Source organism: Falco cherrug, chromosome 4 (assembly GCF_023634085.1).
Source record: "Falco cherrug isolate bFalChe1 chromosome 4, bFalChe1.pri, whole genome shotgun sequence".
NCBI classification, from domain to species: Eukaryota; Metazoa; Chordata; class Aves; order Falconiformes; family Falconidae; genus Falco; species Falco cherrug.
In genome coordinates, this window is record NC_073700.1 from 89,989,045 (window position 1) to 90,060,604 (window position 71,560).

Consider the following 71,560-nt stretch of genomic DNA (forward strand, 5'->3'; position numbering starts at 1 on the left):
CATTCAATATTAAATGAATCCTATACCCTTTCTTCTAAATATGTATATTGTCCTCAACCAGGGGAAACTGATATATAGGATATTTGAAAGGAATTAAAGTATCAACTGATTAGACTCAACTTACTATATCAATTAAATGCAATCTTACTTTTCAGCTGTAAACCCAACCCAGCTGGTAACCAGCAGCAGTTTCACAGGTACATGCTCTGCATTAAAGAGATATATACTTGCACACATCCATATGTCCAGGGTTTCAGTACATTGGACCAAATTCTGCCTTGAATTATACTCCACCAACTTCAACAGAATTTCCAGAGTAAACAAAACTAGATCCATCACTGCTGCATAGCATACTTTATTCTCATTCCTTTCATTAATTTTCCTCCCATTTGGCCCCATTCTTAAAGTCCTTGGCAGGTAAAGAGTTAGGCCAATTATTTGGAAACAACTTTTATTTACTGATCCTCATTCGCTGTATAAATTACATAATGCAATCATGTCAAGTAAAAGAAGGATTTTTGCTAATATCTTATTTAAATACTAATTAAGAAGTAAGTTCTAAAGATGTATCTTTAGATACACTTTTATCACTGGTGCACTTGCAAAACATTTAAAAACTTTTATGGGGCACACAATCTTCTATTCCCTTCCGAGCAACTAATATTCATTTAGACACCACATTGGTCTTCTTTCCTTTCCACTTTGTGCCTGCTGTTTGCAAATTGATCCTTATGACTACAAATCCAAGGCAGTTACACATTGAAATTCATTGGAATGCCGCCAGACCTATTATTTGCAGGACTTTCTAGCTGCATAAATAAAATGTCAACTACCTGAATATACCAGGCATACCAAGCAGCATAGAAAGCCATCTGTAAAACAGATGTAAAAAGAGCTCCACTATCTTATTAGGGAAAAATGATAGGTACAAGTGCAGTTTCAAGTAATTGACCCAGCAAAGAGCAGAAGTGCATAAATATACAGAAAAGCCAGCACATAAGTTCTTAATATAGATCTGATTAAATTTAGCTGGGACAATGAATTACAATAGATTAGTTTATGTCCATAACAAGTGTAATATTTTTCTTTGTACTTTGCAAATTCGGTCTTTCTGCAGATTTTTGCTTACACAGGTGCAAATTCCTTGAATCTGACACTGTTTCCCATCTCACTAGTGATCTTTGCCTTTTGCTTTGCACCCACCAGAAAGCTATACTCCTCTGCCATCTAGTGCTTTAAAGAAGTATATTTTATATGAACTAACAGCTCTTGCTGGCATAGCGTGTTCAATAAGAATACATGAGGGCTGTGCAGAAACCCTTTATTAAAATTTCCTTGCTAAATGGGAGATTAAAGAGAAACTTAGTTTATCAGCCTCTATGGATATCATAATTGATCACCACCAGAGATCACCTCTATCACCGCAGATATTAGTAGAATACAAAATCGTTTAGCAACTGGCATTCTTGTGTTTTATGATGTTACATAATCTTCCTGGATCTTTCTAAAATATAAAATAAATTAATTTTTACATAAGATCATTATAGAAGAAAAGCATAATCAAATATAACGTGTATTTAATCATATGAAATTTTCAGACAAAACAGAATGGCTTTTTCAACTACTAGCAGCTTCCCAATGTATCAAAGTGAAGTTCCCAAGGTATGCCTTGGGATACTTTTTGTTTTTAAACAAACATACTTTTTGTTTTAAAATGGATTTTGGAGTATAGCACTTGTAACAACTAGCGTGCTTTTTGTTACCTTTACTTTACATTGTTTCAAAAGTGTATGTTTATATATTATCACTGTTGCAATCTGTACTTCTTTCAAAATTACACATAAACATTGTTTATTTCAAGTAACAGAGCATGCCACATATTGTAGAGGAATTCTGGACTTAACTATTATTTGTTAATAAAACGAAGCTATGAAAGTCAGCTTTCCTTTTCTTTTGAAAGGAACGTCATTCCCACTAAACTGTTCTGACTCTCATTGAAGATAATTCCTTTCTCAAAAAATTAACTGGTACTAGAACTGCACATACAAATCTTCAATATTTGTCAGTTCTAATTTTTCTTTTAGTGATCACAAATACCAGATATTTTACTTCCCCCCAGCCCCAATTACTCAGAAACCATTATGAAACATTACCAAGCATCTCCTTTTGTCCAGATTGCACAACTGCAGTACTAACATAAGCACTATGGCTGTCAAATGAATCATTACTTAACTGTGACCTGGCAAGTATCTTAAAATTTCTAGTGTTGACACAACCTAACTTCACTCATGTTTCATAAGAACTCTATTTGTAAAGCATCTTCATTGCTTCACTGATCCTGTAACTCGGTAAACTAATGCAATATACTACCAATTATAATTATTACTCCATTAGCAGAAAGCACATGTCCTCTCTCATAGAGAAAAATAATTTTCTTCTTTTCTTTAAATAATACTTCTGTTTTACTGAGAAATTAATTTATGACTCTCAACATCCCAGACTAATTTAGATTATTTCTCTACAGAACCTTTGTCAAAAAAAAACCCCAACAAACAACTAAGACAGTAAGGTGTAACTGGTCCTATGATATATGGACAATGAAACAAAAAAACCCCACCTCTCCCTGAAATACAGACACACCTTTCCCTCTGGAAAAAATATCTGCCTTATTGCTTGGCTAACCTCACCTCCAACATGTCACTCTCATGCCATGCAGCTGTCAAAAGTAAGCTTTCCACTCCGCATCCTGCTTGCCACCTTTTTTTGGCTTCAGTTCTGAACAAGTGTAAAACAGATACAACTGGAATAAATCCTGGTTTGGACAAATCAAAAGAGCTTATATTGTTTGCTTGGACACTATCAATTAAATGGCATCAATTTACACTTAGCAGCTTTCATTGTTCCTTTAGACTACAGAAGAAATGTAACATCTCCACTAACATCTATTCCCACCAGTTATGTTTCAGAACATGGAATCCAGAGCAAGCAACACAGAAGTGCATCATTAAAGCACACACAAGCCCCATCCTTGAGCAGGCATAATTGGCTCACCCACATACAAACAAAGGCTATTCCAGAAAGTGTGTTCCTGTGTCCTTCACTTTCATGTTCCCATTCACAGTGCCACTTTTTGGACCCTCACACAAGCCAAGCTACAGGGAGGTACCCACTAAACACCAAGCTGTAGAAAGCCAGGGATCAGTTCTCTGTAAGCATAGCTCCCCAAACAAGGCCAGCACAAGGAGCAGATACACTCAAGTGCCTAAGAGACACAGAGGCAACATAGCCAGGGTTAGGGGCACGCTTGCATTTTTTGGCAGGAAATAGCTGAGCCATAATATCCAACAGTACTGTTTATGTATGTAAGTCCCAACCTAAAATTCAAAACAGTCTTAAATGCAACAGTGAAAATCCCCAGCTAGATGCTGTAACCATACCACTGAAGTACCAATGGACATTAGAGGGCACAGCTGCCCTCTTTCTGCAGAAGACTGAAGACACGCAGGAACTGCTCACTGTTCTTTGCAGTTTTCCAAGCACACACAGACCACCCAGACTACTTAATGGCAATGGCTGCGAAGGATCAGCTTTGACTCTTCTCAAATCTACAGATTTTCCATCCAAAATTTTGATTTGCTACTTTGCCCAAGAAACCAAGGGCACTTTGAAGGGAGAAATCCAGGCAGATTCTGTAAGAGCCACGGAAATAACCAGACAACTGTATCTTTCCTTGTAAATATCTTTTGTATCTAATCCATATTGGGTTTGAACTTTATTCCCCCTCTCCCAAAAAGCAGCAGCCAAAATCAGAAAGCAGGCTTCCTTAAACTTAACATACCTTTTTCCCCTTTTTCCTTTGTTTTCCCTTTGTTACAGAAGTGTTATTCACACCTAAAACCAGCATAGAACCATTAGCATACAAATTACTCAGTGTACTGTATGCAGAAGTCCAAACCCAATGCAGAACCTGATTTCTCTTCAACTGTTGGCGGCTATGATGTATCACTGAGACGTAATTCCCACTGCATGCTATAGAAACAACACCTGACGGCAAATTTCTATGGCATGACATGATTTCAAGCAGGCTTTCCAAAAGTTCATAGGGTTTCTGTATCAACACTGAATGAGGAAAACATTCTTTAAAATCATGATCTTTCCTGCTGTGGCAACTGGTTTTGTTAGCATTAGGTCTATAGCATTAATTTTGAACAAACCAAGACAGATGCTTCCTGGCTCTTTCAACGATCCGCTTGCCTTCATCTTTTTCTGTGGGCTTTTCTCCATCATAAAGGACTCTGTTGTCTCTACAGTTGGAGCACTAAATGGTCCTCATTCCTTTTTACACATTTCCAGCCGTATCTGTTGAGTTTCTTCTTTGACCTTTGCATAACAGTAGCCACACAGGACATGTTTCTGTTTCAAGTTTCCACACTCAGGACAAACATCTATGTTCCTCTAAAAAAAGACAGTGGAAAGAGGAAATTATGTAATTTGAACAATGGAAATGAAAGACACAGGGAACAATCACAAACTACTAAAAATGTTAAATGAAATACGAGAAAAATTCAATTGTCTTTTCAAAATGTATTCTTCCTTGTAAAATATATTTTCTGTAATGTATTGCTATGCCAAATGCTTACTACTAAAAATAGCCTATGAAGTCAATACCTAAATCATTATGCCTAATCTGGAAGAATAAAGACCTAACAACTCAGATGCACAGAAAGTACAGAACTTTTCCATTTATACTAGCTGTTTAGCTAAAATTCACATGTTGTTGGCTTACACCTGAACTGTCACTGTTTATTTAACCACAGACCACTGTCACGCATGATGAACGTACCTGTTACAAAGTATTCTGACGATTACAATGTCTCTTAAGTTTATTTATAAACAAATTCCAGAAAGCTTTTTCTGTTCAGTATTGATCACTGTAAGATGAACAATGATTAGCATAAATCTTACTCCAGCATGCTTACTTGCCATTAAGAAAATTACTTGCAGTGAGTAAGGTGGCAAGCCTGCAGAAATTTGGTGATTACCTTTACTTTTATAAGCTTAGGGGTGTTTCTTCACCTGCAGCGATTCACTTCAATGGTGTGCCGCGACTTTGGCGCCGCCATCCACAAGATGCTATCCAACAGGCTTGGCGCCTCATTACTTTCACTGGTGTCATTTACCGGTTGTGGAAGAAAAGCTGGAGCTTGGAGAGCTAGTGCTGGTCCTGAAGGAAAAAGAAAAGCTAATTCATTACAGGCAAGCCCCATTTTCGCCTGCAACCGCGGAAATAAGACACAGATGCAACTGACACTCCCAAAGTGAGGAGGTAAGAGCAGCCAGCGACGCTTCCCACCCTATCCCCTCACTATCCCCAGGGCGTGTGCTTTCCTGCTCCAGCCCCCCTGCCTCAGCCGTTAAACGGTAAAGATGAGTCCCGTGGCCCCGACACCGCCCTCCTTCAGACGAGAGAACAGGCCGATACCTACCCCAGGGCGGGCTCTGGCTCCTGCAGAAACTCGGCAAGAGGCCATGTTCCAGCTGTCCCCAGCAGCGCTGAAGGAGACCACGAAGCCGCGGCAGGGGAGAAAAAAACATCACCTGAACCACCATAGCCCCTCAGAGCACCGCCAAAGCCTCAGAGGAGCACTGAGCATGCGCACCTGTCGCTGAGCCTTCTGGGAAACCGCGAGCCCGGCGCTCCTCGCAGCGCTGCAGGGACGCGGACCGGGACTTCAAGTCCCAGCATGCCCCTCGCTGCCAGGAGGGCACGGCAGCGCAGGGGCACACCGAGGACTTCAACTCCCAGCATGCCTCACTGCATGCCTCTTGGCCAATCGCGCCCCTTGCTGGCCCGGCGCCGTTCCAGGCATGCTCCGCCGTTCGCCACCTTCTCGCCAATCAGCGGACGAGCTGTGTCCTCGTGCCGGAAGCGGGGGGAGCGGCTGCGCCTCCGCAACGGGGGCGGGAGCGGGGAGCAGAGCCTTCTAAAATGGCGGAGCGCGGCTACAGCTTCTCCCTCACTACGTTCAGGTACGCGGGGCGGCGGGAGAAAGCTGTAGGCCCGGGCTCTCGGCGGGCGGGCAGGCTGGCGGGGGAGGGCGGCGCACAGCCTCCGTGTGGAGCGCTTTCCGGCGGTGGGGCGGGACGGAGCGGGGACTTTGCAGAGTCATCGTGGAGCCGGGCCTGCGAGCGTGGGGGGCCGCGGGGCTTGGGCGTGGGGAAAGCGGTGGGGAGCGGGCGGCTTCGCCTGAGGGGGGCATGCACCTTCCAGGGGGCTTCGTGAGCTGAACGGTCGCGGGCGCAAGTGGGGGCAGGGGCTGGAGTTGAGGTGAGAGTGCCGGGCCCGCCTCATCTCCACCGCTGACTTCGGGCCCAAGTGCGGCTGCTGCTCGTTGCTGTAAGTCACAGTCACTGTGGGGCAGCCTCAGGTCGGTCCCCTCACTGGTGGCGCCTGGTGCTTGGTGAAACAGTTTAGGGAACTTAGGGTTCCCTCCCCTCCCATGCTTTAGGCTGGGTCATAATTCTGAGCTAATTGGAAGTGCGTGGTGGTAGCTGAGCTATGGTATTTTGAGAGCTTGCTTCAGAATACACCTTGCAGACATGGGAATGAAAGAAGCCTACAGATGAGTTTTAACTAATTTATTTCCCTTCCTGCTGCCCTTTGCAGGCAGTGCTCACCTTGCACTTTATCTTGTGCACAGCCTGCATGTGGGATGATTGCACGCACAGAATGAATATGCTACTGGAGTGGTACCTATTGAAGTGTTGCTCTAATACATATGCTTAAGATTAATTCAGAGAAAAATACTTTCCATTCTTTTTTTGACTAACTATTAAGCTATCCAGAATTACATTATAGCTATACATAGAAAAACTGAATGCAAGAATCTTTGTGCTGTTTTAGGTAAAGCGTCCCCTTAATCTCAGAGGAGAGTAACGCTCTGTAATTGCGAAGTAGATTACAAAAGGCTTGTTGATGTTAAGCAATTGAAGCAGTGCACAATCTAAAATGAGGAAAAGAATCTTCTTAGTGGATGGATGCAGCTGAACACACTGCTTTACTTACATGGGTTGAATTCATTTGTTCTTGGAAATGGTTTCCTAAGGGAGTTACAAACATTTTGTACTGTATGGAAACAGTACGTGCTCTGAAACATGAAACCATTTGATTTTATACTCACATGGAAGAGAATACACTTCTTTATGCTTTCCCTCATTCACCTGTTCCTTGTACTAATAATTATTTATTTTAGCTTGTACTTACTTTTAAAATATTTTGCTGATGTTTTGTATATTTTAATTACTGGCATAGAAAACTATGGCTATGGTTTGTTAGTGTTTTGTAGCAGAGAAGATAGAATTAATACTTTGTCACCTTTATACACTGTTTATTCAGTAATATAAATATTCAGTGTATAAGTAACTATACTAATTGATTATTGCTTGCTTGCTTTTTTCTAACTCTTCTAAGCACTGAATTATGTAACTTTCTATTTTACTTCTGCACCTATTAACAGCAGTGTCTCAAATACAGCCCGGAGAATAGATCCCACTTGCAAAATCACTTGTCCAGTGAATACTGCTCTGTGCTGTCCTTTTCCCTGGGGATCAAGAATGGACCCCTTGATCCCCCTCATTCTGAATGAGTCAGTTTGTTAGGCTGATACTGGCTGCTCTGTTCTGATGACTCTGCACCCATTACTAGAACAACACAGATCATTAAAACAAAATGCCCGCGGATGGAACGGGAGCTGTTTCTATCTTGTGCCATTGACCTGGTCTGTGCTTATCAGGCAAAAAGAGTAGCTGTTTTCCTTGTATCTTTCAGCAGTGGGCATCACTGTCTTGAAAACTTCTGCAAATCATACCATGTGTATGTATGGTATATACCATACCAAATGTAATGCCATTTCAGTAGAAAGTCACGAGACACTTTGAAGATTTTCCCTACTGAGTGGAAAACTTGTTTAAAGTGGTGTAGTGCTGGAGAACAGACATGCCCTTCAACCTGCATCCCAGTCACTGCTCCTGATCTGAGACACATTAGCTTTCATCAGGATTGTAGGCAGGTGCTGTATGAGTATCCCAGTAGTACTGTGTGGCAGTGAGTTCTGTGCTGAACCGGTCTAGTTCCTTTAGAAACTGTTATGAATCTTCAGACTTGCAGGGTTTTAGTTGGTGGTTTGTTTTAAATCTGATTAGAATACGCTGATACTAGGTGTAAAGCAGCTTAGAGAAACAAGTTAGCATCAGAAAAGTCATGGGAAAGATTTGAGCATGTCAGAATTGTTTACTTTTGCATTTTCCTTTCTAGTCCCTCTGGAAAGCTTGTTCAGATTGAATATGCTTTAGCTGCAGTGGCTGCAGGAGCTCCATCGGTTGGGATTAAAGGTATGTTCAGAAAATAACTTCTTTAGCAAAGGATTCAGGATTCTGAGTATCGTTGGAGAGAACTAAAATAGTTTCGATGATGCACTGGGTCTTTGTTCATTTTGCCTTCTATTGCATATTTTTTTCTTTCAGTGGGTTTTCATTTGTTATAGTGGGTTTAATTTTATTTTTTTTCTTCTGCAACTCAATAAGAGGGAAGGAAGCATAGAGCTTCATGCTAGGAGAAGAGAATTGTGTGGGTGATTTTGGAGACAGTCAACTGTTAGAAGTAGACATCTTTTTTTTTTTTCTTTAATGTTCCTGTCTCTTAACTAAGTCCAACTGTGTGTCCATATATATAAAAATTACACAAAGTTAATTCAGCTGCTCAGTTATGAATATGTGCTTTAGAATCTTTAGAATGGGGTTTTGGGAGCTGTATGATTATTTAAAATTACAAACGAAGTGTTGAATGGATTCATCAAAGTATCTCTGTTTAATGTGGTTGTAAACTTGAAGGGTTTTTTAAAAAGGGAGAAGAAAAATTCTTTACAGTCAGATAAATTTATTCTGTGTTTTGAGTGCTTTCCATAATTTTAGTTTAATACTAAAAAGAATTTCAAAAATCTTGTTCCTTTCCAGCTGCAAATGGAGTGGTATTGGCAACTGAGAAGAAGCAGAAGTCTATCCTTTATGATGAAAGGAGTGTCCACAAAGTAGAACCAATTACCAAACATATAGGTTTAGTGTACAGCGGTATGGGTCCAGATTATAGGTATTACAAAATTTTGTTTGGTCACCATTTAGATACATTTTCATGCAAGAAATGTAAGAAACAGAAACAGATGGCAATTAGCTGTTTCGTTCTAAACATATGGCATAATATTATATTGTACTTCAATGTATATAAATTCCACTTTAAGTTTTTCCTTATAATTCAATACCTTGTCAAATAACCTTATATCTAAAGTGAGTAGGGAATGAACAGCAGTGTAATTCAACTGTAGTTTCAGTTTTAAGTATTTCAGAGATTACACGGTTGATAAAGATAACCCAGCACAGTCTGTGTTTTCTTACGTTGTTGTTATACCAGATATATCAACTCCTTAGGACAGTATTTATTACGAGTTTTCAGTTTGAGTTGTAACAACTAGTTGGAATTTCTTTGACATGCTAATTTTGTCTTTGTTTTTAGAGTACTTGTGCACAGAGCTCGGAAGCTGGCCCAGCAATATTATTTGGTTTATCATGAGCCCATTCCAACAGCTCAGCTAGTACAGAGAATTGCTTCTGTGATGCAGGAGTACACACAATCTGGGTATGTAGTTTTCTGAATTTTGAAGTTTCTTAGAAAGATAACATTGAAATGTAATGCATAACAACTACCTAGCGATTCCATTTTTTTGTGTCAAAGAGGCAGTTAGTTTTTCAATGGAAAGAGTGTCCACAAAAAGCAGGCCGGTGAGAGGACTGCTGGCAGCAGGTGAGATAGGGTCTTCATATCTTGCAAACACACATCAGACCAGGCAGCGTGCTTTTGGATTTGTACTGTTGGTTGCCTAGTCAGTCATTCCTGATCACAGCTCTGGGCTGGAGGGAAGGTTAATGCATCCAAAATAATTCAGTCACCTTTGGGTTTCACTGAATGAATTTCACACAACAGCTGTGTTTTTTCAGTTTGAGGTTTTTTTTTTTTTGCTTGTAGTGGTGTTCGTCCGTTTGGTGTATCACTGCTAATATGTGGCTGGAATGAAGGGCGGCCCTATTTATTTCAGTCAGATCCATCCGTAAGTATCTTACGTTTGTAAATTCTGCTGCTTTTATAAAACATCTAAATCGTTATATGTGCTCCTGAAATACTTTCTGTGTAAGAATGCAGGGCTAGAACAAAAGATCCCTTAACATCAGAAGTCAGAATGAGCCATTTCAGTAGGTGCTTGGAGCAAGCCTGGATCTGTAGGTGCCTACATGTTCCTGTCCTGTTTGAGGGATGGCATCTGTTTTTGCAGGGTATCACCACCCTTTTTCATGCCTTCCCACTTAGTTGGTAGTGCCAGTAAGAGTGGCACTGCAGGTGCAGCAGGTACCAGGAAAAAAAATTGACTGCTTATGCTGCTCAAATAGTCATTCCCTAAACTGGGTGGAAGCTATGCCAAATTCTGTTGCATTGTGAAATCTAATGCATATGCTTTAAATTAACCACTGTAATTAAATACTAAGTGACTTGCACTGCATATCTGAAAAACTATCCTTTGATGCATGTGTGAGTTGTAATACTTTACATCTGACAGAAAATGTGGTTATTGTAGTGATCATTGATAAGCTTCAGAAATTTGAATTATTACCTGGTGCTGAAATGTAAAAAGCAAAATGCAGGTGCCCTGTGTAAGGCAGCTTGATTGAGGCATAGAGCTGCTGATGGCCTTCATGCCAGAGGAAAGAATTGGTGGCTAAATAGCCTAGTAGTACCTAAGATAAATCAGATGGCTGATTTGGAGCAAGTTGTTTACAGTACTTAATCTTAAAAAAAATATAAGGGGTGAACCTGAGGAAAGATCTGACTGTGTTCATTCTCAAGGGCAAACGTACTATTTCTGTTTAAGTAATCCCAAATCAAAACTATGCTAATAACTTACTAAATTAATTTTTCAAAGTAGTGAGAGGATGAAAACAGGTGGAACCCTGTACAAATGTTTTGTGAATTTTCACAACATATGTTTCCATATCAAATTAGTCTGAATGTGATCCAAAACAGTCTCCTATATTCTCTGAACATTGTGTGTTCATAATTGCTTCCATACTTTTTACCAAGTAACTGAATACATGTCTGACCAAGTCACGCAGAACAATTCAATGGATTATTGCTTTTACAGGGAGCTTACTTTGCGTGGAAAGCAACAGCGATGGGCAAAAACTACGTCAATGGGAAAACATTCCTTGAGAAAAGGTAATATATTTGATACTTGTCGGGAAGGATACTCTGTTTTGTTCAGGTTCCATGTTAAAACTGCAAAAAAATGCACACTTTTAAAACTTTGTTCTGATAATCTTAAAATACTTAAGATAAGATGCTTCCAGTTTCTTATTTATACATGCACAGGAAATCTGTTGTATTTAAACTCAAACTTCTGTGTTTATAGAGAATTATTTCAGTGCAATAAACACTATATTAAACATACTTGCAAAAATATTGTTCTGTACAGTAGTGACACTTTTCAGATTTCAAATATGTTATTCAAATAACGTTGACTATTAATTTCACAGTGCTTACAAATAATATTTGTATAAGAAATAGAAGATTTTAGTAGTGTTTGGGTTTTTAGAAACTCCAGGTTTATTAGGATTTGGAAACATAGTTGTCCCATGAACTTCTAATTACAGATACAATGAAGATCTGGAGCTTGAAGATGCCATTCATACAGCTATCTTAACACTAAAGGTTAGCAAAATACTTGAGAAGTAAGTTCATTACTCTTATGACATCACTGATATGATTCACTGAACAGTTTTTTCTTTAATAGGAGAGCTTTGAAGGGCAAATGACAGAAGACAACATTGAAGTCGGCATCTGTAATGAAGCTGGTTTTAGGAGGCTAACTCCAACTGAGGTTAAGGACTACTTGGCTGCAATAGCCTAGTAGAAACCAGCAAGACTGTGTGATTCACACAAAGGTCTTTTTAATTTTGGCTACTTAAATGTTTTTGTTTGCAGTTTTTGCATATGTATTTGTACATGGTTTGTCTGAGAGATTTTTTTAAATATCATGGATGCAAATGCAACAGTCCTAATACATGGAATCTTATTACAGGTAATTCCCTTGATACATGGAATCTTTGTACACAAAATGCTGTACAAAATGTAAAATTATAATGACAGCTTGAAAAAGGCTAAAGAATAAAATTTGAAGGCCACAGTTCTGGGGGAAGGTGTGTCTGTGTCTCTCTAATCACAGCTTGTTTATCTGCAAAAAGCTGAGACTTCAGTATCTTTATTGTTGAGGAAACAGAATCTTCCACATACAGCCATGATAAACTCATGTTAGACCTTCTTTTAAAGAATTTAAATGTTGAGTGGACAGGATAATTTTTTCACTTTGGAATATTGTTTAAATGTTAAGTAACTTCCAAAACCGGTGTTATCTGGTGTTACAGATCATGTACTTTCACAAAGAGGCAGAACCATTTCAGTGTGACCTGTCATCTATCTACTGGAGCATCTCTGCTCTGTCTTTGTGTCTCAAGAACTTGTTTTCTACTGCATTATTTTTGTGGCCCTAGAAATCGCACTTTTCCAACCCTGAAATATTGTTAGAAATAATGGAAGTAATAACTGAAAACTAAATTTATCACAGTCAATAAAAATTCAACAGGAGTTACAAAGCAAGATGAGAATATATAATGTAATTACTTTATCCCTTGAATTGTGCTGAAGTATTTTCCAACTTGCAAGGTAACCCTAAAGGTGCAGTAATGAACAGAACACTTAATGTGTGGGTGTTTGTATCAATACATTTGTTACATGTGTAGAGTAATTCAGGCTATATTGATACACAAAACTTACTGCAAAAGAAACAGAATAAATATATGTACTATTTTCAGCAGAAATCTGTTTTTTAAAAGCAGGCTTTTAACAGTTCTACTGTTTGCTGATTTTATTTTCTTTTAAAGCAGTCAATAATGAACTGGGAGTAATAGCTGGATCACTCTGCTTGTAGTTAAGGTTAAGCAGGTATGGGAGCAGCCTGACAGGTTACATGGTAGCCAGCTGTAGTTATGTAGTTAGTCTGTAGTAAGCAGTGTATAAGCTAATTGATCTGTTCTTTTCAGTGTCTGTTGTCTGATGTTTTATGTTACCATTAGATAAGAATTTCTGACACTTGCCATAAATGAAGTTTTTTTCTTAATGTCAGAAATAAAAGCTATGTCCAAACAATGCATTAAGATACACTCCAGATCACTTTTCGAGTATTTTACTCTGAAAACCAGTTCATGCTCTGATTCTTCTAGAGAAACAGCTAGGAGTTGAAACTGGAGAATTTTATATTGCTACATCTTCAATTTAGAAAATTTATACCCATTTGTTTTTTAATGCTATATAAATATTTAAAGGAGTTTTCTATATGAGAAAATGTAGGTTATGTACTTCAGAAAATGGTTATGTCAATTGCTTAGAATAGTAACTACATTGTATCTAGTACTTAAAGGGAGCCTTTAAACTGCAAGGAACTAACTTACATCTCTTCAAAATCCTTGGGATTTAAGTAAATAGTAATTTTAATTTGGAAATGTATTTCTCACTTCAGCAGTGAGAGATACTAGTGCAATGAAGTAACAAACTGATGTTGCGGTCATTTTCAAAAAGTGCAGTTCTTTTTTTTAGCTATACGATGCTAGCTTTGTATTTTATAAAATCACTGCATGAAGTGTGGCAGGTGGGGAATAAAGCTGACAAATACAGTTCATTTATGAGAAACAACAAATTACAAAAGCTTGATTACTTCAGCTGGCCATCAAGTAGGACTTTGCCTTGTTTATCTTGTTCCTAATGCAGTCAGCTGGAAAAAGAGACACTGGTCACTTAAAGGAGGTAATGTTCTTGATTTGCATCTTGATCTGCTAGGAGGAACTCAGGGCAGGGACGCTTAAGAGAACAGAATTTCCTTGGGCTTTATTTAACTAGTAGGATCGGGATCTGGGAGCAGTATCACTATGCCATGCGGTTCATTCTTTCAGTAGGTTCCAATACGACAGAAGGAAGAAGTGCAGGTTTGTACTTGATTTGGCTACTGTCGCTTCGCAGGTGGTGTGCAGTCATCGGGACAAGCAGAGAGAGTTCCTGGCGGTAGCACCGGTGGCCAGCTGCGGCTAGGCGGAGGAAGGGGAGCCTGGCCGGGAGCAGCGCTGCAGCGGGGGGAGGCCGGAGGCCGCGGGGATGCAGTAACGCACGGCGGGCACCGGCTCGCCTTTGGCGCCGGATGGTGTCAGGGCCCGATGTTACCTGAACTTTGCGGACCCAACGCGCCGTGGTTTTTTCTGCCCAGCTGGAAGTTAAAGCCCGAGGCTGGCAGGTCTCCGGCCTCAGGTAATGTCCTTGCTCCTTAAAGGCTTGTCGGTATGAAATACACGTGTTTAGTTGAGGCCCCGCGCCGGGGAGGGCTGGGGCCGGCGCCGGCGGCGAGGCGGGTGCGGCGCTGTCCCCGCCCGGCGGCCCCGCGGGAGGTGCTGGGCCGGGCCGAACCGCGCCGGCCTGGGGCTCCTGCCGCTATTCGGGGCGCAGGTGGCCGCCGCCGGGCTGTAAGTACGGGCTGCGGGTACCGGGGAGGGAGCGGGGCTCGGGAGCGCCCGGAGAGGTGCTGGTAGCGCCCCGGGGGTGTCTGGCGAGGGGGAGTCTTGGCGGCTGGTAGCGCCCCGGGGGTGCCTGCGGAGGGGGGGCAGCCCGCCGAGTCCCGCTGCCGCCCTGCCGGGGAAGGCGTGTGGGCTGAGGGCAACGCGCCGGGGCCGGCCGCCGAGGGTCCGCCCGCATCGCCGGGACGGGCCTGGGGCAAGCGCCGAGGGCACCCTGCCCTCACCTAAGATGGCGCCGCGGCCTCCCCGGTGCCGCTCTCACGTGATGGCGGAGCGGTGGGAAGGGGCGGGGCAGCGTGCGGGTATGGGCGGGAGGGGCGGCGGTCGCCGCCGAGGGGAGGTGCGGGCCCGCGGGGTAGCGCAGGGGATGAGGGGCCGGGGCTGGGCCTGGGCCTGGGCCTGGGCCGAGGCGAGCGGGCTGGCGGGCTCCGTATAACAGCGAGCGTTTGTGTTAGGGCCTTCGTCCCTCCCCCCCTTCATCTGAAGGAGTAGTTCCTCTTCTGAGGCTTTGTGCTTGGTAGTGAGGCCCCCTCGCAGTTGTGCTGAAGTAATAGTTGGGCTTGTGGGTTTCTTCCTTACTTCCATTGAAAAACTGGAAGCAAGCTTTGTCTTGAAGACTTTTTATGTGTGTAGAAATTGAAAGTGTTGTGGTGAGAGGTGCCAAAGCAGTAACCGCGGGGTTTTACTCGTTTTACGTATAAGAGTAAACCTGTGGCGATGGTGAGGACTCTGGAGGGAAGGGCTGATGCCAGTGGCTGCCCTGACCCAGGAGAGAGCCGGTGGGACATGTTGGAAGCCGTTAGGCTGCTTAGTTGAGAAGAAGGGGGAGATCTGGGGGATGCTGGGCCTTGACCATGCCAATAGCAGTTAATGCTGACTGTATTTGATCTTGTGCTTAATGCAAGGGTATTTTCAATTGCTTGAAGCTCCAGGCTGAGGGTTTGCACAGGCAGAGCCTGTGGTAGGACACAGGCCGCATGCTGTTGCTCCTTTTCAGCCCAAGATGTGTTTGTCTTTCCCTTTAATGCCAGTTTGCTTCAACACTCAGCTTGGGACAGGATTACAGGAGCATGTGTCTGTACTTGGGAGTCAAAATTGATTCATTTCACTGCTCATAGTGGCAGTTTACCGCCTGTCATAAAAAGTGGTAATTGTCTTCTGTGTGGTATTGAATCCTATATTTTTCAAAACCAGCCCACATTCAGTTAAGTAATTCCTATCATGCTTTTCTTAGGAATGCATACTAAAGTAATATGGATGCAAAGGAATAGTCTTAACTGGATGCAACACAGGAAATTTTTAGTAGAACTAGAAAACGCAGAGGTTTCTAGATCCTCCTGGCTCTAGAATTATGAATTGTAGTCTGTTATGATGCTGTGTGTTGTTGAAACTTTGCCAGGAGGTTGTTAGGGGCTCGTTCACTGAGTTGTGCAGGGTAGGTTGGAAGCTGGAGAGGACAGATCTGTGCTGCCTGTAATTGTAAAATACAGTGGGCTTCCTCTATGCTGTGTTAAAATACTTGCTGGGAGCCAGACTTCACAGTTCTTATGTGTGCCTGTAAGCATGGTGGCTAGTTTTTATATGTTAATGGTAACTGTGGTGAGAGGGAGAGGCAAGATTTGCCTAAAGCATCAACAGGATTTCTAATTTTGCTCTGAATGGCAGCTTTTCCAAATGACCTGTGAGAGTTGCGGTCTTACTAAGTGACTAACTCGGTGAAGGGCTCACGTGTGTGTGCAAAAAGCAAAAAAATTACAAGGGGCGTGTGGAGACTTGAAAGCTGCTGTTCTCCCTTGCTGAGAACAGAGGTCTTCTGAGGCTGCAGGCTGGACCCCCAGAGGCAAAGGAAAGGAATTGAACTCTTCAGTGGAACTTGTGCTGAGGTTCCTGATGCTTGTGCTTTACAATAGTGGTAGCTATTGCACTAAATCTACTGCAAAGCTCCAGAGTATACTGTTGCAAAGACCTCTTTTGACTGTTTTTATTCTTGGTCATGCAATAACAGTTTTCTCTTTTGCTGTCACTTGGTAGGAATAATGTTTCCAACATGTCTGTGCAGTCGCTGCTTTGTGAAAGAATTGCTGTTGCCAAAGAATTGATCAAGAGAGCAGAAGCCCTTTCCAAGTCCCAGAAAAGGAAAGTGGAAGGTGGGGCAAAACTATGTGGCAAACTGAAGGCCGAATTAAACTTCTTACACAAGGTGGAGGCAGGGAAGGTGGCCATTAAAGAATCCCATCTGCAGAGTACAAACCTTACCCATCTCCAAGCCATTATTCAGTCAGCAGAGAACCTGGAGGACGTTGTCAGTGTCCTGCATGTCTTTACTTATGAGGACAGGTTTGGAGACAAACAGACACTGGTGGTAGATGTTGTTGCAAATGGAGGTCACACGTGGGTGAAGGCCATTGGTCGGAAGGCTGAGGCTCTGCATAACATCTGGTTGGGGAGAGGCCAGTATGGTGACAAAAGCATCATTGAGCAGGCAGAGGACTTCCTGCAGGCAAGCCATCAGCAGCCAGTGGAGTACAGCAATCCCCACATAATCTTTGCATTCTACAACAGCGTGTCCAGTCCTATGGCAGAGAGACTCAAGGAGATGGGAATATCTGTGCGAGGAGACGTTGTTGCTGTGAATTCACTGGCAGAGCCATCTACAGAAAACAAGCACCTTAGTGCCAGTGAATCAGATGAAGAAGGCCCTGAACTCCTGCAGGTGACCAGAGTAGACCGGGAGAATCTAGTGGCTAGCATTGCTTTTCCAACCCAGATCAAAGTAAACACGTGCAGTAGAGTTAACTTGGACATCACTACCTTAATAACCTATGTCTCTGCTCTGAGCTATGGTGGCTGCTACTTCATCTTCAAAGAAAAAGTGTTAACGGAGCAAGCAGCCCAGGAGAGGAAGGAGAGAGTCCTGCCTCAGCTGGAGGAGTTCATGGAGGGGAAAGAGCTCTTCGCCTGTGAATCTGCTGTCAGAGATTTTCAGTCCATCTTAGAAACACTGGGAGGACCTGGGGAGAAAGAGCGAGCTGCATTGCTTATTAAAAGAATTAATGTGGTGCCAGATCAGCCGTCTGACCGTGCCTTAGGACTAGTGGCTAGTTCAAAAATCAACAGCCGTTCTCTAACCATTTTTGGGACAGGAGACACTTTAAAAGCCATCACCATGACTGCAAACAGTGGTTTTGTGAGGGCAGCGGCTAACCAAGGTGTCAGGTTCAGTGTTTTTGTCCATCAGCCACGAGCATTGACAGAAAGCAAAGAATCTGTTGCCACACCTTTACCAAAGAGCTGCCCACCTGATAATGGACTGTAAGTCATTAAATGAGTTAGTCATTGAAATATTGCAGATGCTGCAGTGGAGGCATTGGAGAAATGAAAGAATCATAACAATACATTTTTGGGTGTGTATCAGTGAAAGCAGTAACTGTAGCAGCGGGAGGGCTCCTCAAGGGATTTGCAATAGCTTTACTTAATCCTTGGGTGGTTTTTTTTTTTGTTCAGCTGGCCATTAATTTATTCAGTAAGGTAATAAGATTTCAGAGAAAATTGTTAACTGGCTTGCAGTATATTAATTGTATCCATCCTGATTAAAAAAGTTCATTTAAAGCACAGTTGCTGTTGTGCCCTTGTCATTTTTGTCTTTTCCAAGAGATTAATTTCAGCACCTTAGAAGGGCTTCAGTGGAACTTAAATCTTTCTTTCACCAGTCCTATTCAACTGAATTGTTTGTTACCTTGTGTACAGACCTGTACCTCTTTGGGTATGCTGTTTTGTGAAGACGTGACTAGTAGCCGTGAATAGAAACCAAATTAAACCTTCCTTCTTTTACTGAAAGGAACCTCTGTGTACACCATGTTACGCTGTTACAACAGCTTTGAAATACCTGGAGAAAGCAGTTGAAATCAGAGTTTATTGGCACTAATATGTTGTGACTCTTGGGTGAAACTGGACAGCTGGCAGTAGCAGGCCAAGGAGGCAAACCTGCTTCCCTGTTCTCTTAGCAAGTGCAAAGTCTTGCTGGGTGCAAAACCTGTCTTGAGGCTTCGAGTAACAGAATCCTTCTGAACTGAGCCAGCATCCAGGTAGTTTTTGATATTAGTGAGCCCTCTGCGAAGGACTCATTGTGTAACTTGAATTTGGCTTGGTTGCTTGAGGATTACCTGAAACAGCCTCACAGAGGTCCTTTAGTGTTGGCATGGCGGTGGAGGAGGTTTGTGGGGCAGATTGTTAAATGGTAGTTTGCCCTATAGTAGAGAGAAGGTTTTTCACTGTTGTTGTAATTGCTGGTTTTACTTAAAAGTGTAGAATAATTTTTTTATTATTATTCACCCCCACAGGAGAGAGTTGCTGTTTTAGAAGTCTTTCTAATGTTTTCCTTTATGCTGTCATGATAGCACTTGCTATTTGATGTTAATTTGCATCAGGTTCCTAGTGGAAAATACTGAGGTGTCAGTGAACCTCTTGGCCCTGAGTGATATATTTTATCAGGTCAGTGAAAGAGATACCCACTGAATGTGTTATAGGCTGTTGTTCAAAAGGATAGCATCATTGTGCAGTTTATAGTTCAAGCAAAGAATGTTCTCCTGCCTCTTGCCACGCTGCTCTAAATTTCTTCCTGTAGTAGAAAGTAATTGTGGTGCTGCCCTTAGCTATAGTCTCTACCTATTTCTTTCTGTCTCCGGTACTCTGGTACACTCGACCGGTGTAAAGATACTGGCATGCCAGCAAAACCACTTTGCATGCCTCTTTCAGCTGAGTAAGCTTAACTCCAAGGAGCAAAAGCATACTTTTTGTTGGTATAACCTTTGCTCTGCTCTGTTCCTACTATGCCTGTAAGTTAACCTGTTAGGAGTTAACCAATATCCTCATGCTGCCTGTCTTTACTTGTAACTGTTTACAATGCAGAGGGCAGTCTGCTCTTCACCTGGCCCTCGTTTCTGCTAGTCACTGAGGTGGTTCATGGGGTTTGTTAATGTGGGTGGAACTGGATTTTGGTTTTTGCTGCTTCAGCATCCAGTCTTCTACCTGCCAGTTTCACAGTTCTCCCTTGGTGAGCTGTTCTAACAAAACCATCTAGCTATTTCCTACAGTCTTGACACAGTGTAACAAAACCTCATGGCAGGATACATCCCCCACTGTATCCATTAATTTTTCTGAAAGTTCTGAAGGGAAAAGGGGCCAACATAATGAAACAAAATAACTAATAAGTTGTCTGTGCTACAGAAACACAAGTCTGCCTTCGTAGTTAACAGTGCAAGCTCCGTCATACAGGAGCTTAGGGAGATAATTGCTTTATCGTGGCACGATGGATTTACCAGACCACAACCACAGATGTTGGTGAAATGTTACAGTGCTATAAACAGCTGGAAGGAGAGGTGCCTTTCATTTCTGCCATGAGAGCTCTTACTCTGGACATCACCCTGGGCACTTGTGTGATGTCTTTCCTTTGTGGTAGGTGTGGAAATACAGGTGGGAGAAGCTGTGGAGAATAAGAATGAAGTGTGTCTCTCAAAACTGTGTGTGTCTGGTACCAGAAGTCCTGAAGGAAGGTACAAGAAACCACCTAGTGAATAATTTATGAACAAACAACCTGGGTGAGAGGAGTCCTTTTTGTTTGCAATGCAGAGCTTTAAAAGCTGAGGTCCCAACAGGCAGCTTACTATTCATCACTGATTAAGCTGTTTTACAGTCTTACAGAACATACTTCAAGGTAAGTGCATGGTAACAGTGCACTTATGCATTGTAATTCATTATGGCCTTTTAAGAACTAATCCTTTGTATTTAGGCTACTTTTAATTTGCTTGCAGCCTTTCTGCCCCGATAAGGGTTTTGAACGAGTAAATAGGAGAGAGCTGCTTCCTGCTACAACTCTGAGACTGTATCCCATTCAGTCCTCTTGAATAGCCTCTTGGGCACCCTCTAAAGAGGTTTCCCCAATCCAAGGATGAGGGGGCAGTGACCTGCGCTCTGACATGGTAGATGACCCAGAGAAAGGAGTGAAAAGCAAGTGACTTGTGTTTGCGTAGATTAGAAGTGAGTGAGCTCCACTTGCTGTATTTCTTCACTCCTGCTGCTGCAGAGCCAGCTGACTTGTTTTGTGTGACCATTAAGTGCTACTCTGTTTAAAAGCCTCTGTATCTGGAGCCATCATGTGATAATTTTTTTCATTACCAGTCATTTATGCCCAACACAGTATTAATTATTTAATCCATTTTCTTTCTTTTACTGATTTCTATGACCAAATAAGTGATATTTTAGGAATACAAAACTCTAGAAATTATCTCCATGCCAGTGTGCACCTTGAGAGGTTTTTTATGTGTCTCCCTGTTGCAATAAAAGTTCAGAACGTGGATTTTTATTTTTTAATGAAAAAGGTATTTTTACCTACAATGGTTTTCTGGCTTATTGGTCAAACAGGAGTGCAATGCTGACAGAGTGTAAGAATTGCTTGATAAGATGAAACCTGAAACTGAATGCTGACTTGGAACCAAAATGTGTTTTAATTGTCATATCTGGTGGCTTTTGTATTTTCTTCTAAGATATTGGTGATCTACATATATAAACCAGTGTTCTGGTTTGGTGCATTTAGAGCTTCTATTTAATTTCACAAATGGGGGATAAGACATGGGACTTCCCTTATTTATGACTTTACAAATGAGTAATCAGAAGATACCTAATTATGTTTGAAATTAAGTTGAAAAAAAAAAAACCAAACCCAACACTGCTTATCCTTTCTTTCCAGTATCACACAACTGCTTTGTCTACACCGCTCCAGGCACTCAGGGATAGGGACATCTCCCTTGCTGCTGTGGTTTTTTGTTTGGTTTTTTTTTCCCCATGGAATTTGTCAGCATGATGTTCTTTGGCAAAGATGGATTCCCAAACTGTTTTGGAGAACCTTGTTCTTCTGGCACTTTCTATTTTATGTTACCTCTGTAGGGTTCCATGGTCTCCTGAGGACAGCCAGCATTGCTTTTCTGTGCAGCGCTCAGCCTGTTCTCTGCTCCAACAGTAAGATTACCAAACAAGGAACGTTGCGATTGATGTCAGGCAGTACAAAGTACTGGCATTGTATATGAGAAATCAATAGGTAAGTTAAGCAGTAAATACATTTGTGTGTCTAATTTAGCTTCTACGGTTTTGTCAGAAAAAGGTTGTGTTTCAAACTGTTCCCCTCACCTGGTGATGCCTTCAGCAGACTTAAAAGCAGTCTGCTGAATTCTTCTGGAGCTTGTCTGAAAACTTTCACAACCCCGTTCCTAGTTCCTGAAAACTGAATGTAGGCTTGGTTGCAACAAAAATAAATCTAGAAAACACAAACATCAGTTGTTCTAAATAACTTTGGAGGAGACTTCGAAAAAAATACCCTAAAATCTTTTTTTGTTAAAGTGGTGCGAGGAAAGGGTTTACAATGACAGAGCATGTAGTTGCAATGACATTTTTTATTTCAGGTTATCATGCAAGCAAAACAGCACAGGTCACCTGTTACCTAATCAACCTGGTAAAGTAAGCAAGAGTTAGATTGGATTCTTGACCTGCAGGCTGTGGTTACAGTTTTTCTGCAAGCTGTGGTTTTAGGAACTGCTCTGCCATCCAGCTTGCTGCGGGCACTGTCTATGTGTTCTTTTATGGTGAAATCAGCTCTGTAGGTACATGTGGCTGTTGCTTTTCCATCAAGTTTTAATGTTGCAGTTCATTCTGGAGTAAAAACAGAGAAAGTGAATGTAGAACTACTACTTCGAGTGACAGAACTGCTTGGAATTCTGGCTTTGGAGCTTTGCAAATTGTTTCCTATGAACACCATGGAAATTAAGATTGTTCCTACATTCTATCACACCCCTCCTCAAGCCTTCGTTGTTCAGAAAGTCCTTCTGTCCATTTAAAAGATCCTTACTTATAATGTCTTATATTAACATTTCTTTAAAAAAATCACAAAGAAAAACCAATTCCCCCAAACCAAACCAACCAAATAAAATAAAAAACAGGCAAAAGAATTAACAACATCTGATAATGAAGCTGTGTCCCTTTATCCATTAATGAGGCTGAGTGCACGATAAAGCAGCTCACTGTGGTAATAAGAAACATGGAGACACAGGGCACAGAAGTTTACACTGCAGTGTAGGTACCAAAATCCAGGGGCTAGAGAAGCAAGTAGCATGAGTGCTTGATAGTATTTTTTTTTTTTTTTCTGAGGTTCATCACCTCCATTTACTGAAGTATTTGAGGTCTTAACACTGCCCTGGTGCTAACAGTAGTGAAGGTGATGGAATTATGGAATTTCTTGAGCTTATTGTAAACTGCCATAGCATTTCCTTGCATTGGTGGTAGTAATGCTGACTAATTTAAGACATTGCTCCATTTTCTGAAATCACACTGGACGTAGTATTATGATTTCCAGTTTCCCTAGCACAGACATAGTCCTAAATACAGTCAGTAAGTGGGAGAATCGAAGCAAAAACATTTCAAAGGAAATGTTTACAAGGTGAAACACTCTCAAAAGATGAGGCAGCTGATGTGAACATGAGTGAATGAATATGGAAGGTTAAGTCGATGTCAGATTGTCCTGCTAGCCAGACTAGAATCATGGCAAAATTGGCAAAGGTGGGGGAAAAGTAATTTTTTGGCATATCCTCTTCCATGCTGTGTGCCCTGCTGTGAGCTCTGGAGAAGTACTGATAGCTCTAAGGGACAACGAGTAGAGCCTTTGAATGTGGCACTGTTCAAAATGAGATCTTTGGGTGAGGTATCGCACAACCTCCTTGCAGGTGAGAGCTCCTTATAGACGGATGATATGACAGACCCTCTGCTGCTTTGCAGGCACTGAATTTCTGACGACTCTTCAGGTTTTTCTTCTGTAGGGGTTAATTTGGCCCATCTTTATGGAGATGAGGTTTACCAGAGTGAAATGTCACTGAGGCAGACCACAGGCCTTCATAACAATTAAACTCTACCATATAAATCTGGTTTGGTTTTGATTTTTGTTTGTTTGTTGTTTTGGTTGGTTGTTTGTTTTTTTTTTTTCCTACAACAAGAATGCACATTATAAGACAGCATTAATTAAATCCACAAGAAAAACCTCTTTCATGGAGAGGGGGGGTGCGACCCCCTTACTTCACATACAGCTGGAAAGTCATTTATCCATAATAACACTGTTCATCTTAAGGAGTCTCAACTTCCTTTCCATTACTAGCCATTTATTTATGTTTTTGGAAGGAGGAGAGGAGCAGAAGATGGCTAGATCTCTGTCATGTCAGAGAGCCTACCAGACACAGACTATAAGGAAAAGAAATATTTTTTACATTATGCCTCATGAGTGCAGGAAAGGTAGGGGCACTGGAGTAACAAAATTAGGATAGCAATAACATGGACAATCAAAGACAAAATGAGTCTTACCAGATATTTCAGTGATTGACTCCTGAGTTGGTTCAGTGCTTGGCTCCACACTCGGCTTAAGGGTGGGTTCAGTACTTGGCTCCCCGCTCATCTCCCAAGTGGCCTGTTCACCTTCTTGCACGCCAGTGTTCCCAGCTTGTTCTGTGCCTTCCTCCTTGTAGCGGTCTCTGCTGTAGTCCAGGGGGAGCTCTGTGCTTGGTTCCACGCTGGGGTCTCTGCTTTGCTCTGCTCTTGTTACCTCAGGCACAGGGATATCTACAAATAAAATGAAAGGAATTTACGTCGATGAGGAGGATGGTTTGAAAAGCCAAGTTACTTACAGGGCTATCTAACATGTTCATAGCTGCTTTTATAGATTAGAGAGACCAAGCAGGAGTTTGAGGAGAGGGAAAAATAAATCTGGGAACAAGTGCACTCTGGAATGTGAATCTCATTTCAAATTGACAAAGACTGATTTGCCAATACATTTTTGACTCACCTCCTGCCTTTACCAGATCGAACAGAATCAGAGCCAGCAGTGCTGAAAGGATCGTCATCTTTTCCAGCATGGTTATCTAAATGCAACGTTAAGCACAAGCGTTTAGAGTGAAACTTGAAGTACGTATTGGACAGAAAGCCCCGGGTATTTAAAGGTAAGCTCATATCTCTGTGCGCTTTGGCATCTTCTCGAAAATAACAGGTTGCAAAAAGCAACTTCCAAATTACATTCTCAAAATGAATTTAGGACCCATCAGGGTTTGTAATCAGTCAGTTCCTGCCCTTGCTACAGGGTGAGATAACCTTTACTGCAAGCAGTAAAGGACATTGAGGGCAGAGAGGTGGGGCAGTGGTGGCCCCAGACTGCAGGAGCACCAACAGTGGTGTCACTGCGTGCCTCTGGCAATGCTGGTTTCTCAAAGCAATTGATCCTGTTAGTTTTGAATGAGAATCTTCAAAAATCCTTTGATGTGACACTTGACAAACTGAATGTGCCTCATGGTAACAGGTGAAGGGTGAGGTGGGACAAGAAAATGTGCAGCTGGCTTCTTTTTTTTAAGGAAGTAATAACAACGTGAAAGAACTGTCATGTTTTGGTCAAGGCTGGATGAGCATTTCATTGTGAAACCTTCCTTTTTCCTTGTTGAATACTTGTGTGTTTGTGCATGTGTGTATCTAGCCTGTCATATCTCAGCCCCAAAGTGATGCATTTTAGAGGTTCGGACAAGTCTCCAGAGAGGAGCCAGCTCCTTTGGTGTAGCCAGCAAGGCACAATCATTGTTCCAGGAGCATTTCTGATGCAGAAAAGATGCTCTGTTTGCATGGATGCAGGTCCCCATGACCTTCCCCATTACTGCTAACCAGGGAGGTGGGTCATGGCAAGACCCTGGGAAATTGTGGCAAGTGTAACAAGGTTAATTATGCTTCAGGGTCTGCCAGGGGAGTGGTGGACCTCAGGGCTGTGTGTTCAACTCTGTGATGCAGATAGAGAACTGTGAGCCTGATTCTGCATATTACATTTGTATGAGTGAGTGGTGTAATTGCTATAACTAGCAATTCTGCAGTAATTAGCAGAATTAGGTTCATGTCAAATCAACATAAAGGAATTTAGAATCTGGCTCTCTAAGATTATTTTTTCCCCTCCCATTTCCCTGATTTCACTTGTTTAATATTGCATCAACTTAGTTTTTCAGCACAGTGTTTCTTTCAAGTTGCTTCTACCTCTAGGGTTTGCCTGAGGCATTATTCCTCTAATCAAGCTTTTTATGGTGCAACAGAAGGATTTCATTTTTTTCTTCAAGTGAAAAAGAAAAACTGATGCCCATGAACACCTACAGATGCTGCAGTAAATTTCTCCTGTGTTATTTGTTTCAATTGAAGGTTGATATGTAGCATTTTCTTTTTTTTCAAATGTGAATGGAAGACTTTGTCGCTGAGTCACCTGTAAGAGGTAACAGCATGATGCAAGGGTCAGAAATCTGCTGATAACTATTTGCAATGAGCAAGATTCCTCAGTTAGAGACCAAGAACTCTTGTTTTTCATTCTTGAAAATATTTTTCTAATGCACAGTTGTTCTCATGAGGTAGCGGTGGGCCTGCTGTTTGTGAAGAAAGAGCAAACAAATTTCAGTTACTCTACTGAAACAGATATTTTCTATATTCTAAAATACTCTACTGAAATAACTGAAATTTCAGTTATTGCTGTGCAAGGAGAGAGAAATTGTCATGTTACTCATGTTTCTAAAGTATTTATCTTCCCTTCTCACAGGGCTCACTGAGCAAAGTTGCCCATCTCGCTCTTCCCAAATCTCTTCTGCTCCTTTCATTGTTCCAGTTTCTAACAACTTGGAAGCATAATTGAATTTAAGCATTTTAAGGCAGCATTGCAGGTTAGTTGTTTGTCTGGAGACAAAGTTAGATTCACTGGTTTTTCACTGTTGCCGGTTGTATTGTTAAGAATTGTTAAGGAGCAATCTCAAATAGTAATCAGGGGATACATTTTGAGTAGGAGTTCTTACTGTTTGTTTTTTTGGTGTTTTGGTGGGTTTATTTTGGAGGGTGTTGGTGGGTTTTTTTAGTTTGTTTTTTGGTGGTTGGTTTTTTTTTTTAGAATTAGTACAGAGTCTGTTACTATTCAGTATCTTCAGTGACCTGAAATTAAATACAGTTAACATTGCTGAAAGAATCAACAAATTAGATGAGAATCCTGAAGAATAAATAATGGTGAGAACAGAGGTGTGTTACAGGTTTATTGCATTTAGTGACAATTTTTTCAATCAGCCCCAGCCATCAAGGCAAGTTACATGTACAGGATAAAGGAATAAAAGCTGTACTTAAGCAATGGAGGCTACGTCTTCGAAAACAATCTTTCTTGAACTGTTTCTTTCCCCAAATGCCTGAACATGGCCCTCAGTCCAAATATTAATTACAGAGTATAACCAAGTCAGAGAGGGTAAAGAAAAAAAAACTATAAATGTTTATTGCTGGAAAAAATTCCTCCCTATGAAGGAAGAAATCCTTTCAGATGCCCAATCTATTTATTTTATCAAAAAGAAAGATACAGGAGTGACTTATGGTTTGCAGTTTCATGGGGAGGGGGAAAAAATAAAAGTGCTAGATCCTAAAGCAGTCATTAATGGAATGGACAGAAGCATAACCAGCGACTGTGGCTTGATGCCAAAACAAAATTAATGATTTAGGTACTAATCACTAGACTTACTGTGAGGGAACTGAGTGGTATTTAAAAACCTGATGGATTTAAAAAGAAACCTAAGCATGATTATCCAGCAATTCCTCTTAGCCTTGTGGTCACTTGGGTCTCAGTTGTCCAGATTATGTATTGATACTGGACTCAGGGAGAAACAAACATGACTTTACAACTATGGAGATGGATCACCGCCTTCCTCTGTGCGGTGGTAGATGTTTGGTCTCACTTAACATGCAGAAGGTTACAGCGTACCAGGCACGTTTGTATAAACTGTTTGTATGCTATGCTCGGCTCACTCGTGTGCAGAAGATGGAAAGCTGTGCAAATATCCACAGAGCATCTTTAGTCAGAAAAATAAAAGTGAACTCTGAATTAACTTAAATTTACTGAGATTTGAAGGATACCTGATAGAAACCTGATACTGACTGAAACTGTTTGCTCTTCCCTGGAGTAGGATCAGTTGTGATGATACTGTTTTAGACCATCTCTGTGGAGGGACAACTTCACTCCTTCTCTGTACCCATTCAGTCCAGGCGCCTTGATTGACATGGAGACTGGCACCTGGAACTCTAGTAGGTGTGAAACAAGCAATTCTTCCTTACAATTCTGTGCCTGTGCAATGGCTGGAAGTCAACACTTACTTTGCTTTTTAACGATCCAGTGCAAGTGTTCCAAAGGTATGCAGTGCAGGCAGGCACCGTGCTGAGAGGTTTTGACAGCAAGTAATGGTAACTGAAGCAGGTTGTGATACGTAGCCTCCCTTCCCCCTCATCTCCAAATTGGGAAATGTAGTGCAGGGTATTTATTAAAAGCATTTTCATGTACTAAAAGTATTGTGAATAAATGATACTAAAATATTTTTTTTAGAAATCTACTGCTTTCCTCAGCTGATGTTTTTTTATATTTTTTTTTCACCTGGAAGCAAGCTGGGGCCATCATATAAAACTCTGTGGAGCTAGGTTCAGAATAAGAGACATTGTCAGATGGTGGAAAAACTAGTTGTCAGAAGTTTATGCAGGCTCAAGAGAACACTGCCTATAAAAGTAAAACTGATGGTAACTAAATACACGGAAGCAACATCCAGCCCAAGAGATCCTCAGATGAAAAATAGGATCATAGGGTAATTCAACTTGGAAGGGATTTCAGGATGTCTCTAGTCTAATATCCTGCTGGAAGGAGGGTCACCTAGCTCATACCAGTTTACTCTGAGCTTTATTCAGTTTGGTTTCAAAACCCTCCAAGGACAGAGCCCGCACAACCTCTCTAGGCAACCTCCAATGCTTGACCATCCTCATGGTGAAAAAATGTTCTCTTATATTCAGTGTGAACTTACCTTGTTTTGATTTACACCTGTTGTCTTTCATCCTCTCATTGAGTACCACTGTCAAGCCTGGCTTTTGCTAACCCTCATAAATAGCTGGGAAGTGAGAGAATATTAGTTGGAGGGACATATTACATGTATTTACATGCATATAATATAAATACTTCTGAATTCTTACTTTTCTCTGGGCATCAGCTTATGGCCACCTTTGCAAACAGGGCTAGGTGGATCGTTGGTTGGGCTGGGTTATGCTGAATGTATTGACTAGGATCCTTTGTTGGGCTAGTATAGGAGAGAAAGATGTTGATCCTAATTTGAGTATTTGAAACAGCTTCAGAACACTTAAAAACAAATGTAGCTGGTTATTTTCATCACTGTTTCAAAAATAAGCAAATTCTTCTACTGTTGTGTTGTTGGTTTTGGGTTTTTTTTAAGGTGTTGCAGGAGGCAGAATAATTTTTAGTTCTGCAATCTTATTAAAGGAGGTCATTTGGGAAACAGCTTAATTTACAGGAGTAGGCTCAGTGCTAAAGACCTGTGAGATTAGATTGCACAACAGAAGACAGAAACTACTGTTTTAAAAACAAGCACTTTTTTTTTTTTTTTAGCAAGGACCAGATTTTCTGGAAAGGTGAAGGATGCTAAATTCTTTCCTTGTGAGCTGAGAATTGTAAGTGCCCTAGGGCATCTTGTGTCAGATATAACTATTTATGTTTTGGGAAAAGGATCTGTGATAGCGTCCCTTCAGGTACTTTATTTGTATTTTACAAAGAGTTTTTTGCCTTTTAATGGAGATCAGTTTGGGAGAAAAGGAAAGTCAAAGATTCTGTTTCTTCCAAGTCAAATTCCAAAGGAAGAAGTGGACTGTACTTAGTGCTTAATGTTCCAACAAGCTTCTGGAGCTGATTTGTTGTTGTTTTTTGTCAAGAAGGCAAATCTTGGCCTTTTCTGGAGAATCTAGGAAAAAAATATAAAGTCAGGATCTTTTGCATATACATAAGAGTAGGCTGAGTTACATATCAGAAGCTCTAAATATAACTGAAATAATGTTTTGTGATTCAGGCCAGACTTTCAGCACTACTTGGTACCCAGCTACCTTTTTTCCCTAGAAGTCCAATGTAATTTACAAAGATGAATAAGTTTTTATCACTTTGCAGCTGGGGATACTGGAGCACAGACAAGGCTACAAGACTGAATGAATGGTACCCTGATGCTTCTCAGGGATATCTCAAAATAAATTTTTTATCTCCATTTTTCCAGAGATTTTTTTTGGGCGGGGGAGAGAGGTTGGAGCCATGGAGAGGAGGTGAAGGAAGTCATGAAAGAGAAAGATGTTATGGAAAGTTAAGGTACCTGTGGTAGATCAGAAGGAACTGGTGCTTTGAGCGTGTGTTCTTTGTAGGCCATGTCTACAGTTCAATGTAGTTCAACTCAAGAATGGTAAAGTTGAACCAGGTCCAGCTGTCCTCATTTGAGCCCTGCACAAAGTTGTGCTCCACTTTTATCACAGGGAGGGTAAAGAAGGCATGCAGTAAGCTGTTATTGGACAGTTTGCCCACAGAGAGCCTTTTTTTCTAGCTGTCATTAGTGAGGTGTTTGGGAAGACCCAAATCCTATGTTTGTTTCTGATCATTGTAGGTGTTATTTGGGTTGTCTGATTCTATCACATAGCATTAAGTGCTTTTGGAATCCCGTTATATTTTTTACTTTCTTAAAATCTGGTGATGGTGATTTCCATGAGATAATGATGGAAAAATGGATGAAGTGATTGAGAAATTAACCCATGATGCATGGTCAATAGCAAGGCGGAGAGTTGATCTTTACAGAAGATCTGTCAGAAGTCATGTCTTTTATGTGTCTTCATTTCTAAAGACATTTCAGAGCTGGCTTTGGTGTTTGACTGGCTAAATCAGCCCCGAGGTCTGCTGTGTAAAGAGAATATCCAACTGCTCAAGTAAGGCAGCTTTAAGCCACTTCAATGTGTAGAAGAGGATGATCTGGTTCTGTTTTAATGAAATGGTCATCTCCTAGGAGCGTTTCATGCAACTTCCAAAGAGAATCGTGTGCTCTCTATTTAATAACCTGCTGCTGTATCACCTTGTCATTAGGTAATGTAACCTAATGTAACATTATTGGATGAATGTAATGAAAAGCCTGTAGATAAGGCAGCTCCTCTAAAGCCATAAAGACAGGGAAGATGGTTTATACCTTGCCTTTTCTGCTCAGTCTTTCAGTTTATAAGGACGTGGTAGGGTGGGAGCATATGAAGCTGTGTAGCCCTTGATTCCTCTGTAGAAAGCTTCCACATTACTTAAGAACTTCACTTTGACTTCCTGTTAATTGTACTAGCTCTAGGAGTGAAGAAAAGTAAAAGCCTGAGCACATGATTCTTTACTTTTCCTGCCCTTTATTGGGGGTTACTCTAATTTTGATGATGTAAATTTGGATTCTTACATCTGAACTGATATAAAAATCTTTACAGAAGCTCCTATTTAATTTTGAGAGGTGCAATTTGTACAATTTAAATCAGATTGGCTTGCGATTTCCCTGGATTGAACCTGGGTAAAATAATAAAAGATCTTTCAACCAGCTTAACTAACAAAACAGAGATACCACCCAAAAAAAAGTCTTGATTCCCTCTCCCCTTGTGCCCTGTGCTTTCTTTCTTGCTACCAATGGGGCTTAATTGCCTCCTGGGGAGCTGGTTCTGCTGATGCGGCAGAAAACTTTCTTTTCTTGCTACATGGAAGAATTAAACCACCTCAGTAGAGGTCAGATGAGCACTGGAGCTGATGTAGGGAAGCAGTGGGAGCACATGGCATCATGTCAGTGGCAGTGAGCTGCTCGGCCATCTCAGCTGACCTCATCGAGTTGCTCTGTAACTCACTGGAAAGGCATAAACTGAAATGGTGGGTTGTAGTTACTCTTTTCTTTGTCTGTGTAATGCCAAATTGACAGTAATTAGTCCAAATGGAGCTGATGGTAGCGGTTTTAGGCCAGATGCAGTAAAGCTGTCTCAGCAAAGCCCCTGTGCAGATTCTGGCACTAGTGGGTTACGCAGCACCAACACAAGCTGTGGATTGCAGGGTTACAGCTCAGAAGCACGTTCAGGGCTTCCCCTGAAACCTCATTGTTTTAGTGGAAACTCTCATGTCACCCCAGCCTTGTCCTTGGTTGCTGAGAGTGCTAAGGGCTGGCATTTGAGAGCAGGCAGGAAAGTATGAGCCAGCAAAGCAGATGTGCAGTTTGCAATGATATCCTGCTGGGGAAAGACAGACAAATAAGATTAAGTAATGCCTCAGTTTGGTAGAGTATTTAGTAGCAGATGCAGGCTTGGGTATTTTTCCTGTTTTTATCAACATGATAATTTCCACGATCTATTTTGTATTCTTGTTCCATGTCCTTTCATGTCCCAACAACGTCACATCCTTTTGGCCTTTCCTTTCTGTGTCTGTTTCTCCTGTCACTGTTTTGTAGATGCATGTTTGTCACCGTTTCATGTCAGCTTTAGTCTCCCTTTCATGGAGAGTCATCTGAAGGAGGTCAAGAGGGAAGGAGCTCACCTGAACTTTGCCAGGATGGAGTAGATAGAAGTATTTTCTTATCTGTAAAACTTCAGACTCTCCTCTTTCTGCCAGAAGGCAAAAATGCTTACTCAGAGATAATGTGACCCTACTCACCTGTTGAGATCTTTGGCTTACCCAGCTGCATATTTGACCCTGTAATGTCATGGCTTCCCACTGCCTTTGGGAGTTTCTATGAAAGCAAGTGCTTTGTGTAGGGAAGGACCTATGGAACAACAAGTGCCATAGCGGCACAGATACCAGAGTTTGCCTGCTCTGTAAAGGGTTTTCACTGTAGTATCTAATTCCAGCAGGTTCTGAGAAAATGAAAGTGCTTAGCAGAGGCACCTCAGCTCTTCTGCAGGAGCCATGGAGAACACATCATCTCAGCTGAATGTGGAAGATGCAATGCAAAATGATTTTATTTTTTTCTTCTTTCAATTTTTCAAAATATTTCAAGGTTCTGTAGCTCTCAATATTTTTTAAGCTTTTGTGTGACACACGAACTGCTGGCAATACTAATACAGCAAAGCAACATTGCCTGCAAGAATATCACTTTTGCTCATGAGAGGAACAAACAGAAATGTTGCTCAGAAATACACTGTATGCTTTAAAAATGGTTTGTGAGTAGCATAATAAAGTCATAGATTTCATGTACAGGAGGATCTTTCTTGTACCACGGAAGCACGGTCTATTATGAATTGCTTTCCCTCTTTTAGGAATCAGTATTGATGAAGCTAGTGGAAGCTGTCTTATCAACTTCAATAAGAGCAGCCACGAGGAGTGCCAGAGCTCATATTTTCTGCCTGTTTTTAATCTTATGTGAGCAAAGAAGTCATCTTCCTCCCCTTCTAGAATGTTCCTATTGTGGTAAATATCAGACCAATAAATTAGGTTCACGCAGCATTTTTGGTTCTCTGTGAATACCTTTTTGGTATGTGCCTTTGCTCAAGCTTCGTAACTTCATTGTTGGTGTCACTCTTGACAAGTTTTCCATATCAGCAGCCCTTGAGCACAGCAGCTGTTGGCTCAAGCAAGAGCTTTCTTTACCATCTTGGATATTCTCTTAGATGTGGGCTTGCATACCCATGAGTCCTGCTCAGCTTGCAGTCATGATATGTGCTGTTTATCTTTGTGAATGCAGGACTGGATGGGTAGGAAGGGTGTCTCAGCAGTCAGAGGGGTAGCTTGCACATATTCAACATGTGTTTTAATCCATAGTGAGTCCACTGGAAGAACAGGGTTGCTTTAAACTTTTGCCACTAAACAGCACATGAGTGAGAGACCTCATCAGGATGTTCTTGTAAGGTGCAGGCCATCCATCTTGAAATCACTGCCCGATTTCTACTGCATTTCGAGAAAGATTTTTTTATTTGGGGAGAGGAGGGATATTTTAGTAAAGAAGTCAATGATCATCTCTTTTGGGATGTTTACCAAAAAGGCTGTGCTAAGGCAATAATAGGTTCTGTACAATGTTGAGATCTATGTTTCACTCTGGCTTTGGTCTGCATAGTCATAAGGTTTTCAAAGGTATTGCTGTTGCTTGTTCCTGCCTGAAATGTATGGATTGGTTGTGCCAGTCTTGATTCTTTAAATACTTTGGTTACTAGTTGCCTGCCATCAGTAGAGAGGTGGGTTGTAGAGCTCATAAATTTCACTCCCTCTTCTCAGACTTCCCTTTGGGATTGAGATGTTTTAAAGTTTTTATGGAGCCAGTTGAGTTTTTTGGGTGGAATAGTTTTCTGCTGGAAAATATTAATTTGCCAGCACTGAAACATTCAACATTGCTGTGTTACTGTGTCAAAACATTTAATAGACACCAAAGAGGGAGGCAGGGCAGGCTGCGTGGTTTCCTGCCTATCTGCGCCCTGTTGGCTTCCGGGGAAAGCATTTATGCCTGAGCACTGGGGTGCCCCACTGCTGACTTACAGCCTCCCTAGGCGAGCTCCCTCAGTTCCTGATTGTCCTGGTAAATCATGGGACTGAAGAGCCTGTCTTGTGAGAAGGGACTAGAAGATGTTGGCTTGTTCAGCCTAACAAATTCAAGGCAGGAGGTGACGTGTTTTGCCGCTTGTGAACACATCAGGAGGGTAAACACTGTAGCTGAAGAGCTGTTTTAGGTGCTGGCACAGGGACAAAAAGCTTTATGTACATTTAGAGTGGAAAAGAGAGAAGGAGGATAATTTTGTGAAGAGCCTTTAGAGGGGAATAGTGAACCATAAGAACAAATGTTTAAGATGAGACATGATAGGTATATGAAAGGGATTATGTGATCTGATGGGGATAACTGGGGGTGGGATGCAGTGATCCAAAATACCTCTTCTGACCTCCCCTCCCTGAGACAGAGCAAACTGGGCAAAAATGAATATTTCAGAATTTTTTCCTCTTGTAATTTTTACTACTTACATCCTGTCTTCAGATGATTTCACTTTCTCCTTGTTCTGCCCAGAGAGGAAGCGAAACGGAGTTTTCACAGAGGCAGGATTACATTTTACAGCCTGATCACTCCAGTGACATTGAGAAGGGTCTGTCTCTCTGGAGGGCCTTCTTGTTCTCTGTTGTTTGGTTATATTACTTTCCATAGTTAACAGTGTGAGGCCAGGAATGGAAATAATGGACAGGTTTGCACCACGGTGCAGCCTCTAGGTGGTACATACTCCTAGGTAATGTATATTCTTCCACATCTCAGCTTTCTTTAGGCTCTTAGAATTTGATATCGAAGCTTCTCTTATACCTGTATTTCCACCTGCAGTTATGCATTTACTTTTTAAATCCAACATAAATTGGCAATGCTGCAAATAAGCTCTCCAGCATACCCCTAGGCCTGACTTCTTGTTCCCACCCTCTGACTTTTGCCTACGTGACATTTGTCTGACTATGCATTCAGGCAAGCCAGGGGAACTATTTTGCTGAAAAAGGACTCCAGACTGAAAGGCTGATTTCTGCTGGGTTTGTTTCCTGCCCTGGCTCACTGTGCAGTTGTGTGAATGCCCAAAGGGAAAGGATAGTACTGACTGTAGGAAGGCACAGGTGTGGAGGATGGACTACACTTCAGGAGCAACCTGGCTTTATCTCGTGACATTAAAAGTGACTGCGTTGCAATAAAGATTGAGGCACACAAAGCAGAATGGATGCCAGAGAAGGAGGCAGAGCTTGCCTTTCCCTTTTCAACAGCAGAGCTATTTGTAATGCAAGATTCTGACTCCCACTGGGGAGACAGGAAATTCTGGTCCTACACAGCTTTACTTAGTAGGTAAAGCTGTTGCAATTTGTGGCTAACCAGGTTAGCAGAACAATTGTGATTTCTGTTGAGAAAAAGCATTAAGGGACTATATTAAGGAAGAGAGATTCTTTGACTTAATTAAAGTAGGTGTCATGGTCGGCTGGGAGAGCTGTGGTTCTTTTCCTGGGACTAGAAATTGAGCCCCTGTAATGCAACGTTTGTTTAATGCAGGTGTAAGTACTTTATAAGAAAATCCTGATGGATTCTGCTGTTTATGTGATACTGAAAGAGTTAAGAGGAAACTCTTGATCTCTGCTCAGCCTAGCAGCATCCAGTTCAAAAGATAAAAGCACCCCTCAGCATGAACCGGCTGCAAAATGTATTTGAAAATAAATTCTTTAATGCCATTTGTCATTATGAATTTATTTTCAAATACATTTTGCAGTTTGTTCATGCTGAGAGGTCCTTTTATCTTTGTAACTTCCAGACTGTGGGGCTGAACAGAATAGGTAGCTTTCCTTTTAAATAAAGTGGAAAGTATTGGAGCAAGATTATATCTGTCACAGATTATAATATTTATATGTATTTCTCAGCAAACCCAAATGCTCCAGGGACTCAGATTCGCATGAGGTCTCAGAGTCTTGGATTTTGTGTCTGGGTATGTGATTGCTTTAATGAAAGACAGTGCTGTTTGCATTTGCTCTACCGACACTCCGTTACACTTGGTCACATGTACATAAAAGAGAGTCTAAAGCTGTTTATAAGGACGATACTTCAGCTAACATGGTGAGTCAATGTGTCATCACTCAGCCCTGACACTTAGGTTCAAACTTGGCAGTCCTAGCTACATCTGTTATGATTTGTTAGCAACCTTTTGATTAGGAAGTACCATAGCTAGCTGTAGCTTACATTCAGATGTGGAGTGCAGTTTGTGTGTTTCTCTGGCTTCTACCATTTTTTGTAAAGCATCAACTATTTTACATGCTTAAAATCCTGTGAATCCTATCTTCTGGAAAATCATGAATCCCTCTTTTCTTTCTCAGAGGTACCAGGGGAAATGTAAAAGTCCAGACATTTTCAACAAATTTATAGAACAAATGAATATTGAAGCAAAAATTGTGCCTACTGTTGGTTTCTGGAAGGTCCCAGCCTAGCAGCTTTGCCTACTTCACTGACATTGGTGGAAGATCTGGAGTCCCCCATGAAGTCAGTTTTGTCATGTAAATGTTTAATTGCTAAACTCTTAGATTATTTTTTTTTCCTTGCAGCTCTACAGGAAGACTTTTTTCTCTATGCTTCGATGCTATTCCAGTTTTACTGCATCTTTCCTAACATGGCTAAAGGGGAATTTGTTACATAATTTGCCACAATTATGCTCAAACAAAATTCTTGGATCTTGAGAAATTCATTGGGAAATATCCCTGAATGTGAAGAAAACAAAGGGGAGTAAGGGCTTCAGGATCTGACTTCTTGGCAGGTCCTGATTAATTGTTAATGGCACCAGTCTTTTAACAGAAATGGACACTTAAGTCAGGCAAACAGGACAGTACAGGCACTATTAATTCTTGTCTATGAACAAATGCTTTAGAAATGTCACTTTCTCTACAAAGTCGTATTGTGGGAATTATGACACCATCACTTCAATCTTTTTTATATTACATTAAAAAAGCTATGGTTTTTTTTCTCTGAAAATTTATTAACCAAAAATAGGGTTATTCCAGCATTTCTCACTGAAGTCCACTGTATACACACAACAATCAAACAAGGATTTTTTTTTTTCTTCTTATTTTTGATACTGTGCTGACCTCTAGAGAGTCTAAGCTTGGTAACCATTTGGGAAGTAGAATTGAAACTGGATGTAGGACTTCTTGGGGGTTTTTAATCAGTTCAAACAGTTTGCATTCTAGTAGAGTTCTAACAGCCCTATTTTAAATCTCTATAACATATAGTATGAAATAATCCTACATTATTGTTTTCATGAAATATATCCCAAGCACTTTAGGCACTGTAATGGAACTCAAGGTTAGGTCTGACAGCAGGTTTGTAAGCAGATGCAACAAGATGCTCCCAAAAGGGGATGGATGGTCCTGCTTCCCCCATTTCCCATCATCACAGGCATGTTTCTACCCTTGCCTTAGTGCAAGACTGTGTGATCCGCTATTGAAACTGCTCAGGGAACTAAAAGAAGACAGCCAGTGCCAGTGAGACGGTGGGAGCACACAGGCAGGACAGGGACTATGTGCTGAAAGGGGCAGCAGCCAGCCATGAAGTTGCTGTAGCTGCACTGTCAAATTGCACGCTCCATCAAGCAAATATGAGTGAGGGTTAGGTTTTGGGATAAGACTGTTTTCTTGCTCTTACTGGTTTGCATTCAACACCATAGACATGCTGCTTGGGTAGAATTGCCCTTTACAAACAGCTGCTCTAGACCCATGCAGATCAGAAGCCTTGTATCTGGGAAACACAGTTTTTAGGGGCTTTCTGGAGGCAATTTCTGTAATGAATACCTAAAAAAAGAGAAGGTTCAGGTGATTACCTGGGCCACTTGTAGTTCTCTGATTTGCAAGCGTCTGATTTATTCAAAGCAGTGGAAACTTTCTCTCCTTCCCCTTTCAGGCTTATTAAAAACTATTTTTACTGTGGATTTCTTGGCCTCCGTTTCATTCCCTGCTTGGATTTCCAGAAGGTGCCCAGATCCCAGCCTTTACCTTTGCTGTCACTGTCCTTTTGAAAGGCTATCTGATGGTTATGTGGGCAGAACTAAGTCACCTGATTCTTTTCTCAAGTCAGAGATCCACCAGTATGTCTTTTGACTTCATCTGCTGGAGGTCCAGGGAAATGAACTGAGAGCAATTGGCTGAGAGTTTGGAGAAGAAATTTGAATCCGAACTGGGAAAAGTATCAAAGAAAAGAGTATGGATTAGCAAAAAAAAAAAAAAAAAAAAAGTCATGCACTCCCAGAAAGCTGATCTGTGTCCCCATCTTAGAAAGGACTGAGACAGGGACAGGTTGGAGGTAACCCTGTGGGGAAGCTGAACTGTATGGTGGGAGACCCCGGGTAGGAGGTCTGTGAACTCTTGAATTAACACCCAGGGCAGAACCCAGAATTTCTATCTTTGACTTTTGGAAATGGCTGAGAAACTCACATTCTCATCCTCCTGTAGCACTAGCAGGAGGTTTTCTTACTGCTTCTCTCTCCCTTGGGTAGCACAAGTGAGAGTGGCTTGTGCGGCACCTGAATTTTGTGCTCTTATAGGCGCTGGTATGGTGCCACATAAAGAAGCTTTGGTATTTTTGGTTTGTTCATTTTGTAGGAAACTTATAAAGAAAAAACTCTGTTCATAAAACATTAATATGTTTGTAAAGTCAAAAGTTATGAGATGTCAGAATTTATCCTTGCAACTTCACTTTGACTCCTGATTGTAATGCTATCATTTAAATTACATTATACAGGTTATTTTTACTGCAGGATATTGAGCTCATTTATTACCTGATGGCAAGGGGGTGAGTGAATAACAATTTTGTTGTTTGCAACTTGTATGAAATCTGTAGGAACATGAAGGAGACAAAGATTTGGTGTCATAACTATGCAGCCACATCTGTCTCAAACTAAGGTTCTTTCCTTATGTCTGCCAAAGGTACCTTTGAGGGCTGACCTGCAGAAATGCACAGAAATGACCTCCAATGCACAGAAAGCATGTTTAACAAAGTGCTTGAATTGAAAGAAGTCTGTGCTTTGTATCCAGTACTTACAATTCTGGATCTCTGTGATAACTTGTACATTTTCAATACCTCCCTATTTCTCAGCTGTGGAACTGAGAGATGAACACACATGTTGCAAGTATTTTAGGGAATTTCATGATGTGCTGGAGGACTCCCACAAGGGAGCGATGAGTACTGTTGGAAAGCCTGTTAGGATTCATTAATCCCATGCTTAATCAGCAGTGGGAAGGGTGTGCTTTTAATGCCACAAACTGAATAATAGTGGTAAAGCCAAATAGCCATTCTCTATTTCAACAGTATGTCATGGGCTTTGGGTGAAGCAGAAGACTTATGTTGTGTAGTTGCATGGCTCAGAGGACCTGTATAAACATCACACAGGAAAATCATAGATCTGCCACTTCCTAAAGATGGAGTGGTTGACTATACAATGTCCGTAGTGATATTTGAATGTAATTTTATGTGTATGCTAGACATAATGATAGAAGTCCAGATGTATGACGGATGTCCAGAAGCATTCCTGCAAGCTGGTTTTAAAGCTGAAAGGCACAAAATACAGAGATGATGAAGAAAAATGGAAGTTGGAGAGGTTTTCTGCTTTGTTTTTCACTGTACCAGGTACTGTTGAAGTGACTTCCTCATTTCACCCGTTGGGAAGAAATCTTTCTATTGAAATGAGTAGCTAACTGCTTAGGGGGAAATTAAAGAGGTGGTAAAGAGTGAATATCTCTGTTCTAAGTGCTATGTCATACTCTTACCTCAAAATGTGATTCTGCGAGGTAACTGGGAATATTGGAACATAGCTCAGAGAAGATGCCTGGCCTGAGTGTCCTAAAGGGCTTTAAGCAGGGTGGCAGAAAGCAGCAGAGTGGCTAGGAACAGTTTCAGGGACTGAGTCTCAAGATTTTATGTGGCTAGTAGAATTGGTGCAGGCCACCTTAAGGGAATTAAGGGTGACTACAGGCAATTAATATTCTGGTGAACCTTCTGCATTTCACACCTTGCCTAGCAAATTGTGCTTTCTCTCCATTAGAATGGGAATTAAAGTGTAGCACCATCAGCCTTGCCACCAGGCAAGGGTGGAAAACAGTAAGTCCAATCTTATTAGCTACTATAAAGCATGCTGAAGTCCCTGGCTGAACTTGTTCTTAATGTATAGAAATATAAGCAAAGGGCAGTTCAGCAGGGGAAACTTCTCATACCCACTGAGGGAGGCTAGGCACCTTTCCTAGGATCAGGTCTGGTACTGAATGCTGGATTCATCTGTACTAATACATCAACTGTAAGAGAGACCATGCATTTTTTTGGAAACTAGTTCCATTGCTGCAAGCAGCAGAAGAGTTTTGCAAAGCCAAGATCACAGCAGGGATGAAAGAGTTAGCCCTCATCTCCAGAATTAAGAGTTACTCCTCTGAGGGAAACAAAAGCACATTTCCGTGTTCTACCCTGCTATTGAGATTTCTGCCCAGTGCTTTCTAATGCTGGTGTCTGAAATGGAAAATGCAGTTGTCTCCAAAATGTACTGGTTTGTGACTCGATATTTCTCCTGTGCCTGGGTTTTGTCCATGGACTGAATGCGCATTCTTTGTTTCAAGTTTCTAAAATGGTGAGCTGAAGAATGTCTCTTAAATATCTTAACAATTCTCACTGCGTCTTTGTGTCCCTTTATTTCCCCCCTCCTGGAGATCATACAGTAGCCCACGGTTTTTTGTCTTTCATTTTGTTGTGTGAGTTCCGTGTTGGTTGAGGTCCAATGAAAGGTGGTGAGGAAAGTCAGGTTGATGCTGACCTACTACTCCCTCAGTCATAAAGGAATCTGTTAGCTAAAGCCATTCCTATTCTCATGACACCTTACAACATGTGGATACCTGAACTAGCGAGGATGGTACGTGTAGTACATGGCTATAGGACTACTGATTTTCTGTGTTCAGAGATTGTAACTCAGACCTTAAAAAATCCCAAGATGTAATAAAATGCTTTTTGCCTTGTTTTTAATTTTGGTTGGGTTTGTTTTTTTTCTTTTAGTTTTAGGGATGGCTGCTCTCAGGGTTACACTCAAGCCTCATATACGCTTTCTAACATGCAGCTGTTCTGCTGGCTGCTTACTGCTTCCACCTCCCTCCCCATTTGCTTCCTGTATCACCATTAAATTTGCCTTCTGTTTCCCAGTGTCCTGATATCCCTGCACTCTACCATTTTGAAGGATCAGGGTTGTTCCCACCAGTTTCTGTGTTACTCCTATGTCCTAGGTTTGCTGCCGGACTATAGAACAGTAGCCCCATTTCTGGCTGTAGGATTGCAGTAGAGTGAGAGACAGTTTTACTTCATCTTGCAAATAACTTGAAGCAGCTCCTTTAGCTCCTGTGGCATCAGTACCTGTTTTGAGTAAAAAAAAAAAAAAGCTACAGATTAGCTACTATTTTGTCATATTTTATAAAATAGATTAGAAAAAAAAAATTCCCAAATCCCTACCTTTGTTACAAAGATGAAGCAATAACATTGCTGTGATGCTCTGGGGCCACGACAGCCCTTGTGCTGCGGATGCAGATGGTGGTAGATGGTATTTGATGGTTTGGCCCATGTCTTTTGGTGATGCTGGGTATATAGGGCATAAAAGACAGTATTCCTAGTTCTCTGGCTTTCTGTTTTCCTAGTGCCCTGCTCTACCCTGCTGAGGTAAATGAGGAAAGAGCAGAAAGGGGTCTCTAAGCAACAGAGAGGATGTAGCCACAGACCAGTGGAGACCAGGAGACAATGTTGGTGATGACTGCGGGAGTGGAGGAGAGAAGCATGGGAAATTAGGAACTATTGGCAAAGTTTGTTGTAGGAGGGTACAACAGAAGAAATGAAGACGGAATTGTTACAAGGATGGTACGGGAAAAAGTGAGAGCCCACCCAGGGGCAGGGGTGGGGATGGACATCACCACTAATAGCCATAGAGAACTAGGAGGATTTGTGAAGAGATGTGGAAGGAGTAACAACCTCTCCCTGGCACATGTTCTCATAGCTAATGGGAACCTTGTAAGGAATAAGGGACAACTCAACAGCTCTTCTTGCAGCTAAAAGGGCCTTTTTGCCAGCCTGAAGTTTTTTGCCAGCAAAACCCCACACTGTATTCTTGAATGATGCTTCTCTGGGTGTGACAGAATGGAACTCCTGTGTTTCTCTCAGGAATAGTGATGATAAACCCCCCTGCTAATCTAATGGATATGGTGTAGGATTTTCCCATGTCAGTGCCTTGTCCTTTTCTGGGGAAGGGCAGGAGGAAAGCAGCACAATAGCTTCCCAGAGAGGTGATGTGGAATGCATGTTATTTTTGGGAACCTCATTTCTTGTCAGAAACTCAGCTTGGTCAGAAGTTGGAGATACCAGCAGAGAGGACTACTGAATTTTAAGAATTGCCTTGATTCCTGTTGTGAGGTGTGTATTACCAGGCATTGTCAGCAAACTGGCTGACCTGAAATACAGATGGAGGCAGATGTCCTGAAAGAAAAAGATGAAGAATGTCCTCTCCAATTTTATCTGTGGGAGAGTTAAACACGTGACTGATGCCCATTAATTTGTTTTATTGGTTTTAATAAGATTATTTTTTTTTATATTGTGTGTTACAGAGCTTGTCAAATAGTTAATGTTGTCATTGCTCTGGAGGGAGCCAACTTTAGGGTCTGTGCATCCCAGGCAGATACTCTTACACACAGGAGGACTGCAGCACAAAGCCCTGGTGAAAGTTGGTAGTATTGTGCAACTCTGCTCCAAGGAAAGATAAACACAAAGCCTCACTAAAGATAAATTAGGGTGCACTGGAAGAGACTAAAACCTTTGCTTGCTTTCTCAGAAACAATCTGTTGTAACACAACCAAGTTATGAGTCTGAAAATGAGCTTATTTCTTTATTTGCAACACTGTAGGAAGAAAACTGTGGGGCTTTTTATATGTTTGTTTAATTATTCTCTCAGAATCAAGAGCTGTGTTGTTACATTGCTGGTCAAATTTGCTGTCATCTTTCTCCTGGCAAAGCTAAGTAATAGGAATACAACACAACTTTTCTCCTTCACATTATTATGACAATAGCAATAAAAACCCATACAATGCCCCCCCCCCAAAAAAAAAAACAAACAACAAACCAACAAAAAACCACAAACCCTACAGGGCAATTTTCCCCAGACTTATAGTTGTTCAGTTCAGCAGAAAGGGAAAAAACCAGCCAGCAACACCTTTATTAAGAGTGATGACATAAATTAGATGTTAGGAACTCGGCTTAAAGTTCTTGCCTGTATTTTTTCATAGTGCTGGAAATTGTGGGGACCTCTTACCCCAAGCATCATTTTCTACATACGCTTGAAGTAGCTGTGTTCTGGTGGATGCTTTTTTATGACCCCTTCTGTGAGTGTGGCCTCAGTTTAAGGGCTGTAGCTCTGTGCAGAGCACTGAGCTTGTTCCCAAGAAGCCCACACTTTGCTCCTGCCTTTCCATCCAGTTCACTGCTTGGCATTAAGCAGCTCACGTTCCTTCTGTTTTTCTTCATAACCTTTACACATCTCATCTCTTTGAATGACAAACCTGTTGGGGCTGGCACTCTTTCCTTCAACGTAGCTGCAGAGCACTTAGGGCAGGAGGCATTTGGCATCAGATGGGGCTTTTTGAGTTGGTGGTTCCCAAACTGAGGTCTGAGGGGCTTGCAGATTGGTCTGGGAGCTCACTGTAAATGGCCTGTGGATCTTGTAGACCCCAAATGCTGGCAGAGCTGATTGCTGTTTGCTTACTCTGCAGGAAAAAAGTGCCAGGGAATAGCTGGTCTAGGTGAATAGTGTCTTGTGGGCAGTAGCAACATTAGATGGCAAAGGCCTGCCACCTCTCTGGAAGAACAGTATATGATTCTCTGACAAAGGATTACATAGCTTTTGTCACATCCTTGTTGCTAAATTTACTTCAAATAGGATAATGATTCTGTTTAAATAAAACACACAATTGCACTCATTCTCTAAAATCAGAGATGTGACTCTTTCTCAGGCCACAAAGCAGTATGTATTATTATTGCTATTATTTCATTTCCAGCAAAACTCAGAGTTTTGCTTGCATTCCTACCCTATTCTGAAATAATGAATTCCCCTCTGGCCACAGTAACAGTCTGTAGCATGGTCTTATAGATGTATTTGCACTGGGGTTTTAAACACTGGCTGTACTAAAGGAAAATCTTCACTGAAGCAAGTTTCTGCCTGAAAAGGTTGTTCTCTTTAAGAAATGTAAATTACTCAAAGCTGCAGTTTCAGTTTCCAGCAGTCCCACCTGCCATTCAGGAAGTGTCTGTTTTTAGAAGGAATTCCTATGGGGGAGGAAATTCCCCACAGATTAGGGAGGATTTTTCGTGTAAGACTATTTTGATTTGTATAAGGGACTAAAAGGCTATTTTTCATGTCACTGGAGAACTTCCAGCCAAATAGATATTTTTCTTTTTGAGCTGCTTAGCTTGAAGGTATTCTTGTCCAGAAGTAGAGTTCCCAGGAACTGTAACTACTAAGGCTATTTCTTAGTGATACAGTTCTCCAAAACTTGCGTTTAGATCTTGTGCCTGGGACATCTATTAATTTCAATATGCAAATTAAAAACACAAACCTCAGCGGCAGCTCCCACTATCTCAGGCAGGTCTGTGGGGCAGGTGCAGTTGGATGCACTGCCCAAAGCCCAGAGCCCCTCAGTTTATGCGGCAGAGGGACTGCTGGGCTGCGAGAGCACATGGAGGCTCTCTCCTTGATCGGTTCTCTAGCTGAAAACACCTTTCAGTTGCATTGGAAAAAATAAACTGGTTTGGACTTTGGGAAATCAAAATCCAGAAGAGGGAGCCCTCCATCAAAATAAGGCTCTTATGCTGGATGGTGACCAAGATTCACAGAAGTTTCCACTTTTCTCTTCCACCTGCTTATAAATCACTCGGTGGAATTTCTTGCCTGTCTGCCTATTCTTTAAAGACTAACAGCTCACAGTTTCTAGCTTTAAACAATATCATTCAATAGCTGTGACATGCATGTGTGAGATTTTTTTAAAACTCTGGCTGGACAGATCAGATACGGAACTCAGTTGCTATAAAAGAAGGGCTTCCATTGTCCAGCAAAGAAAAACATCCTTTTGTCTCATGCTCAGTATATCATACAGCAAGTCCTGATTTTCACTCACAGCTAAAGCTTCTTATGCTTTAAGGAAGCCTGCAGCTATCAACCTTGTTACTGCTTGGCTGAAGTCAGTGAAGTTTGCTGTTGTCTTTGATGGGACAAGGAGCAGGCTCTTCAGCATAACAGACTATGTTTATACAGGAAATTCCCTCAGATCCACATGATGAGTAATTAGCTCTGAATAAGACTAATCTGTAGTGTGTCGAAGCCACATGACATTTGTGGACACCGTGTATGCTATGTGTAATAGCTCACTTTTCAACCTACCCCTAACAGCCCCAAGTATCCACAAGTGCAGATTGCCCTATTTGCATTGATTTCCAGCTGCTGAGATTTTGCCTTCTGTATTCTATGTATACTTGGCCGATACTCATTTGCAGATCTGTAGAGCTTGCTGCCTATCACCCTGGGTGTATTTGGCATGTTTAGAGTAGATTTGGAGTCCACCCTTCTGGTAACAAACTAAGAACCCTCTGTCACTTATGTTTTTACCACACACACCCCCCTCCCTCCCTGAGATATCAAGGATAATCTGCCTTAGGGTTGCTTGTTCACTTGAGAGGGGTCTCAGGGTTTGGGTATGAGTTTCGTATGCCTTCTGCCCTTTTACTTAGCTAAAGTAACTTCTCATTAGAAGAAAAAAAAATCATCACTTAAAACTAAGGCAAATAGGTCTTCAGTTTCTCATCTAAAGAAAAGACAGGTCTTTTCTGTCCTTTCTGACCCTCTCCATTGCCTCCCATAGGCCAGGGCAAAATCTAGACTTCAAAATCCCTTTATATTTTTAAACATCTAGGTATAATTGAGAGTGGTCTCAGGGATTGTATAATTCTCCCACTTTAGTCTAGTGCTCCTCTAGATTCATCTCCAGTGTGACTCAAAGGCATGAATTTGGCTTAGGAACTAAATCCCTTCAGCTTCCTTGAACGCTACTGAGAGGTGACAGTGACGCTGCCTGATAGGACAGGATTTGAGAAAGCAGCACCAAAAAATGGGTTGTATTAGGCAGGAGCAAAAAAGATCCATGACTCTGGGTTTAGTGGCTGAACTCCGTGTTAAGGAGACCCTGGGTGACTTTGCCTTCCCCCCCCCTTCTTCATTTTCCTCTTTTCCTTTTCTGTTTTCTCTTCTGCTCCATCCCACCCCTCCCCACCACCCCCTTCTTTTTCCTCTTTTCTTTTTCTCTCTTCTCTTTCTTTTCTTTACGGGTTTGAACAAAACATTCAGCTTTTTGTATATCTTCCCAGGGCTGTTACTCTACTTATCTGGACTATGTCCTCATCTTAATTTGTCCCTTGATGTACAGTTGAATTAATACAGCTTAACATTGAATAGCCACTCTAGTCATAACTGTAAAGTGAATTTATTGAGATAATATACATTATATGGAAAAGTCTAATTAAAAAAGTTTAGGTTTTTGGAAATTAAGCTTTCAATATATTTTTTATCCTGTGTAACCATGTGAGGTGAATGTTAGCTGCCAGTGTTTTATGCTTACACACAGTGACTTTTATGTGCTGTCTTAAAGAAGACAGTAATGTAAACATATTTAGAGTACAGCATGTGTGTGTTTCCTTGAGCTTTAGAAAAATGCTTGTGTTTTACTCCTCAGCTGTGTTCTGTGATCATCCATTTCAGAAAATTTTCAGAGTATATTTTGGGGATGGCAGGTGCTGTGGCTAATTGGGTAAGTTATGGCCATCCTGAGGTCTGTACATTATTGGTGGGAAGGCGGTAGTGGACAGGTTACTTCCCTTACTGTCCCCCTGCCAAAACACAAGGTTAGACAAGTCAAACTGCCTTCCCCTTGGGCCTGAGTGCTGGAAGGTGAGATCAGGCTGTCAGATTTCTTTCTGCTGGAAGGTGAAAGTGCGTTGGTAAATTAGGTACCTTCCTGCTGCTGGAAGGAGAGCTTGAATGGGAACACCAGCACCCTGCATCTCTGTTGCTGTTGGATATGTTTGCTGCTGCTAGGCAGGCAGCAGGCAGGCAGTGGGCAATGTGATGACTTACAAACAGTGCTCTGCCTTCCATGCCAAAGTGGTGTAATACGAAAGGCCATAGATCCAATATTTTCACCCTGACATTTGTTTTTTTTTTTAATAAAACACAGTGTAATTAAAAAAAATAATCCTAAATCAAATCAGTTCTATAACAGAGCTCATGGGCTGACTGCAGTTAATAACCTTAAAATAACCCAGTAATAAATGAAAAAATCTCCTACTGCCCAAAGACAACCAGTTAACTTACTTCTATGAAACTGTAGGTCTTTTTATTAGGCTACAAAACTGTTTCAAACAAATGAAAACCAAATGTGTAAAAAATGTGAGTGTTTTTCTTTAAACTCATACCAAAATAGTGTAAGCTCTCCAAGTGAAGCCTCTGCCTCAGTCTCTCCTGCAGGCTGGCTTGTGCTTTTGAGAGTGAATACAGGACTCATCTATTGAGCAAAGCACTGCATCGTGCTGTTAGATAGAGGATCTATACAGTAACTGTACCAGAGAGATTAAGCAGCCATTCAGTATGGAACTATTCAGAGTAGCGAACCCCGAGATATGCAAAGCATTATGCAACTCAGATTGGCACGTTGTGTTCTCCAGCCCAAAATAGTTGCTATTGTGGAGACAGGCTATTTTAATATTCACATGCAAAAGCTTTCAACACATACTGAACCTATGCCCTGCCTTGTAATATTATTCATTCTCATACTAAACAGGCATGACGCCAAAACCAGTCGTGCTATAAATGAGTGCATCTCCTATTGAGATCAATAAGAATTGCACTTGCTTACACTAAGGCTGAATTTTTGCCTATAAATTACAAACAGTTCCACTGTGGATGGAAAATATATTAACCTTCTGTGAGCATAAAACTCAATGTGTCATCTGTAGGATTTTGCTTTTCAGTGGTTACTTCCTAACTGGAGAACAATTACATTTCAAGTGGGAAACGTTTCAGCAACAGATCTTTGTGTACTGCCTGAACATGCTCATGTCTTGGCCTCAGTGGGAAAAATTCTTATGTAATGGTCATGGCCTGGGCACTTAGGTCTTGAATTCTGATAAACCTCTTGTAAAGACTAAAGGCCAGGCTTGTTTCAGCCAAGAGAGCAGAAAATAAGACTGCAATAAGACATGTTACATGGAACAGACCTTAATAAGCAAAATACATAGCTTGTTTTATTTTCTGTGTCAGTGAGTCTTGTCTGGTGAGTTACTGAGGCTTCCCATTAAATAATACCTTGTCTGGCTCATATTTCAGTTAAAGGCTAAATCCCTACTCATATATTTACCTGACCATGCAGATAGTACTTGATGCCAAGACCCATTAAGGTACGTAGGTTGTCACATCTCCCTGCAAAATGAAGAACTGGGCTCCTAAATGTTCTTGATGTCTTTGGGCTGCACAGGATTTAGGAATTGGCACATGTTAAGTTACCAACTTTTAAATTTCTCTCTGTGCCACTGCTGTCTGTGAAATTTTTGCTAAGGGGTCTATAGGGAGAGAGCTCTGAGAGGGTAAATACCCAAATGAGTCTAGGACATGGGAATTCCAGAGGAAAGCCTCTCATTCATCATAGACATTGGGCAAGAGTCACACAGCATGCTAAAGGTCCACAGAAACTTCTTGGGGGTTTTTTGTCTCCCCTTATAGTATATGTGTAAACAAGCTTTGTGAGGTCTATGGCAAGAGCAAGCTGACACACGGAAGATAATGTACTCCATCTTAAAAATGAAAGTAATTAGAGAACATGATGCATTTGAAAAAAAACCGTGATCTTGCAGTTAAATCGTGTAGAACAATGCACATCTTTAAGAGGTTGCACACAGATGCTTAATTTTAAAGGTTTTCTGAATATTGAGTACTCTCTCAATGCACTTGCTTCTTAAAGGAGTATAGATTATACATTCCACCTAGTTTTCTATGGAATGATGTATGACATTTGGTCAAATGCATTGTGCTCTCAGGATAAATTATGAAGTACTTAAATGTATTTCATTATACATTATACTTCATCTTCAGGCAAAAATATGTTTTGTCAAAATATTGATTTGTATTATCAGGGCATGTTGTATAAAATCCAAGACTGAATTTCATTTTAGGGAACCGTGCAATTTGTCTAACCATTCCAAGGAAAAGGACATCAAATACACATAAGCACCTGTGTCGGTGAAATGAATTTTAACCATGTTTATCATCCTTCCAGATACACTGTACAATGGGATTTGATAAATTTCACTCCCTAGACCTTAGTCTGATCGCTGATGAGATAGGAATGTTACAACGTCCCAGTGGCATCGAGCTGGATTCCTGCTCTTAATAGGGTGCTGATAATATAGACACTAGTAGTTTATCTGTTACTTAAGAAAAATTAAATCTGATTCCATGAAAGGAGGAAAAACAAATAAATGAATATAGGTGAGAATTAATGTAGACATAGCCTGCAGTATATAATTGGTGTCAGGAGGTTTTAAGGACCAAATGTAAATATTTGAAGGATTGTTTTTTCTTACAATCTTGTGGTTAAAACTTGGGAGTCATGAAGCATGGAGTAGTCGTGTGTCGTCCCCCCTCCTTTTTTTTCTTTTATTGTTATTTAACTGTCTTACAGATTTTCTACACGACCTTGGAAAAGTTGGATGGGCTTGATTCTGCACTGATTCTACATAGAGATGAAGACTGAAACTGCGTCCTTCCTGTACCCTCTGTCTCTTCATTTGTAAAAAGAGGCTACTTCTTTGTCCTTGGGGTGTGGCAAACCTAAATCACCTGGTATTTGCAAATATTCTAGTATTAAAAAAAAAGGGGGTGCTTTTGCTTGAATCTGCTGATATTCCAGAGCAAGGTCTTTGATCTGGTTGTGGGTTACCCAGCAGAGGGCAACATCACTCTTGCACATGAAAATCATGCATCTGCTACTTGATCCAAAACTTGCCAAGAGCAAGAGGGATCTTTTCTTTGGCCTTTATAGCTCTGTATAAATGCAGACTTCTAATATATTTCAATATTAGCCTTGAAATGAAATGGCAGTGTGTTAGCACTCCCATGGCACTGTTGGCAGCAAGCCTTAGAAAAAAGCTTCAAAACCTTCCAGTGCTGGCCAGAAACACAACAGCAATTTTCATTTTGTTAGTGGTTGATACAGTGCTAATATCCTTAACAGCTGTGACTATGCAGTGCTTTGAGTGTTTCATAGCTTTGGTTAACTTTTATCTCTCTTATCTATTTATTTGATATGATACCCCAGGGCATTTGAGGTGCATGCCACAGGACCTGGAAAAGAAAGACATCATGACCTCATGGAAGTCAATTGCAGTATTTTCTTTCATTTTCATGGGGTCAGGACTGTGCCTGAGCTTCCCCCGAAGCCTGTGCCTGTCAGGGTCCTTTGGGCACTAATGAGCCTTACTGGCCCCAACCAGTTTTTACCCTCTGCCCAGGAGCCCTGTTTCAGCTCAGGGCTTGGCACTCAGTCCTTGCCTGAGCTATGCTGTGGGCACTTCAATCTCTGACCTTGCCATCTGGACAGACCCATGCTGTAGTCTTGCCTCCATTCCTACCTCTTACCCTTGTTTGCTGGATGGACCTTGGAACTGGCTGATTGCCTTGTCCAAGGCTGTCAATAGGATGCATTGCTATGACTGCCTGGCTCTGCCCTATGTTCAAACCCTGTGGAACTGGACCCTATCACGGAGGGCATGGCCTGTGCTGGGTCCCCTGCAGCTGCTGGCTCATCTCCACTCATGGGACAGCCCTGCTTATGCTGCTCCCTGACACTGCTCCCACAGAGAGTGAATTTGTGCCCTGCGAGAAATCCCTGAAGAGAAATTCAGCCAAACCATTTAGAGCACTTGAAGCAAACAGGGAGGTTGTAATAAATCTTTGGAGGATCTCTGTAATGCAAAAATGTACATTACAACAAAATAGAAACAGTTGTATACAGCTTAACTGGGTGGTAATGAAGTTCTTGCACCCATAGGAAGCCGGCCTTTTAAATATCCAGATCTACTGAAGAAATTATTAGTCCTCAGACTTGCAGAGAAAAAACTGAAAAGTGAAGAACCCTAGAGGTCAAAAGAACAAAAGCTGAAAACTGAAATACCTAGACAATCCCACTTACCTTTATTATGCTTGGAATTCAGGAAATCAGGTGGATTTTTAACCTAGCTTCATGATTTATTGCAGTTTATTTCCTGGTGGTTGGATGCCTGTGACTAGCCAGACACAGAAGATGACAGGCAGTGATATTTTTTGTTCACTGTGAGGCAAAAGGGGCAAACTTCAGTCAGTTTTCTATTAAGCTTTCCCCTTCAAGCATCCAAACAACGAATGCATAGAAATACTGGTATTTAGATTTGAAATTCTGTTGGTGGGGAAACAGCTCTCTCCGGGGTGCTTCTCTGTAGGCTAAAAATTGCTTCACGTTTTATATTCTCCTTTTTCCATTTTTTGTTTAAGAAATTCAGTCCTCAGAATGATTAGGAATTTCTTTTGAATGTTGTTAATATGAGACACAAACACATGTGTAAAATTTCAGGATGGAGTAGTTGATATTTCTTCTGTGAGCCTCTGGGGTTTGTATCCAATAGGTGTCGGGGAAGGGGTTTGTGGAATTCAAGTGTGTTTCTAGGCAGTCGCTGCATTGGCTTTGTTTTCTGAGTTTAAGTGGGAGAAGTGTCATTGTTTAGTAGCCAGTTGCAGGGAGAAACTTGTTCAGTCCCAAATGGGAACTGTACTATTTCACGGGAATGTCATGCTGAAATGAATGGGATGTAAAATGTCCAGGGATTGTCTATTCAGTGTAAATAATGATTCTTCCAGTTTTGGTGGATGTAAGGAGGCAATAGGTTTTGTGTGGAACATGTACCACTCCAAAGTGAAAACAAGGAATTATTCTCAAACTGAGATTTGGAGAAAAGAAGTGTAACAAAGTTTAAATTCCCCATTGGCACAGTTGTTCTGAGCACGCTGGGATCTACCAGTCGAGGTCCAAGAGCAGAATTTGCCCTGTGAGTTAGGGGATGCCCTGGATGTGCTTGCACCATGTAACGTGCCGCAGTGTGAGGAGAGGGCAGGAAGATCTACCATAATTACTGAGTTCAGATGAGTGTTAACAGCCTGTGTTGGATCTCCGGGTGACATGGCCATACGCTTCTGGAAGAAGCTGTGAGTGCAAACTAGCTTGTGCAAAGGACTGCACTGTATCCCTTCAATATGACTGTATGAGTAACCAGCAAGACTGCTAAGAAGTCTCTTCCCCTTAGTAGAAACTCTTTAAGGTTGTGCTAATACTTCAGACACTTATTAGGTTATATTTGGCTGGGTGGGTTTGAAAAAGAGTCTTTTTAGCAAGGATGGTATTATTTATTGCTAATTTTAGGGTTTTTCCTGTAGATCCCCTTTGAGACAGGCAGGTCAATGATGCTCAACAGCATAGATGCTCACTGGGTAAAGAGGAGGGTCACTGCCAGGGACATTCCTGGTGTAACCATTGTGACACATGGACCAAAGCCAGCAAAAACGTGGGATTAAGGAAAGGAGCAGGAGATCAAGGTAACAAAATAGCTGCAGTTTAGTAGAGATAACAAACTTGACAAGTCACAATTCACCTAAAGAATGAAATGGGAATGCTTCTTCCCAGAAACACATGCTGTGGCTCCTATTGCTTTTTTTCTCTTCTGCTTTCCTCCCCAGTTCTGATAGCAGCTGAGATTTAGTCAGAGAGGACTTCCTCCACAGGATACTGCCTTTCCTTGCCGTTTTGTCTTCCCCGCTTCCTGTTACCCTGTTCCGATGTAGTAGTAACTCACAAGATGGTGATTCTGGCATGGCTTGGTGGAGGCTGCACTGTCTGTTTTACCAATAAACTATTGCTGATGTGGCAGGGACTAATGTGATGGCATTGATTTGTAAAATGTACTAACACTTCCAGTTGATGGCATAAATCAGTAAGTTTTACTCTTTTGGTTATCAGATTCACACGTTTCCTATTATAAACTTTTGCATACATAGATCTGAGTAGCACATATGAAATAGCTTATTTTAGTCAACTGTCTTGGACCACATAGAGTATTATAAGTCCATCAAGCACAGACTGAAAGCCCTTGATTTAAAACAAAAGTGCCTTCAGAGTAAGGTCTCTAACCTTCACAGCGTGGATTAATTCATGGAAATGGTTTTTTTTAAAAGGTACTATTTTACAGGAAGTCAAGTATATTTTTCCAGTAGATTTAATTGTCAAGATGTTTTTAGAGAAAATGAGCCCTTGCCACTACTAATGAATAAGGCAGCTGAAATTCCTGTATACCCATGACTTAAATTAATGTTCAGCTTCTCAAAGGGTTATGGCAGTAATAGTGTACAAAGCATTTCTGTAAATTGTAGGAGGATTACAGAGTAAATTGTTTGGGCCTGTCAGTCTGTGGAGAAGTTGTAAATATTTCAGTGGTGAACAAAAAAAATTACTTTTAATAAGAGGGACTGTTTTCTGCTTCTGAAGTTGTTGCTATCAAAAAACCTTATGGTATGGATGCCACATGCTACTAAGGTTCTCTATCAATATTTTGTATGGTTGATATCTGTAAAACATCTAAGAGAGGCTTTCTGGTGGTGATTATCCTGAACACAAACCAGCACAGCACCCAGCCATAAGATTGCGGGTAGTCCTCAATCTTTAGTTCTCTGGAGTGAAAACTGGTAAAGTTTTTCTGAAACTTAATGCTGTCAATTAAAGCCAGTGGTATCAACTGCATTGTATCTACTTGGTATTTCTATCATATGCATGAAGTCCATTATCGAGGACTGTTGTGCTCAGCTATCACAGTAGTAAAGTCCGTCTGACATAATACAAGGATTTCCTTTAATCAATTCTATCTGAATGAGAGCACTAGCTCCTTCCTCAGTATGTTTTTATAAACCACATATTTTCATTTTCCTATTAGATTGTTTCCAGCAAGTGTTAATAGATTCAGTAAGCTGTAGTTATGCTCACAAATGAACAAGTCTTCCTTGTGCATCTTTTTTCTTTTTTTTTTTTTATTTTTTCTTCTTTTCTTTGGTGTTTTGTTGTAGAGGCAGGCATTGTGCAGGTAGAGGCAGTGAAATTATTTTGTACTCTTTATACATTTTGATGTTTTGACTAGTATGGCTCAAACCCATGATTCTTGGGCCTGTTGTTTTCTGTTACCTTTGCCTTTTGTTTTGTTGAATGTGTCAGTCTGTCCGGAAGAACTAAGATATTCTTCCTGTTTCACAAAATCCTCAGCCTTACAGCTCCTTTCTAGTTTGTATTTCTGCCTTCTATCATCTTCTGCTTGCAGTACCAAAATGGCTTCCGAGATCAGATGAATACTGCTCTTTAGTGTCTGTCCAACTCTCCTAACATTGTCTATTGTCTGAAGCACATAGAAATTTCGTCTAGAGGAAGGTGCCAGAATGCTAATACATAATGTCAGAGACATTGTTCCAGTACTCAGAAATAGGCTCTGATATGCCATTCAAGACTGCTATAGCATGAAGCTTGGGGCCGAGATACAGAGAGATCCTCATCTAAGACACTGGAAGGAAAAGAAAAAAGAAAAAAACAAACTTGGGGGGAAAAAAAGTGGCATATCCTGAGGTAGCTTGAATAATATTTGAGATGGAGATCGATTTTATCAGTGTGGTAAAATAAGTCAGTGTTAAAATTAATCTGTGAAGAAGCAAATTATTTATTATAACACTTGTTAGGCTTTTAATGAGTTCTGAATAAATACTTGAATTTTTTTCAAATAGTCTAGAAAGCTTCAAAGGTGTGGATGTAGAATGTCCACAGAGCCAGGTAGTGCCTCCAACAGGGTGCCGGTTATAAACTAAGAGGTTGTCAGTGATGTTTTGCAACTAACATACTTGTGTGATTCCTGTAGAAAGATATGTAAATAATTTATAAGATGCAGGTGCGATTCAGTTTATTGCTATGTAAGATTGTCAGTCTTTAATTCTACATTACATTAAAGCCATTTCAAGCAATTGGCAACACCAAATTTTTCCCTGATATGAGGAATATTTTTTGCAGGCATTAGGTGTTTCTGCATCAAAGACTGGCATTTCTCAGATATGTTCTGTGTTATTGGGCCAAATCACTGGATCTTAAGAACCCTAGGTTTCTGGTGTGTTTGCAGCTGAAATTCTGTTCTTCATATATGGTTTGAAGGATTATTTGTACTTTTTCAGAATATTTCCCATTTGCTGCACAAAACTTCTGTACTGTAAACACTGTTAAAAATTATGTGTCAGTGAAGGTACCCAATTCAACTAATTTACTCAAAGGACTTCACCTTCAACAAATTATAGTTCTTCTAATTCTATTTCTTTTTATTTATTATTTAAATTACAATTTATTATTTTCTCTTTATTTATTATTGAATAAAGAAACAGTACCTATACATTTACTGTTTTATTTTATTTATTTATCTATCTCTAGGATTCCTATCATATTGCCAGCTTAAGCATGTCCTTCCATTTTGTACCTGGTGGGAAGGTAAAACCTAATGTAGAGTTAAACTGGCAAGGCTCCTCTGAAGTTCTTCCCTTGCTAGTGAGCGTGCTGTGTGTTTCCAGACACTTCACACTTCATAGCGATTAAGAAATGCAGCTTTTTGACAGTACAACGGGTAAAAGGTCCATAAATGTGAAACATGAGTGTGTCTGAATGCTGCTCCGCTCCTTACCTTTTTTACCTTACTGACATGTGGTGTATCGCATATGGACATGAGTGCACAGCAGGGCAGCAGGGTCCATGGAGCAGAGCAGGCGCTGTCCCCTGCTGCTAGGGTGCATTGCAGTGCTGTGAGGGAAGCAGGGACTGGCGACTCTCCTTTTACTCAGCCCCCCTATGGCTTGTTTCCCCACCAGTAGTGCCAATGTAGTGGGGTCACGTGGTGCTGAAGCCACATTGCCGATGAACTCCTTTGTGCCTTTCCCCCTCTGTAAGCCCAGAGATTCCTGTGCCTGATGCAGAGGCACATCCTTTCATTTCCAGTTGATTCGTGCTCGGGGAATCAGAATGAAGCGAGTCCTTTACACAGCCTCTTCTATCTCCTCAGCTCTGCTGGAAAGATTCATGTACACTGACACTTCTCAAAATCCCCAGGCTTCTTGAAAAGTGTGCCTCTCATCCCTCTCTCCAGTTATCTGGCTAACATTTTGCCTCTGTTGCCCATACCCTCTGAGATATTGTAATCCCAAGGAGTCTGCACAGGAGAAAGCAGGGTGTGGGCAGAAGGCTGAGAACTTCGTGTTCCTCTCGGCTGCCCTGTGGGCATTGCCACTGAGCCCTCCTGCACTTCCCTGCCTGCCCTAATGCCTGCTCCATTTGCTGTCAAACCTGTGCAGAGTAAGCAATGAACGAGCACAACTTTTTGCAGCTTATGCATGATTGGGATTTACCCTCAAGCATGTAAAGCAGAATATGACTTCCAGCAAAGTGAGACAAGGAAGCAGAATGGAGACCTGGCAGGACACGAGAGCTGGCCTTAACTCCTCAGCCTTGCAGTGAAGCAGGTGCTGATGTGCAGGCAGGGGCTGAGGATGTACACAGCTATGGTTTTATCCCCCTGCTTTACCTAATGAAAGGCTGTTTTGTTCTCTGGGACTTTTCATGAAGCGTTTCTTTCTCAGCGGCAGAAATCATCTCAGAGTTATGCAAAGCTGAGGGGAAAATGACGCACCAAGGTTTGAGGCACAGTTGGAGCTTCAAAACATCTGTGTGCCTAACTTCAGACCTCTCTGAAGGACTGGAGCACCGCTTAAGAACAAAATTCTCCCTTTTAAAAATACAGGTAGAGAGGTAGTCATTGCTCATATTTGCTGCTGAAGCACCCCTGCATTTTGCATTAGGAGGACATTTACAAGGACTAAGAAGCAAGATATACTGGAGAAAATTGACACCCAAGAAAAGAATAACTATTGCGTTTTGAAGCTTGCAGAGGAACAAGTGTTAGATAAATGCATATGACAAACAGACCCTGTTTGATCTCTCTAAGATGATTTGACAAGTCAGACACACAGGAGCCATAAATTACCTGTAATGGCAAAAATTACATCAGTTATAACCTTTAAAGCAGTTGTGCCTCATACAGCATCAATTCAGAGATAGTAATCTAGGGAGAACTAGTCTCTCTGTACATGTTTCCCTTGTAATATACAGCTACAAGAGTAAGCTGTGTATGATTTTCATAAGATGTGATAAAAATCTAATGGTTCTAGGCTGCATACCGTAAACCTGTGCAGATAACTGGCTCAGACTCTAACTGATAAACATACTGGGCCAGGAAAACCATTTTTTACTTTAAAAAGAAATGGAAGTATGATTGAGATGTCATGGTGTGGGGGTACTGCATGGGGAAGATTCCCATAATCAGTCATCAGCCCATTTCAAAGACAAGCTGTGGAGCGGGAGGGGGCTGAGGGCTGCCAAACGCTGGAAAGCAGCCTTCAGAGGGCTCTGCTTTTTGCACCTGTGAGACCTCCTGTGCCTTTTTTACAGGGTTTCCCAAGGGCAGTTGCCTTTGCTTTTGTGCCTGGCTTGCAAGTTGGTGGGGCAGGAGGGGAGGAAACCTCCAGCAGATGCAGCAGTTAGCACCTGGGTGCTTTGCTGACCACCGGCACCTGAGAGGGAAGCCGGCTGCTGCAGCACAGAGCTGTGTATGACATCCATACCGGCATGGCATGGTAGTAGAGGTCCTATAGCAATGACCTCTGCTAGGGTCTTGTTTCTTTTTCTCCCCTAATGGCAGAACTTGATTTTACCTGGAGCCCAGGAACAGCATGTAGGAAAGATTATTTCCACCCTCCACATGGCCTTGCTTGTGCTCAAGTAGCTGCTCTTGGGGCTGGAGGAATGATTTCCAGGCCTGACTTTGCTGTGAAGCAGTCCTGTGCACGTCTGCTTGCACGGCATGAACTCGGTGGGTTGCCTTGGCTGGGAGGGGAGATGAATCTGGCAGTCAGAAGGATGAAGATGAGCCGATTTTGGTGTGGTACCAAGCAGCCTTGCAGTCCCTGCACAGAGAGCTGCTGGTGTTGTGGCTTGGAGCATCTTATTTTAGCTTGATGGTCATCTTAATTTGCTTTTGATTACTGCCTGTTACTTCAGCCCTAAAAAGCCAAATTTCTTGCAAGGCTGCTTTCCCAGAAACCTCCGCAAGGAGTTGAATCACACCAGAGTAAGTTACCACACTGTTTTCTCTTTCCTCTCCAAAATAACTTGTTTATATGGTAAGGAAAGCTCTGTACTGACCTTTTGGGTAGGAAAGGAGGGGAATATGTGCTGATTCTAACCATATCTTCCAAAAACCCACCTGAGTGCCGACAGGCTGCAGGCTGCCTCAGGCAGGAGCCTGCATTTGGCCTGAGCTGCCGGAGACCCCTCTGCTCCCCAGGTTTTGTTGCTAATGGCCTGATGATACCCCTGTCCCCAAAAAGGTGCTATCTGCCATGTTGCTCTTCAGCCTGGCCCTGGGCTAGGCCCAGCTGCTGGTGGGGGCTACAGGGGTCTCTGTCAGTAGAGGTTGGGGCTGCCCCGTGCTGGACACAGTCAGCTCCAGGTGGCTCCAGTGGCACCTCTGCAGCACACAGTGGGCACCTCAGGGACAGTGCAGCTAAGAAAGGGCAGAATGCTGCTGGCACTGAGGTAAAAAGTGCGAGGAACAGCCCTGCGACCCTCAAGGGGAGAGAGGGAGGAAGGGGATGAGGGGCGCCCGCTGCCCCCTGCTGCAGGGACTCCTCTGGAGGATCCAGCACAAGTCCCAGAAGAGGAATGAAGCCATGGCCATGCTGTAGCCCATGTGGCCAATATGTGGGCTTTGTAAGTCAGGGGCTGGTGTCAAGGTCGGGATGTGCTGCTGTCACAGGGTTAGCCAGACCTGCCTTTGGGAAGGGGATCCTGCAGCAAGCTTTCCTCCTAGGCCACCGCTTGGGGGTCAGGGTTGAGGTGCTTTTTGGGTCCTAGTAAACAAAGAGCTGTCTGGCTGTACATGAGGTGAATAAAGAGGAATTTTGTTCTCTGCAGGTCATTTTACCCTGTGCCTTTCACAGGTACTAGGTCACTTGGAGTAGCAGTGCTCTCTCATTTCTGTCTGTAATGCTTAAATACCATATGGGTGCTCAATGTGGGGCTCCAGAGCCAATGCGTCTGCAAAGCGTGTGCCTCACCAGAGGGATGCCGGCAGCGTCCTGGCTGTGGGGCTGTGAGAAAAGAAACAGCAGTTTGCTGTAAACTCACAGACTCAGCTGCAACAGCCCTGGAGTAATGTGATTTTAATCCTATCCCAATGGCCTAGCACTTTTTTGCAAAGGAGAGTTTTGCCCAGTAATTCTTAGAAGGATACAACGCATAAAAAGGGAGAGAGGAGAAACAAAGCAGGAATCAAAAGTGCAGGTAGTCTCATACACTGAATTAGACCATTTGGAAACTTAATTAAATTTTATCTGCATTTTAGGCTGTGGTCAGTCAGGGAATGGGGAGAAGAGCAAACGCTTGAGTATTAAAGGTGTGGTTGTATAATTAATCTGGTCAGCACTGCGCATAGAAACCTCAGTCTGTCTGCTGGTACATTAGCTAGTTGTTGATTAGGAGAGCTGGATAAATGAATCAATTCATTGTAGCTGAGAAAGGAAGTGACCTGTATGGTGGATGTTAATTTCTCTGTGTTGCTTGTGAAAGGTACGAAGTGAGACGTACTGGACACAGTGAATTTGATTTTCTGCTATATATACAGGTGTAAAAAGTATGGCATAGGGCCAGCAGCTTACTCAAACTATTACTTACTTCAAACATTAATACTGTCTCCAGCTGCCCTAAGATGACTGCTTTAAAAACAGGCTCTAAAGCTGGCTGGCTTGCAAAATTCTGTGTGCCCGTATGGCTGGACCATTGACCATGTGCTAATCCTTGGTATATTATTGGGTTATTATTTTTTTTTAATATAGCTGTCAGTAGTGAGAGGGTGGTAGCTGCCTCTATAGCTCAGGGACTTCTAAGCTGTGGGGCAGAAGAGGTGGACATATTGCTGCCCTGTGTCCTCATTAATGCAAATTCTTCTTCTGGTACAAAGGAAATCCAGAAGAGATGAATCCTAGGTCACTTTCTGTGGATACATACAACTGAACAGCATGAAAGTGATTAGATAGCTTTCTGGGAAGGTTCAAACATAGCTTCTGATTTGAAGCCCAATGTATAACATCTTTTTTCTTTAACATTTTATTTGACTGTGAGCAGGCCATGAAGTAAATGTGAAAAGAGTTTCTTCAATACGTAATAAAACTTAGCTTTCTTAAAGAAATGTGTCATATCTGAAGCACATGTCTGCCTGTCCCTTCCCAGAAACTTTTAGGTTCTCTGTGCAGCTTCTTCTAGACCTGGAAGAGTAGCAGAAGTCTCAAAATCTCTTATAAATTTCTTGAAAGAAGCCTGGAGTGAGGGGAGAGCCCCCAGATGAGATAAAATTCTGAGGGAAAGATAGGAACTCATCTACATATTTTGGTTGATAATTACCTCCCCCCCCATGCAGGTGTCTTGTGGGGCTAATCAGAGTGCAGCAAGGTGCAGGCTAGCCCAAGTATATCCTCCCTTTTGCCAGCAGTGGTATTGTGAGGGCAGGTGAGTGGGGTTTGAGAGAAGGCACAAGCCTATAAGAAGTGAATCTTTGTTAGTTCTGCTTCTATGAAAGAGCTTTAATTTCTCCTAGTGCCTCAGAAAATGGCTATTTATTTATTTATTTATTTATTTTTAGCAGCATACGTTTCACAGCAGTTTGCTGATGGCAAGGGTTGGGGTTCTGTGATGTTCTGTGTGTCTGCTGGTAATTCTTTTCTTTTGAACTCACCATGACTTGCAGTAAAGTCCCTATATTTGTTGATATAAATGGATGCAACAGCTCATCTTTAGCATAACTATAACTTATTTTATTAGCATTAATAAAGGCATCAATTCTTTTGGTGGGATTTTTTTTTTTCTTTTGAGTTATCAGAAAACTGAACTCTTGCTACCCCAGAAATTTGAACCTAGGGAGTTCAGTGGTTAGTATATGACTACTCTAGGGGAACAAAAGATACCTTTCCAATTAAAGTTAATAGAGGGATAACTTCAGACACACAAAAGGAAAAAAAGACACCTATAAGTCATGGTGAGTTCAAAAGGAAAGAATTAAGGTAGGCGCACAAAGCATCATGGGAAGTGCTATTCAAGCTACCATGTCAAAAAAGCTGATTAACAGCAGTTCCAAGTCTACCTGATCACCAGGGAGTCTTACTGATAAAAATTATTTCACCTCCAGAGAGAAGAATCTCCCTGAACTGAACAAAAGTGTCACTTTTGAATAAGGATTCATGAAAAGGCAGAAAAGGAGAAGAAAAAAGAATAAAGGTACGCATTCACCAAAAGATCTGAAATTTGTAACTTGTGACTGTTTATCAGTCTCTTGGTTCTGAATGAAACTGCAAGTCATACGTCAGTGAGCGGGATTCATATCATTAGCTTTGCATTTCTTTTTTGTTTGAAAGTGGCTGTTTGCAGATAAAATTCACTGACGTTTGTTGCAATTGCAATCAGGGAAATCTAATGGCTTTGTTTGATGTCTTGCTTACCTTCCATGCTGTAAGGCTTTTCAGTAGAGTCCTTTAAAGATATTGATTAAATTCTGGAGCTACTTTGTGAAATTTGGTGTGTGTTGTGTGTAGAAGTCAGACTAGATGAGTGTAACGGTAAATTCTAAATGAGAAATCAAATTATTTCAGGCTACTAATGAATTTTCGTTATTTGCGCCCCCCCCCCCCCCCCTTTAACTTCCGTAAGTCATTTTCAACACTTTGAACTGTACAAGAGAAAAGAGACATGAAAGAAAATGCTGTTGGAATGTCTTCTTGTGAGCATGATGTTATACAAATGCCAAAATGTCTTTTTTTTGGCCTTAAACTGTTGTTTGACCTTTTCTAATTCTAATGTATATTTACATGATGTTTTAGAGGAATTTCTCTTTCATTTGCCTTTTTGCGTTTGAGTAGATCAGTCTTCTTCATACCCACAGTTTGTTCCTCCATTTGTGGTGATATGGAATGAGTTAGAGAACAGGATTGCCACAGATTGGGGGCAGTTCAATATGAAAATGTAGGCGCTTGAGATACATTGTGCAGGGTGGTATTTGGAAGAATTACACTGGACCCTGTGTTTGGTTTGGGCTGCTTTCTCTGGGTTATAGCAGTAGATGTATTTTAGGGGTGTCCAATGCCTTGGTGTTAACGAAATTTAGGAAAGGTTTTGCAATGAATGTAGTAGGCTTTGTTGGGCTGCAGCAGGAAATTTGAGATACATCAAGGATGAAACAAACAGGAGCCATGGTTCTTTGGCTGCAGCTGGACAGTAGAAGACGAAAAAGTCCAGGCTGTGTTTTTTGGGCAAAAGTGGGCTGACTTTTTGAATTTTAGCCAAGTTGTGAGGAGCTTCACTAAGTACCAGAAAGAAATGCATGCTCTTTACCTACAAAATGGAAGTAGAAGGGGTCTTTAGGTAGCAAACTGCTAAGCGAACAATATTCTGTCTTGTAAGGGGAAATGAAGTTTTTGCCTGGACTGTTGTATGTTCCAAATAAAACATTACCTTCTGAGAAATCACTGAGTGTTTTCCCTCTGTTTGGCTCAGCATTTTCAAAACCAGTGGATAGCTAGTTTCACATTACATTTGTGATGTTTTGTGAAACTCAAGTTCTAAACCTATTCATGTTCTTCTATTTGTTTTTCTAGATGAGTTATTACTTATGTTCTCATAGTTGGTTTTACTTGAAGTTTTTAATGTTATGTGCTGCTATTACTAGAATTTAAATGTTCAAGTGGGCTTTTGTAAGCTCATTTCCTGACTGCTGTTCTTAACACCTTGGGGAGCTGTAGAGTATGAACTTTTTTCATTCAGTCTTTCAGCATCTCATCATTTATTTATAATGATGTTGTAAAAATGCAGAAAACTATGCAAAGAGCAGTCTAAATGTGGTAGAAATTTCTCCTAAAAAGTGTTTGTATGTATAGGAATATGTGCACCTGTATAAAAGATTAAATAACATTTGCATTTATACAATACAGTATATCAGATGTATTCTATGGACTACTTCATTAAAACTAGGAAGATTCTATGTAGAATTAAAATACATAAATTTCTATCTTAAAACAGGTGCATATTGAACACAATTATCTGAAATATATATTCATTTCATCTGTATATGCACTTCCTGTTGTCCCATCCAAATGAGTGAGTTTAACATTTAGTAACAGAAAAGGACAATTAGTGTAATTTTCTTTATTTGACTGTAGAAGGCTACCACCTGGAAAGCAATTTATATGCATTAAGTGTAAAGTTTATAATCACTAGGCAAGTTACCCAAAAGGGAAAAAAAGAAGCAATGTTGTTTCTGTTCTGCTTGTTTCCACTTGTGGTATTAATATTTCTTTGACTGGGAATTGATTATTCTTTGGGGAGACAAGAGAATCACCTCTTTGCAGCCAATGGGACTACATCACTGCAGCAAGCTCTACCACAGTAAGAGCTCGGATGCATCTCTGAGCTCTTCAGTATTCAGCTGGAAGACTGGGGCCCCATAGCAGTCAAGGGATGCCTGGGTTATTTGTCTGCTTTTTATCTGAGAAATCATTGTAGGCTTCTGGTGCTGTTGGCTTTCATGCAGAAGTCTCTCTGTCATCGTTCTAGTAAGCAGTTTTAAAACATGAGTATGTTCTGGGAAATCTGCTGGAAAGAGAACGACAAGCATGTTTAGTAAATCAGAGTTTTTTTGGTAGGTGATCTGACAGCATGCTTAAAATATAATTGTGATCAATTTAGCATCAGCATTTTAGCACACTGTAATATGTTTGACACCCATTTTATAACACGTTGTATGGTGGGAATAGTTTCTGCTGAATGAAGAATTTCTTTGTTACAATAGGAAGAAGTCAGGAGAAGGTAGGTTAGCTGTGAAGAAAAAAAATTGCTTTTGCTGGAGGTGAGAAGAAATTACATCATTATTTGCTTTAACATGTTTCCTCTTCCTCTTCCCCCGAAAATTTCTGTACCAAAAGTTTCTCAAGTAAAGATTTTTTCTTCTTGTGAATCCAGATTTTCTTCAATTTCTTCCTTAACAGGTTTACTTTCAGTCTTTTTCTCTTGGACCTTAAAATTAAAGATACTGTTTAACCTTCTATGTGTTGCTTTAAAACATGTATCTGCCCCCTTCCTGGTGAGGAGATCCCCCCTCCTTGGGCCTTCCTGGATTCAGTTGTCTTCTCCTCCCAACACATTTCATTACAAATGTGTTTTTTCTAGAAATAATAATAGTCTTTATCATTTAGATTGTCATACCTTTCCTTCAGCTTCCTGCATTTTATCAGTGTTTAGTTCAAACTCTTCCTTCTCATTTAAAATCCATGTATCTTTGCTCCTCCCCTTTGCCTAATTTACTACTTTTCCTTTTCGCTTTTTTTTTTCTCCTATCAGGTAACAAAACAACAAATTAATTTGATTAATTCCTTGTACAAATTTGGCCATGCCATCATTCATGCTGCCTGTTACGGAGTAACCTTCTTGAACACATAAGCAATTCTGTCCTTTGTCCCACTGAAACCTCTCTTGTTATATTCACCTATACTGCACTGCCTTAGGGGAAAATTGCTGCCAGTTTCCCATTAAAGCAGTGACATAATTATGCTGATTGTAGTCCTGTGTCTTCTCCCAGCTTCAGTTTACTTACCTGGCTTACAGATTTAAAAAGTACCTAGGGCGGTTTGTACTGGGTACACAGAATAAGTTTTGGGTTTTTTTTTAATTATTTGTTAATTACATCTGGGCTGTTCACCCTGGGGAACTGCTTCTGCCTAGTTATTTAATCAAGGACACAAAACGGACTCAGCAGTATAAAGGGAGTTTGGGATAGTGCACAGAAAGAGCTGGATGATGATGAGGACTACAAATAGGATAAAATGTATGAATGTAGAAGATAACATGCATTTGGGGGCTCTTGCTGAAACCCACTGCTCTAAACTGGGAGGTCATCAGCTGGAAACGACCAATCAACACATGGGAGTTACTCAGTCACAAGCTGACAGTAAGCTGTGAAGATACGAAAAGGTAAAGATATGAAAGAGGTAAATGCAATTCTAGGTTGTCTCAGGAAAGGTAATTCCAGATAGGGAAGTAGTGCTGGCTGCATACAAGGATCATTAATGAGACCTTGCTTAAGATACCACATGTGGTTTAGACTAACAGTTTTCAAGAAATATGACCTGAAACTGAAGCTTGCATTGACAAGGTATAGTGATCAGGGGAACAGAGAACTTGTTTTACAAACGGAGGCTAGAAAAGGTTGGCTTTTTTATCTTAGCAAGGCAAAACATGAGAGAGTATACAATTTTTTGTCTTTAAATACATCATGGCAGAAAATAACTTTTTAAGATGAAGGGCAGCATTGGCAGAGGAACAGAGGGGTATAAACTGGCCAGGAGTACATTTCAGTTGGGGTTAAGAAACAAGTTCCTTATTATTAAAGCAGCTGAGCTCTGAACAGACACTCCACTGGAGCAGTTGGGGCACGAAGTATAACATAAGTGAAGATGAAGCTCTGTAAGTTTATAAAAGGATTATCTGTAACAAGGCTGCTCCTGAGAGCAGACTCTCTGAGCTGGGTGATGAGCCTAGGCCTGTGATCCTTGAGACCTAAAGAGTTCAGTCTTCATTTTTTTTATTTATTGACAGATCTATCTAGCTATATTATTTTGTAGCAAAACCATTTGCACTTGAGTCCTTGTTTCAAATAAATGGAACATTTGCAGATAGCAGGATGTGTTTGTAACTGTGGTTACCTTCCAGAAGTAAACAAAGTTTCCATCCTTATCGTGATGTGGGGTTTGGAGCAGATGCTTTTTAAGTTACATTAGCTCAGATAACTGAACTTGACGGAAACTCTGCTTTTCTAAAACTGAGCTGTAGGTGCTGGAAAGTTTCTACTGAAACAGTCTGTGTAAGCTAATTCAGTCAGTTAAATTGGTTTGGTTAAATAAAGCTGTGTTATGTTACTGACACACATTTTCAGCCCTTCAAATTTCATCCACTATCTGATAGGAGCTAAATAAAAACTACTGAAAAAATTTACATTGGACAACACACAGTATTAAAAAAAAACCAACAAACCAACAAAGCAAAACCTCTAATGATTTATATATTTGTCTAAAACCAACTGTTGGATTTATCTATATAAGGCTCTAACTCCTCTTTAAAATAAAGAATTAATAGTGTTGATTTCACTGTTGGACAAATTTCTTGCAAGTGAAAGGAGACTGGGATGCAAGACAATTTCCAGTTACTTCTATCAGAGGACCTAATGAAAGGAGAAAACCATAATAAGAGTTGTAAAAATATTATCCTCCCATGTGCTCTAAAAGGATGAGTTTGGCATTTGATGGAATGCCAATGTGCTGCAAGTGTTGACTGCTGTTCTTTAAAGCCTTATAAAGAAACAAAACTAACAAAAGACACTACAGACAATATTGCAGCAACGAGTGTTTCTTGGATGTCAAACACCCTCCAGCCCACAGCACTTTGATCTTGGGAACAAACCATAAAGAACAAATAGAATAATTTTTCTTACATGCTAACATTTAACAGTGAGGTTGATGAACTTCTGGAAAACTAGCATAATGGCCGTGCCTTTTCCATTTGTTAAATTGTTTTGACAAGGACATATTTCATTTAAAGAGGCTGGTTTTTATTCTTTCCCTTTTTGGTCTCTCAAAAAATAAGAGGAACAAATATAGAACTTCAGAGCAGAGATCAGCTCACCTTCCACACAAGCCAAAAGGAAAAACATCACTTAAATGCGCCTTCTTTTTTTTTTTTTTTTTTGGGGTGGGGTGGGGTGGGCGGGGGTGTGTGTGTAGGCAGGGGAAGGGGTGTAGAAGGGCAGAGGGAAATAAGAGAAAAGAGTGTGTAGACAGTATATCTGGGTATTTGTGACTTTTGGCTCAGTTAAACTTTTCATTGAAAGCCTCTGTTTCCATTAAACTTGCCAAAGAAAATGTATGAAATACATTAATACACACTGCACACATTAGGCATGGGAGAAGTGACTTAGAGACTATCAAACCCCCTCTTGCGCTTTCTCTCTGTAACTAGATGCAAGCATGTCGGCGGGCTCTACCATGCTTGGTTAATATTTCCCATACACAAAAGAGGTGGGGCTTTTATTTTTTTCTATCTCTGTCCTTTCACATTTCCTTAGGAACTGAAATTGATGATGTGGAGGAAGCTCCCTCATGTATTGCTAGTCCAGCTCCCACAACAGGGTTTTATACTCCCCCAAATCCTGCTCTTCAAGGATCCCATTTTCTCAGTTTGCAAACTTGGGGCTTTGGTCTGTTTGGTAGGCACATAAACTTTTGATATGTTAAAGTGCAGGCTCTATTCACAGATTCTTTTGGATTTGTTTTGCCAGTGTGTCTCTGTCTTCCTAGACACTAAATAAATTTTTTTCAGGAATAGCTTAACATACTAGAATAAGAGACTTTTGGAGTCTTGGCTTCTTGGAGTCATGAGTTCAAATTCTGATTAGATTTAACCCAAGCCTTTAACTGTGAGGAGCTGCTGATTTATATGATTTCTGTTCTAAAACCTTAGCGTGTTCCAGGATTCATCTGCTTTGTCTGAATGGATGCTAGCAGTCTCTGGGCATGAGAATTTGGCTTTGTTCCACCTGTCTCATTCTTTACCACTGTTTGCAGTGTAATGTCTATATTTCAGCACTGCTGTGAAAGACCCTATCTATCCAGATAGACCCTACTTATCGCCTGAAAGACCTCATCCTCTCCTTGTCACACAGGCAAATTTATCCTCCAGTTTCTGCTCTTCATGGTTTTCCTTTTCTGAGAAGAAAGTGATGAACAGAACCATTGCTGAGACATGAATGTATCCTTAGCCTTTTCCAGGGCAGAAACCACCCCCTCACTGACAGAAACGCTGATGGATCCTCGCATTTGTTTTCAAGTCCTAATTCAGCTATGCTCTGCAACGCACTAAAAATGAAACTTGGGATGCCTAGTAGATATTTCTCAGATTCTGTCCTGACCGTTTGCAGAAGGAGTAGAGTTTATACTATCCAACTTTAGGCATCTGACATGGGCTATGAACTGCTTTGCCTCCTGGATCTATTTGTGCTGCTGGACAGGATTACCATGTGCAGCTGGGTATCAGACATACACATGAGCTTATGTCTTAGATCTGTGAGCAGAACTGCTATGTGATGCAAAATGAGCCATTCTGCCAAGATTTTCTGCTTACACAGTATAAGCTAGCAAGGCTCATTCTTCACAGCTTGGCACATCTTTGCAAGTGGTTGCATGTTTGCAGTTGCATGTTTTGTTGCAAATGTTTTGACACTTCTGCCTTATTTTGCCTAGGGGAAGTGGTAACTGAAGTAGGAAAAAAGATAGTTCTGCTAGAGGCAAACCTTAAATGATGATTTTTTCTGTCTTCTGAAACTGCTTTCTGTCTCATGGCAGTTAACAGATGATCTCAGTGGAGCGTGGCATCTGCACATAAACCTCTTACCTTCAATTTCTCATTCAAACAGAACACAGAAATGACTGGTTAGGAAACAAGTACTAAAAATATCCATAGATAATTTCCTTTTATGTTTTGACTTGACATAGCTTTTGGGCAAGTAAAGAGAAATTGTGCGCAACGTGATGAATTTCCTGATTCTTTTAAATCCCTTTTTTTTTTTTTTTTTTTTTAAATATGGTTGACTGAAAGTGTTTCTGGAAATCACTTAAGGTAGGAAGCTTCCAAAGTTACTAAAACTGTTCAAATCCTGCCGCATTAGGCCTAAACTCTAAAGACCTAAACTCTATAAGAAAGGTTTGCTTGAAGTTTTATTCTTTGGCTTATATCCAGTGGAAAGTCTTTAATGACTTCTTTAAGATTTTCCAATGTGGTTCTTTTAAGGGAAGCATGGTAAACCTTGTGGAACTTCACTTCAGTCATGTTTGTATGAAATATATAGGCTTACCTGTGCCTTTAGGTACTGAAGGAGTATTCACAAGTAATGAGCAAGAGGCACAGATGGCATGTGAAGGATTTCAGGAAACATCCACAATCTGATGTGGTATCTCATCTGAACTCTGGATGCACTGGAGCATCACCTCTGCCTGGGAAGCTGTGTGCTGATGCCTTTACCTTCACTTCTCATGAAGGACAATTAAAAAGGCAAGAGAACAGGTCTCCAGCAGATACAGACCTGTACAGCTACACTGATTTGCCCCTGCATTAATAATATGTTTCAGTTATTTACTAATGGTAGAACTGACAGCTTCCATAAACTCTGTAAACGAAAACTACTTCACACTTAAATATGTCAAAACACTAGTAACAGCATACCCCTGAAAGTGTGCTGTTCAACATTTCAGTGAACAAACTGTGGGGACTTTTCGGTTTCCTCAGTTCATGAGACATTTAGACAATATCTAAGGTATGTCACTGGGGCAGGACAAGGTGTCCTGCAGTGCTACTGAGCTGCTGCTGTTCTATGAGAGAGCAGGGCAGCCTCCACCACCTCAAGCAGAAAGCAACTTGCCCTATACAAAACTGTAGTTGGAGTGAAACTTATTCTTTGATCAAAATGTTCCCTTTGTGAAAATCTCTGGGTAGGTGAATCTGTGGAGGGGAAATTCCCATTTTGTAGGCAAAATTGCCCCCACAGCTGGGCAGATGATGGTCACTAAGGTTAGCTGGTATCTCTGCATCACTTGTTGGCTAGCTGACCCCGGACTGCTGTGGCCACCATCCACACCTGGCATGAAGGCTGGCTACTGAGCCACATGGCAGCATCTCACAATGTACAACCTTCAATAACAGACTCACCGCCTTTTGCTTGGCGATTTCTCAACAAGGATCTTAGTGTGAATCCTTTGGCTTTTTCACCCCATCTGGGCTGAGCACTCTTTAGGTGCCCATTTTATATGCATCTCCTCAGGTGATGGCTCTGCCTACCTGGCTGCCATCATCAGTCTTTCTCACACATTTTCTCTGAGAGGCAGGTCAGCAGTGTGGAGGGTGTTTGGAGCTCTGTATAGAAGGCTCAGTTAGATTTGCTGATTCCTTTCCGAGCAAAAGGCTTCCAGTTTTCTCTGTGGAGGACCTGCGGGCAGCAGCTGTGGACTTTGCAGAGGGCTTTAATTAGGAACATTGCTGCTTGGGTTCTGTGTTCTTCAAAACACAAGAATTTATTTTAAATCTTTCTACTGTAGTGGTGCTAAAGGGTTACCTCTTCCCCTTGCCTGCTTCCCCCCTCCCCCCCCCACTAATATATTCTGAATACTGATGTAATGTAGGTGAGTGGGTGGGTTCTGTCTGTATCTGTTTAACTCTGTATGGCATTATTGAAGATCAATCTTTCCTCAAATGAGCAAGGTTAATTATGTGTTAAAGTAACAGTGATGAAGAGTTCAGTACCGTGTTGAATTGTGTTCCTCCTTGGGGGCAGATTTTCTTCAGAATTTTGTGTATTTGTTCACTGGGAGCATATGGCACTTTTCCATGTAACATGGGTGAACAACAGCTAAACTGATCAGAACATCACAGGTTTTGGGAACTACTGTCTTTGTGCATTATGGAAAGCCTGCATCCTTCCAGAGGGAGGGTGAATCTACATCTTCCTTTGATGCATGCGATCCTACCTGGTTGTAGTAGGCATCAAACAACTGAGATATGATAATCTTCCTGCTTTTCTTCAATGTCTTTTCCACTCTCGTCAGAGACTGTAGTACCCCTTAGACTTCAGAATCACTGGAATGCAAATTTCTCTGAAGTACAGAAGTGTGCATGTTTTCTTCTTCATACATGTGACTTTTGGCTATATTTCCATTTGCCAAGGTGTCCCTGTGAGCGCATGAAAAGGTATTATTTCATCCTGTTGCTCACAATTGAGATTCAGATTTCTGAAAGAACTCATCAGTTTAGTAACCTCATTCCAGACTGGAAACATTAAACTAGACGCAAAGTTGTACAAAGTCTTGCGATCGTACAGTATTTCTAGAGGATTCTGGATGTGCAGTTTGCTAGACCAGAATGAATGATCTTCTTGGTGGGGGGCTGTAGCTTGTCATTCTGAGCTTGCCAGTTGGTAGTTATATTACTTTTTCCAGTGTTAGGATCATTAATATTCCTACTTAACTGCCTATCCCCAAGTCATGAGAAAAGGGTAAG

The 71,560-nt window shown here is 41.3% G+C and overlaps 3 protein-coding genes across 4 annotated transcripts; 2 read left to right on the forward strand and 1 right to left on the reverse strand.

Annotated features, from left to right (window-relative positions):
• Positions 1-434: 434 nt before the first annotated feature.
• MRPL32 (mitochondrial ribosomal protein L32) lies at positions 435-5,722 on the reverse strand. Its single transcript, XM_027815306.2, is given in 4 exon segments — positions 435-4,294; positions 4,297-4,455; positions 5,043-5,224; positions 5,487-5,722. Coding segments are annotated over 4 exon segments (561 nt in total). The 5' UTR covers positions 5,611-5,722; the 3' UTR covers positions 435-4,198.
• Positions 5,723-5,912: 190 nt separating this feature from the next.
• PSMA2 (proteasome 20S subunit alpha 2) lies at positions 5,913-12,284 on the forward strand. The gene is made up of 8 exons (XM_055708775.1): positions 5,913-6,030; positions 8,315-8,391; positions 9,013-9,145; positions 9,566-9,688; positions 10,076-10,157; positions 11,244-11,317; positions 11,752-11,809; positions 11,892-12,284. Exons 1-8 carry the CDS (start codon positions 5,990-5,992, stop codon positions 12,006-12,008), a joined length of 705 nt encoding a protein of 234 aa, XP_055564750.1. The 5' UTR covers positions 5,913-5,989; the 3' UTR covers positions 12,009-12,284.
• A 1,957-nt stretch (positions 12,285-14,241) lies between these two features.
• Positions 14,242-18,329, forward strand: C4H7orf25 (chromosome 4 C7orf25 homolog). 2 transcript variants are annotated; one of them, XM_027815283.2, is made up of 2 exons: positions 14,242-14,452; positions 16,747-18,329. In XM_027815283.2, the coding sequence occupies exon 2, from the start codon at positions 16,763-16,765 to the stop codon at positions 18,029-18,031; it is 1,269 nt and encodes a 422-aa protein (XP_027671084.1). In that variant the 5' UTR covers positions 14,242-14,452; positions 16,747-16,762; the 3' UTR covers positions 18,032-18,329. The 2 variants fall into 2 exon arrangements, with proteins under 2 accessions (XP_027671084.1, XP_055564749.1); XM_055708774.1 differs by lacking the exon at positions 14,242-14,452 and adding an exon at positions 14,500-14,664.
• Positions 18,330-71,560: the final 53,231 nt, after the last annotated feature.

Bases quoted from the DNA above. Each gene is read 5' to 3' on its own strand.
- PSMA2 (XM_055708775.1), top strand. From the start codon at position 5,990: ATGGCGGAGCGCGGCTACAGCTTCTCCCTCACTACGTTCAG. The intron at 9,689-10,075 runs GTATGTAGTTTT...TTTTGCTTGTAG, and splicing joins CAGGAGTACACACAATCTGG to TGGTGTTCGTCCGTTTGGTG. The intron at 11,318-11,751 runs GTAATATATTTG...TTCTAATTACAG, and splicing joins AAAACATTCCTTGAGAAAAG to ATACAATGAAGATCTGGAGC.
- C4H7orf25 (XM_027815283.2), top strand. From the start codon at position 16,763: ATGTCTGTGCAGTCGCTGCTTTGTGAAAGAATTGCTGTTGCCAAAGAA.